Here is a 55,000-nt window from a genome sequence, read left to right on the forward strand (position 1 = left end):
GGTACTCTGTTCTATTTAAATGCTAAATATCCAAATCAATCGGTGATTTGAGCGGCATTGGTTCTCATGGAAAAATAAGGAAATAAAATAGGTAGATAAACAGATACATGAATAGAAAAATAAAGGAATACATGATAAGATAAAAGAATAAGTAAATACATGGATGAATAGATAAATGAATAGGTAAATGAATAAATAACAACATAAGTAGTCTAACGAATGAGTAATTGGACAAATAGATATGAATATAAGAATCTCACTATATGTGATTTGATTTTCTTTAGTTTTCGTTGCCCTTCAGCCGTCTGGTCTTCTCACCGACAATTATAATTGTTTTGTTTTGAACGTTCGAGTTGAGCATGACTTTGGTTTTACTCTTATTCATCTTCAAACCAACTTTGAGACTTTCCTTGTTCAGGTCACTCAGCATATATTGCATGGCTTCCGTTATTTTTTAAATAAGATTTATGTAATTCGTAAAATTAAGTTGATTGAGGTACCCACCATTAATCTTCAGACCTTTCCCTTCACAACTCAAATTTCTGAAATTTTCATCCAGGTAAGTTGTAAATAGCTTGGTTGAAATTGTTTCGCTCTGCCGTACTCCTTTTTCGATTTTTATCTTCTCTGTATCTTTATTTAGTCGAATAATAGCAGTGCCTTTCGTGTAAAAGTTCTGTAGAATCCTTATAATGGATACATTTTCACCCTGTTTACTTCATAATGTTGAGTAGTGCCTTTGTTCTACCGAGTCAAAGGCCCTCTCGTAATCTGCGAAAGCTAAACAAAGAGGTTTAATGTATTCTGTTGTTTGCTCAATTAGTTGATTCATCGTCTGCAAATGGTCTAAAGTCATGTATCCGCTTCTAAAGCCTACCTGTTCTCTTGGTCAATTTCCATCTAAAACATTATTTAATCTATTTCTAAACATTTAAAAAATGTACACTTACATCTGATAGATAGTTAATAACAATAATTCTGTGAGATTTGATAATTACAAATCACAAGTGATGGAAGTTCGTAATTTGGTTAGATTTAATAATCATGAAATAAAAGTTCAAACAACTTGAAAAAAAAAATATTCGTATCACTTCGATAAACCGTGCATATTTTATGTTTGGTCACTATAGTCCTTGCGCTCCAAGGAGTCCGTTCAGGGTGGGAAAGAAGCGGGAATTCCTCCGAATGCGACGTTGCCAATTTGACAACCAATGATCGGATCTTTCATCAACCCTATCTCCCAACTCACTTTCCACCCCTGTTCTCCTCCTCACCTCCTCATTTCTCACTCTATCTAGCCTAGTAACCCCTCTCATACTTCTCAGACACCTCATCTCAAACACATTCAAACTCCTTCTCTCTTCCTCTCTTATGTTCCATGTTTCTGCCCCATACAGTGTTGTTGGCACAATCACTCCTTCATACAGTCTCCTCTTAGCATCCATTCCCAAATGTCTATTCCTCATTACACTCTTTAATCCACCAAGGCATTTACTCGCTTCTCTTAATCTACATTCTACCTCCACCTTCACTCCACCTTTTCCTGCCACATTTGCACCCAAGTATCTAAAACTATCCACTTCCTCCAGTCGCTCTCCCTTGATGCTCACTTCCAGTCTACTGCCACTTTCACCCCTTGTACATCTCATCACCTTACTTTTACCCACATTTATCTTTAGCTTTCTTCTATCACATACTCTCCCAAACTCTGTCACCAGCTTCCTAGCACCTAATCAGTATGATCGAGCTGCTTACGCTGATTTCAGATTTCATTCACAATTAGAGCCATTCCAGCATAAAAAAATCACCTGCAGAACTCACCATACATAAAACCTTACCACGCAGGATTAAGACACCGTGGCGAGGTACAGAGGCTGCGCGTCCCACAGGAGTCCTCGGTGGACAACCATCTCAGCTGCGTCAATATATAATCAATGGACGGAATAACTTCAAACATTCAAACATTTATTCAAATATAACAACAATAACAAAATGAAATTAACCAATAAATGAAAGAGCGAGGGCACCTGAAATTTATCCAATTTTATTTGAAAGTGAATGAGTTTGTTTACCCCGTTCCTTTCGGAGCTACATGTCTGCAAATATGTATTGTACACTTTAGCGTCTGCAGAATATTTATTGTCATCATCATACAATAGTTTTACTTCTGCTCCAACAGAGCCTCGCTTTCCAGTAAAACAAATAAACAGTTACACAAGTAATAAATAAATAAATAAATAGATAAGCAAATAAATAAATAAGTGAATAAATAAATGAATAAATAAATAAATGAACAGATAAATAGAAAAGTAATTAGGTAGGTGTAGGTACGCAGATGGAATAGATATCGAAATAAGTAAGAATATTCACTGTTGTCATTTACTACGACAGTTTTATTTCTGCCCAAACACAGCCTCGCATTCCATGTTTTTTATTTGTGATTTCAGTAACAACAAATAAACAGCTAAACACATAAGTAATAGTAGTTAATCATAAGTAAGTATTTAGGTAAGTATATAGATGGAATAGATACCAAAATAGGTTACAATATCTATTGATATCACCTTTCGTCCTACGAAAGAGAGAGAGAGAGAGAGAGAGAATCGAGTAATAAATACAAATAAAAATATCTAATCCTATAGCCAATAGAGAAATGGTCACACGATTAATTCGACTCTAGTGGCGTCTTTTACATATTTCATTCTGTCTAAGTCTATACGATTTGGTTCACCTGAAGGGGCTAAGTGACTCGGAAAAAGGGGGGGGGGAGGAAGGGAGGAGCCCAGTCGACTGAGACGCCATTTCATCCCTTCTAGCTGACGTCATGAGATTTGATCCAACTGGGAGAGGACACCCGGAAGAAAACAAAACAAACAAGAAATCAGTCGATCGAAACCTAACTTAGTCGCGGGAGCCAGAACCTTCGGAGTCGCGCGGCGAGACCGGAGACTACCACGCCCGAGAGGTGCACTGGGGAGCGTTTCTTTTCGTGACTTTCGTGACGACTACGTCCAGTGCAGTCCCTCCGTGCTCCGAAGGTACGCGACCCTTTCCTCCCTTCGTCCCCTAAATCCCGCATTGATCGCCCTCCGTGAACCCTGCTCCCTCGGCAGCTCTTCCCCCAGCTCCTCCTCGTTTTGATCCTGGTCCGTCTCCTGCTGTTCCTTATTCTGATCCTGCTCCTACTCCTCCTCCTGATCCTGCTATTTTCCCTCTTGACTGTTCTCAGACTCCTCAACCTGCTATTCATCCTCCTCGTCTTTCTGCTGCGTCTACTTCTACTCCTCCTCCTCTTCCTTCTTCAGCTCCCAGTCCTCCTCCTGCTGGCCCCGATCCTGCTGCTCTTCCTCTTACTGCTCCTGCTGTTGCTCCTCCATCTACTCCTCCTCCTTTTCCTTCTCTTCCTCCTCCTCCTCCTCCTCCTCCTACTCCTCCCTCAGGGTCGATGCCCTTGGCGACAGCCATGCGAACTGATCATTCCCGAGGTCTCATAATGGAAGGCCTCACAGGTAAGAAAAGTGATAACACCTTAAGCACCTTCTTTCAAATGGCCTTGAAAACACATACGCGCGCGCGCACGCACACACACACACACACACACACACACACACACAAATACATACACACACACACACACACACACACACACACACACACACACACACACACACACACACACACACACACACACACACACACACACATTCAAATTCAGCCGTAGCGTCCAAGCCTCGAACTTGGGCCCCAGCGAGGTATACCCGTCTTTTACCACTGTGTCTGCAAAGGTTCTAAAAAGATCAGAACTTTGTACAAATTGTATGCAAGGAAGCGAAGCTGACCGCCAACAATGACCCGAGCCTCACAATTTCGCCCAATCCCCGGCCCCGTCATCCGACATCGTAACATTAAACGAACCTTTTATTCGCCTCGCTGTTGTAATTATTATGGAATAAATCAATAGTAACAATGATATCACTGTCACTAGTGATTTATTACACACACACACATATACATGTATATATATGTTGAGACATTGTGACAGATTAAGGAAGGTGGAAGAAGACACGGGTCCAGTTCTGAGTTTATTCCTGACAGGTTTCGCTTTCAGCTTCTTCAGCTTCTGAAGAAGCTCGAAGCGAAACCGGTCAGGATTAAGTTCGGAACTAGACCGATGTCTTTTTTCCCAACTTCCTCATATATATGTATGTGTATATAAATATATATATATATATATATATGTATATATATATATATATATATATGTATATATATATATTGTCAGTGTATTTGGGCAGGAGTTTTTCTCTAATGCATGTTTCATTAAAAGTGATGGCTAGTTGTGCATTAATAATTTTCTTGAAGGTATTTTCCATATACCTTATTATGGATTTGTGTTCCTTAGGAAGGAAATTTATGACTTGGCTGTATGTAGTCATATTAGCTAGATCGCGATTTCGGGTTCAAGACCCTTCTTCAGTAGCTATAGGGATAAGAATTAATCCAAAGATTCTAGTAAAGATCTAAGTTTTATACTAGAGTTCCAATACAGAAAACCCACGAACAAAGATGACTTCATACACTACTTATCCCATCACAGCACACGCACAAAAACAGGTATGGTAATAGGTTTCTATCTGAGAGCATTGAGGATATGCAACAAAGAATATGTAGAAGAGGAGATGTCCTACATATTTAATGTCTTCCGCAAGCTTATGTACCCAGCAGGACTACTATCCAAATTGAGAAGGAAAGCGGAAGAAATTTACGCAAGACCGAAAAGTGACAAAGCTTCAATAAAATACCTAGTAGTACCTTTCGCAAAGGAAGCAAAAGCCATAACCAATACGTTATCTAAAGCCGGCATCCAAATAGCGTCTAAATCCGGGCGCAAAATAAAAGACGTCCTAAGTAACAAACAAGAACAACACACCAACGAAAATAGCATAGTATACGGAATACCATGTAGTGGATGTCATGCAACATATTACGGTGAGACGTCACGGGGGTTGACAAAAAGACTAAGAGAACACAAGAACGACCTACGACATCACAGGACTTCAAATTCACTGGTAGTACATGTGGACACACACGGACATTTACCAGAATGGGAAGAAGCACGCCCTATCTGCACCGGACTTCAAAGGAGAATGAGAAAGCTGGTCGAGTCCGCGTGCATAACACTGGGAAAGGTCAGCAACCACAGAGAAGGGTTCGTTAACTTGTCATTTGCAGCCGCCAGATTGGTTGTGGAGGAGGGAGTATCGGGCCAATCGGCATGCGACTTGCTGAAACGTCCAGCCGGATGAGCCATAAAGAGAGTATATATGATGTACACACACGCTGTCTGTCACTCTGAAGAAGACTTGTAGTCGAAACGTCAGTAATACAGTGTTCTCGCTCTAACCCGTATTTCTCTACCACCTTTTCACTCATCTGTCCAACCTTCACAACATATATATATATATATATATATATATATATATATATATATATATATATATATATATATATATACAGTATATTCGACTCTAGACCATTTGCAGGCGACGAACCAACTAATCGAGAAAACGACAAAATACAATATACTCCTCTGTTTAGCTTTTGTAGATTACGAGAAGGCCTTTGATTCGGTAAAACAAATAGCAATACTAAACTCGCTACGCAAGCAGGGTACAAGCGAACAGATCGTAAGGGTTTTAGAAAAGATTTATGAGAAAGGTACCGCTATAATTCTACTACAGACAAATGTAGAAAATATCAAGATCAAGAAAGGAGTATGGCAAGGCGATACCATTTCATCCAAATTATTTACAGCTCGTTTGGAAGAGATTTTCAGAAGGTTAAGTTCGAAAGAGAAAGGTGTGAAGATTAATGACGAATATTTTAACCAACTAAAGTTTTGCGGATGATATTATTCTTATTTCAGAAAGAGCAGAAGACTTGCAAGGTATGCTGAGTGATCTGAACAAGGAAAGTCTCAAAGTAGGTTTAAAACGAATAAGAGTAATACCAAAGTAATGTTCAATACGAAAGGTCAAAGTAAAAAGATTATAATCGATGGTGAGAGTCTTCAAGAAGTTGAAGAGTATAATTGTTTAGGCCAGATGGTGAAAATAACCAAAAAAACATGATAATAAGATAAAAAGACGTATTGCAATTGATTGGAAAGTGTTTGGTAAGCACAATAGGCTCTCTACCTTTATCTTTGAAATGTAAATTTTACAATCAATGCATTCTGCCAGCAATAATTTACGGGTGTCAGACTTGGAAACTGATGAAGGCGATAGAAATAAAGCTAAGGACTGCACAGGGGAGAATGGAGAGATTAATGATGGGAATAACGCTGAGAGACCGAAAGAGAGCAAGTTGGGTGAGAGAGCAGACTAGAGTGAAAGATACTGTGGAGGCGGTTAAAGAGAGGAAGTGGAAATGGGCAGGTAAGTTGTGCGAACGAATGGAGCAAGTGTGTTACTGAGTGGAAGCCGCGAGATAGGAAGCGTGGAAGACGGAGACCAGACAGAATGTGAAGAGACAAGATTGAAAAGTTTACAGGAGTGACGTGGCAGAGCTTGGCGGGATCATGTGAATCATAAAATGCTATGAAGGAGGCCTTTGTTCAGCAGTGGACTAAGGATGGCTGATTTGATTGATTTATATATATATATATATATATATATATATATATATATATATATATACCTATATATATATATGTATGTGAGTAGTTGTTAATATCGTTGACAATATTGTTAAATGTTTTTAGGTAAATTATTTTTTATTATTATCTAGGTTCGGTGTACTTTAGTCAGTCATCGTCATGTTCTGATGCATCAAACAGAACTAAGATAATACCCGTAGAATTCCATCTCTCTCTCTCTCTCTCTCTCTCTCTCTCTCTCTCTCTCTCTCTCTCTCTCTCTCTCTCTCTCTCTCTCTCTCTCTCACTCTCTCACTTTCTCTCTCTCTCTTATCTTCGATCATCGTTATACTTAACCGCGTTGTCGCCACACTTAACCTCATTGTCATCCTAATTAAACCCGTCGCCAGCGAAGGTGGGTTAACGGGGCAGAAAGGGGTTTAAGAGAAATTCTGTCTCCCGCAAGACGATTTTATTCACTATTAAAAGGCTACGATAAAAAAGATGAAAGTTTCTATTAACCTTGAGAACCCCACTGAGAATGAAACTCAGACTTAACTCAGTCAAGAACAATTGCAACATTTGCAAAATTTGCATTATCACGGGCCGCGCCCAACACAACGCGGGGCTGTGGAGCGTTCGGTTTCGATCCCTGCCCGTGGGCAAAAAGCGCGCTCCCCTTCCCCCGAGGTCCGCCATTTGCTTTCATTTTTAGTCCTAAAAGGGGCGGGAGTTACTGTGGTGATTGTCGGGATTGTAATAAAAGTAATAATGTTCGATAGCTGCTCAGAGGGTTGCAACTTCAAAGAGAAGAGTTCATACACATCTGAATAGACACCTATGTACGGTCACGAACTAAACTTTTTACCCACACAGATTTTTTCGTGGTATGTGTGTGTTTGTGTGTGTGTGTGTGTGTGTGTGTGTGTGTGTGTGTGTGTGTGTGTGTGTGTGTGTGTGTGTGTGTGTGTGTGTGTGTGTGTGTGTGTGTCAACGATATTAACAACTACTCACACGCTGCCAGAAATACGATGTCACTCAAATGCATATCAGCGCCTCGTGGTGTGAGTTCGATTCTGTAGCACAAATGAACAAATTAATAAAAAGAAATTACATAAATTCATAGACAAACAAATGAATAAAAAATGAATTAACGAACAGATGTCTAAGACGAACTCCCCAAACAATAATGACTACTTTTGTGGAAACAAATAAAAAAACAAGTAGATAAAATCGTAGACAATCAAGTAAACAAACAAACATATTAACGAACAAATGCGTAAAAGAAATGAGCGATTGAAAAAAATAACATCAAATAAATATAAAACAGAAAACATAAAGTACAAAATATAAAACATAAAATACAAAATGTAGAATATAAAATATAAGACATAATCTATAAAACATAAAATATAAATATAAAATATAAAACATAAAATGCAAAATATAGAATATGAAATATAAGATATGATCTATAAAACATGAAATATAAAACATAAAATATAGAATATAAAACATAAAACATAAAATATAAAACATAAAATACAAAATAATCTAAATATAAGAATAAATAAATCTATATTCATTTATGCAAACAAGATCCCCTTTTTCGTCGAATGCTTTGTTCCCAGGGTGACCAGAATACTAAGCGTGAACATGCTAGTCAGCAGCTGAAATTATGCTAGATTTGCACAAATTATGCTAAATCTTTTGTTCTTCCTCATGCATTCACCTTCTGTTATTTATTCTTTTATTGATATAGCAGAAATTTACGCTAAATATGCTGAATCTAGCATAATTATTCTAAAGCTAGCCACCCTGCTTGTACCTTTCTGGCTCCAGCTCCACATTAAATTTCGTTCGTGCATCGAATTCCACATTTTCGCGGAGACCAATATCTTGATTATTCATTGTTGCTTTCGATAACTTAATCTCTGGCTGGAGGAAGAGGACACAGAAGACACAGTTAAGGACACTTGTGCAGTAGGACACATTTTCTGGGTATGATGGCTCTCCGGGCACAGAGTAGGGGAAACAGTGACGAGATCAATTGCAACTAAGCGTCTCATCATAAAAACATGAGAATGAAGACTGCAAGAGGCCATACGGCCTACACTAGGGAGTACCATGTCCATTAGCACCATATTTTGTATTCTATTTCATCTCCGACTTTCACCTTCACTGTAATAAACACGATTTAAAAAATATTATTTTTTATATTTACGATGTTTCTAGATATAATAAAATTAATCTTAATTAAGTTTTATGTGTGCTCTGGTGGCGTCACCTAGAGCGTGCTGGTCTCGCAATCGCACAGTTGTGGGTTCGAATCCCGCAATACTCTCCAATACCCAACAGTGACTGTTGCTTCTTCACTTTGTTCTTTAATTCTTTCTTGCTCTCTTTCATCTCTCTCTCTCTCTCTCTCTCTCTCTCTCTGTCCCATTCACTATCAAAGAGAGATTTTTCTTCCCCTCCATCGTTGGAGGAAATATCAGACTTTCTCTGGGGAAGACAGAATTTTCTGTTCCATCACCCCCATAGTTTGAACTCTTGGCTTTCCTTCTTTTATATTCTATTTTGTTCTATTCTATTTCTTGTGTGTAATGTTCCATTTCTACATCTGAAGTTTCTTACATCAAGGTTGCCCGTTGTGATGCAGTGTACTGTATACTAGTTTCCTTGCATAAATTTACAATTTGTTTTTCAATCACAATTGTGATGGGATGAATATAAATGGTAATGGAAATAAAAAGAGAAATAGAAACAGAGAAAGAAATAGAAGTACAGGCTACATTTACATATACGTAAACATATCCTTGAGCAGATGCATGATATATGTATATGTATATGTATGTATATATATATGTGTATATATATATATATATATATTATATACAGTATATATATATATATATATATATATATATACACCTAGCCTCACTCAAATCATCACACTTCACCAGAGCACTGTCTATGATTACCGAAAAACTGCCATAAGTACACACGCACACACACACATTCACGCACACACACACACACACACACACACACACACACACACACACACACACACACACACACACACACACACACACACACACACACACACACACACACACATATATATATATATATATATATATATATATATATATATATATATATGAAAAAGGTGGAAAAAGAGAGTCACGGGTCTCGTTCCGAGTTTATTCCTGACCGGTTTCGCTTGTAGCTTCTTCAGAGGAAGCTACAAGCGAAATCGGTCAGGAATAAACTCGGAACGAGACCCGTGACTCTCTTTTTCCACCTTTTTCAACTTGTCACAATGTCTCAACATATATATATATATATGTATATATATACATACATATATATATATATATATATATATATATATATATACACACACACATATATGCTTCTTGCACCAACGATACATCTCCTTTGCTCTTCCTCACTGTACTTACACTGACACCGGATGCGCATTTATTTTCATAGACGCCTGAGCAGAACCAATCCATTACCATATTCAATCTGAGTCCCTGAATCAGCGTTATCTGGATCCTGCATCTCGCGTTTCCCCGGCGAGGGAAAATTACAACGCCCAGCTCTCGAAAGCCTATTTCCCCCCGCCCGGGTCCTCGGAGCCTCGGGATGTGCGCATGCGCGCGACTCGTGTACGTGTTTGTGCCTTCTTTTGCCCTGTGCGTGTGCACACTTACTCGTGTGTACATTATTGTGATATTATGTTTTGTGTGTGTGTGTGTGTGTGTGTGTGTGTGTGTGTGTGTGTGTGTGTGTGTGTGTGTGTGTGTGTGTGTGTGTGTGTGTGTGTGTGTGTGTGTGTGTGTGTGTGCCCAATGCATATGTGCATCTATTTTGTGTGTACACAACTGTAATACTGCGTGTGTACGTGTGTGTACATGGTCATTTGGTCTGTGTGTATGTAAATGGGATATGAGGGACCGCACGTTTCTGTAAGCTTGGATCCTGTGCGTGTGTTGAATTACTTTGTTGTATGTTGTAGTACAAAGGGAGAAAAGATGATATAGAAAAGTTTGCAGGAGTGACGTGGCAGATGTTGGAGCAGTCGTATGAGTCATGGAATGTTACGGGAGAGGCCTTTGTTCAGCAGTGGACTCTGAATGGGTGATTGATTGGTGGTATATATGTAATGTATGTCTATGCGCTGTGAATGTGTATATGTATGTGTACAGTACATGTATTCATTTGTGTGAATGTGGGGAAGTATTTATGTCATGTATGTGAATATCCTATCCGAGAGTTGACACCTTGACGTGGTGGATAGGCTTGAGAATCTTAATGTTTGCAAAAGCTATGTCGATAGAGAGGAAATATCTGCAGGATCACCCATATCGAACATTTTTTTTTTTTTAAGAAAGATCAGACAAAGAGCAGCTCAAACACACAGTCCTAGGACCCACTGCTAACTGGCATGTCCCTGATGGCGAGCAGGGAAATTCCTCATACATATATGGGATACCGTCATAATGACGACATGGACCATTGGGCACCGTATAATATAGGGATTCACCGAATATAATGAATAAGGTGACACCAGAGAAATATCTCACCAGAAACTGGGTGGCAGGAAGGTGAGATTACTGCCAGAACCTCTTGATAGCAGACATGAATAGAACAACCAAAACAAAATCGGGCGTTCCTGTTGGATCATCGTCTCCTAAAGGTCCAACCGCATTGCCTCGTGTGCATATGGGCAATGTGCCACCGAATGTGAGTAAGCACTGTCCAAGCAGATCCAAGTCTTGACATTAACCAATATGAAGAAAATGAAGATCTATACCTACAACGCAAGAACTCTCTCAGAAGATCACAGGCTGGAGAGTTTAATGGAAGAACTAGACAACATCAAGTGGGACATCGTAGAACTGAGCGAAGTCCGAAGAACGGAAGAAAAGCTGAAACAATTACAAGATGGTCAACATCTGTTCTACTATAGAGGTAAGGACAAAGAAAGATCTAGTGGAGTGGGATTCTTGATAAACCGAGAAGTTGCTGGTAACGTAGTTAAGTTCAGTAGTTTATCAGACAGGGTAGCTTGGATTGTGATTAGGCTGTGTAAAAGGTACACTCTAAAAATAGTTCAGGTTAATACACCAACTTCACAGAGTTCGGACGATGAAATTGAGTCTCTCTATGATGATTTAAATCGGGTAATGCATGAAGAAAAAAGTAAGTACACGTTGGTAACAAGCGACTTTAATGCTAAAGTGGGGAAGAAGATGAGAGACGAGTCGTGCATTGGGGAGTTTAGAATAGGTGAAAGAAATGACTGAGACTAGATGTTAGTAAATTTTGCAGAGAACTACAACATAAGGATAATGAACACTTTCTTTCAAAAGCGTGTAGGTTGTAAATGGACGTGGAGAAGTCCAAATGGGACAACAAAGAACAAAGTAGACTTCATATTAGGAGACGAGAGCAAGAGCGTTAGTAATGTTACGGTCATAAATAAAGTCAACATGGTAGTGACAATAGAATGGAAGGTTGCACAGCTAAATTCAATTTGAGAGCCGAGAGAAATAATCTAGTTTTAAAACAGAAAATCAGCCTTGCAAAGGTTAAGGATGATAATAAGAAATTTCAATTAGAAACTAGAAATAGATTCGAAGCTCTAAGAACTAACGAGTACACCGTCGGAGATATGAATTTGAATCTAGTGAATATCATTAGGGAATCGACAGAGAAAGTAGGAAGTACAAAATGTATTAGAGAAAAAAAAATACTCCAAAACTACAAATGACCTAATTAAAATAAGAAGGATCATGCAGATTAAAAGCAGGAGAAACGAAATAGAAAGAGTAGAACTAAACAAGCTTATCAACAAAAGGCAGAGATCAGAGAAAAGGAAGAGAAACATGGTTGAAATAGAGGAAACTAATCGGAAAGATAAAAGTATTAAAGGGACTGAGCGCAGACATGCTTTAGGAAGACAGCATATGATATGTTTGAAAGATAGGAATGGAGAAATCATTAAATGTAGAGACAGAATGGTAAAAAGAGTACAATAATTGTACCAAGAGTACTCGTCGAAGGCCGTAGTTGAGTGAATAAATTCATCTATAGATGTTAGTAGTGTACCAGAGATTACAAACGAAGAAGTTGAATATGCTCTAAAGATATGAAACGAGGAAAAGCACTTGGGTAAGATAGTATATCGATAGATCTGTTGAAAGACGCAGGGAAAGAAGTTCATATTAGGTTGGTTCAGTTGGACACCCAGTGCTCACGTCAAGAAAGTGTTCCTGAATCGTGGTGCAATGCTATAGTGATTTTGCTTCATAAAAAAGACCAGAGGGACCTTAGTAACCATCGACCGATTAGCTTGCTATGAAATGTATATAAAGCTTTCTCTAAGATTCTTACAATTAGACTAAGTCAAATTTTAGATGAAAACCAACCGAGAGAACAGGCAGGCTTTAGAAGCGGATATTCGACTCTAGACCATCTGCAGGCGATGAACAAACTAATCGAGAAAACGACAGAATACAATATACATCTCTGTTAAGATTTTGTAGGTTACGAATAAATGAACACAAAAATTATATAAAAGCCTATATATTATCTAACTCCATAGTGATACATGTGGACAAACATGACCACATTCCAGACTGCAGCATAGTCATACTCAACAAAGGATCCACAAAAAGAATAAGAAAAACAATTGAGACAGACTGCATTAACACTAATGACAACCTTAATTATAGAAAAGGTTTTGTAAAATTAGCAAAAGCCACAAGTGCATGAACATTAAAAGAAAACAAACAAAAATATCCAGGGTCAGGTAACAAGATCTCCCAGTCGTCCCATGAGGTGACCAGACTATGCATATAATAAAGCCCCTCTTGTACTTGAGTTAGCTTCGTGATCAAGACCCTGCGGGTCGAAACATAAAAGCATAAAAATTCTCCCATGTAATCCTCGTCTACTTCCTCCACCTTCAGTATCATTTGTCATTATTTAATTTATTCAATATATATATATACATATATATATATATATATATATATATATATATATTTATATATACATATATACATACATATATATATATAATGCAAAGTAGACCACTTGGAAAAAGAAACTAACGAAGCAGAGCGCTTTCATATATTACAAACTTTTTCCACTGAAGATGTAATATACGAAAGCGCTCTGCTTCGTTAGTTTCTTTTTCCAAGTGGTCTACTTTGCATAAGTGAACACACGTACCCGTGTTCTTATTAGCATATATATATATATATATATATATATATATCTACTATAATAAAGTAGTAGCCTCTGTCTGTCTGCCTGTTTGTTTATTTGTTTGTACACGAACTCCTAGGGTTTTGAAGATAGACCCCCATAACCATATATTTTTTATACCCTGTCACTCCAGGTACTTGGATAACTATATTTAATTTCTAAAAAATAATATTTTGGTTAGGGTTAAGGATTAAAGTTAGGTGGTTTATGGTGAGGGAACACGCCATTACTGTAGTCTCCCCTTAAGTCGCGTATTATTTTTGTGACATAAGAATTAATATGATTAAACAAACCATTGTATGTCTTCATAAGTATCATTCATATTTGTGAAATTAATGTTGCCACAAACCATGATAGCTTCTGTAAGAAAAAAAGCATGTAAATGAAAAATTATTGGTTATTTTCATTTAATTTTACTGCGGGCGGAAATTGATTGTTCACAAACTACTAGTTTTTTGCAAATAAACCACTATAATCATATATATTCTGAAGATAAATAAACGAGATACATTTCTTCATCTTTAGGTGTAGACATTTATTGTCGATACACACACACACACGCACGCAAAAGAATGTGTACATGATATTTGTGTTTGTGTATGCATGTATTTTCAAACTAGGGTTTCCCAACCTTCGGGTAGGGGGGCGCACACCTGGGAGGGGGAGTGTTTAAAGCTATATTTCATTTAAAAATATTTTGGTTAGGGTTAAGGGTTAAAGTTAGGTGTGGTATGGTTAGGGATTATTCACGAACTCGCAGCAACGCGCGGGTAATTTGGCTAGTATATATACATACATACATACATATATACATATATATATATATGTATATATATATATATATATATATATATATATATATATATATTATATATATATATATATATATATTTGCGTGTGTGTTATTACTTACGCAGATGCATATTATAAGATTAGATTTATGATTTCCTATATCCTTTGTTGTTCAAACTCAAACCTTTTTCACTTTGTTGTGAATTCTCTACATGCCGGAAGTAAAATTCGAAATTCACGACATAGCATATTTGGATTGGGTGTGTCTGTCTTTGATCGACTGTGGACGTGTATCCTGGCACTTTATGTGCCTTTGCTACTGTATGATACTTCGTGTGTTCATTAGTGTATGTGTATGTGCGTGTGTGTGTACAAGTTTGTTACTGTATATTTGAACTTTCATGTACTTGTATGTTTAGCTAATTATACTTAATTGTAATAGACATTTAAAGGAACTGTACTCGTAGGATCCCGTCTCTTTCTCCATCATACCTCGTTTTGAATTCATTTATGGTTTTATTTTGGGTTATATCAGTATCTATGCTATTCCAGTTGATACACATATAGCCTACTTTGTATGTATATGATTCACCATTGTCTTGGACCACGTGTTAGATTCATGATTGACAGCTATCAACTTCCCGGATGAGAGCTCTGAGCTCATATATAACACGATTTATGGGTAATGCTGTGACCTCACACTCACACACACACACACACACACACACACACACACACACACACACACACACACACACACACACACACACACACACACACACACACACACACACACACACACACACACACACACACACACACACACACACATACACAAACACACACATGCACACGCTAACTCCTTGCCCACCGGAACTAAGGTGCCGACTTCCAGTACTGCGGTGGGTTTCAGCCCTGGGCGGAAATTCGAACCCAAGACTACTGAGTTAGCAGTCAAGCGCAGTGCCACTATCAGCAAGTGTAAGTGTGTATGTGTATCTACCTAATCTATGTATAATGTACAGGAAAGGAACTATATTCGCGGGATGCCTATCTGCGGCCGAAGCCGTCAGTTTTTCCCTATGATGCGCTTTGGGAATGGTTGGGGCAAGTAATATACAGTCACTACTGGGAATCGGAGAGAAATGTGGGATTCGAACCCACAACAATATCGCACCGATAGTAGTAGAGACTGAAGGGGAATGTAGACTGGAAAGAAGATAAAAGTACAAAAGCTCTCAGCATTTTTTTTTAAACTAAGAGATTGGGAACAAAATTGTTACAAATTTATATATGTCTATGCATTCGAGTGTATCTCTATGTCTTTCCTCTCCTTTTGTTACTAATACCATGTGTGCAAGTATAATTATTAAAATGCAGGATCGTGTCTGTCCTGAAAAAAACAAACAAACAGGAAGGTGTTCGATGCATCGTACCTATTTATCGGTGAGCAAGAGTGTCTGTTTCTGTGCGTCATTGATAAAGAAAACACTGAAACAATTGGTAAATAAACAAACAAATGAATAATTACACCCGGAGAGAAATCCCTGATAGATCGAGAAAAATACAGATACATATATATATATATATATATATATATATATATATATATATATATATATATATATATATATATATATATACATATATACATGAAAAAATAAATATTTTCATTATATACACGAAAGCATAACTTGTGCATTTGTACAAACATCATCTGACAATTGATGAATAAGCAAATCAATAATTACACGTAGATAAATCAATAATAGATTGAGAAGCATACAGATATGTAAAAATAAGATAAAACCAAGAGGACTTTTATTATGTAAGCTGTGGTATAGTGGTATATAGTGTAGGACTAATACGTCTAGGGGTCGGGCACGCGCCACTCACCCTTGGGTAGGTGTGGTATAGTGTAGGACTAATATAAACAAAAACATAACATGTGGAATTGTGCTTTTATATGAAGGAGGCACCTACGCAAGGCAGAGCACATCCATGTACACACACACACACACAAACACAACACACACACATGTACCTCTACAGCCTAAAGCAGAACGTTCTGCAGCCATGAAGGCCTGTTCAGCTGCTCATATGACCGTCAATCTCAAACAGAAGCATTCGACATCCTCTGACCGACCGACTCTTTGTTCGCAGTTGATTTCTGTAAACATGCAGAGCCGTATTCAAATATTCGTGCACGCTTATGTTTTGCTGTCGATTCAGTCACGATTCCGTCACGGCGTGATGCGTTCGTTTCTGCCCGGCTCATATCAAACACACACACACACACACACACACACACACACACACACACACACACACACACACACACACACACACCAAAATATCTTTTTTCCATATAAGGGAGGTGGTCAGTCAAAACATACATCCACCCTTCACCCGTCCCACACCCAACACCCTTTTCCCTTCTATAAGTTCCTCGTGGATGAAGGGCCATCGCTGCCCTCACTCCTGCCCACTGCCTGGGTTGGAAGTAATGCAGCAAGACAACGTACCTTCACATACATACACATTCACACTCAAACTCATATGAAATTCAAGTACAACAATTTTCCCTTAAAACTTGACCATGTGCAACTATGAAAAAAAAAACGCACACACACGCACACGAAACCCGACGAGTGCATTACAATTAAGTGAATGCACGTGTGCCGTCAGGGACCTCAGTTCGATCCCCGACGGTAACAGCAACTTGCTTTGACGTCTAAATACACTGTGTAAAGCTGATAGCTCCTTTCGCAGCTAAGTGTCTCTTGGTGTATTTCCTCACTATGCGTGTGTGTCTAGGTGAGCTGAGCATACGTAGGGTAAAGGTGGGTTTTAGTGTTTTAGTCAAGTGCCTTAGGATGTAAGCTTCTCCTTTTTTATATACATAACTACATTACAAACCCGCATTACACACACACACACACACACACACACACACACACACACACACACACACACACACACACACACACACACACACACACACACACACACACACACACACACACACACACTACACTCCATCACTGCAGTCCCACGAAGAGTCGGCCTAACCGGCGACTGCTCTGCACTGAACCCCACGGAACCCACGCTCGGATCAGATGGGGTGGCGTGCCCTGAATTCTCCTGATTTTATTCTCTTTACCGACTTATTCTCTGTGTGCAGGAAATTAAATTATTGGTTGAAGCAGTAGAGAAATTAGTTTGAGACGATCAGGGCAGGAGTCAGGGATGGTATGAACTTCCCATCTGGTACCAGCGCCTGATGTAGGGAGTGGGAGTCCTTGGCCCGCGCTAAGGGAATTACTTAGAGGCGTCGTGCCTTTGGGTCATAAGTCCCAGATCATCCTCTTATTTGATCGGTTTTATCTGACTAATTTCCATGTAGTAAAAAAAATATCAGTAGACCCAGTTGTGAAATTAATGCGATACAAGCAAGTCTGGATTTCCCTTGTGTGTGTGTGTGTGTGTATATATATATATATATATATATATATATATATATATATATATATATATATATATATATATATATGTGTGTGTGTGTGTGTGTGTGTGTGTGTGTGTGTGTGTGTGTGTGTGTGTGTGTGTATGTATGTATATACACAATCTTTATAGACTACTCTCTAACGTAACTGAATGTTAGGAGCCGGAATCTATTTTACAAAATTCAGTGTTTTCAAATTCCTCAAATTACCATCACGCACAAGTGGCAGAGTTATGATTTTTGTATAATTTAATGTATTCGCTTTGCTTTCGACAGGTATATTGACATGTAATTCTAAAATACTCGCATTTCTATAATTTTTTATACGTAGTAAATAGCTTTACATGGGGTCACTCAAAATGTTTATATTATTTCAATGTAAGGGATCAAAGATATACACACAAGGTTGCATCTAGTATTTATAACACAAAGCATAGGATCATTTTCCCATGTTGTACTATACTCACCACGAACCTCGTTTCGGAGTCCTGCAATCCTCATCTCCTTCCCAAGGGACCAAGGTCTCTTGGCGAGACCACGGGAACTGGACACATGGAAGAGAGAGACAGACTTTTGCCTCCCCACTTCCACCTCCACAGGACGTGCTTGCACCTGGGTGTTAACAAGAACGAGTCAGTGACTGCAACCAGTGTATTCAGTCACTATCAAAAAATACATTCAGTCACTATCAAACTTGATGGTGTGGCAGGGAAAGGTGATTTATGAAACCCCCTAATACGCTGGTAGCGTGATCGGAAGTGTGCTGGTGTCACATCCGCTTAATTGTGGGTTCGAATCCCGCACCTCTCTCCGATAACTATCATTGAATGTTAGTGACCTGCATAGTCCAAGCGCACAGGAGCAAAAGTGACGGCTTCGGCCGAAAATAGGCGCTTCCTAGCGTCTGCATTTCACCTTGTCCCAATCCACACGGGTGGCGTTATGGGCTCACTACAGTTTAACGGCAGTCTATGACTCAGCAGCCCTCCTTAGGATCCACCCTGCTCCACACAGGAAGATAGGAATAGTACATCAAACATGGTCCTCTCCTTACCCAAATTAGCTAGGGAGCCACTACCAGTCAGGTCACCCAAAATGTGTTATATACAAAACAACTATTATGAGGTACCAACAGCCCTCCAAAAATCCCTGTTGCATCCTATCCTATCCCCTTCACATTTTCCTGGGAACGGCGTGAACCCGCCATACCTGCCAGTTCGTGAACAATCTACGATAGGAATACTGAAACAACTACCAACTCTCTTCACAGAGGGAAACAGCCGTCGTCGTCGATGTTATCAAGAAGCACAAAAACCTCAATCAACGACTGCAACCCCTGACCCAACAAAGATATATTTGTTCCTGAACCTATCAAACTCTACCATGCAACATACTCGTCCTATACTGACTCTGATTTAGACTATCCTAGATTCTTGGCACTGAAATGCATTAACAATGAGTGAACAGCAACAACAATAATGGTGATTATAATAATGTTATAAAAGGGCCCAAGGAGAAACTCACGATAGAAATAGAATAAAGAATTCAAAATGACAAAGCCAAGGCTCTTACAACCCTGGAAGAGTTCCCAATCCAGACAAAGCTACATGCAACATTGAACACCTGTATGAGAGTAGTTCACATTCAACCACTGCGACATCACTTTGAATCAATCAACCCCTTCCCCCTGGTCATGTTGCAAAAGACCTGTGGCCTTCAGGAAACTGACAACAGTCTCTGGGCAGAACCATAAGTCACTTAGGGAAGAGACATTTTGTTGTTCTCAGGGGATTGTTAGTGTGGGGCATTGTAGTATGAGGTGTTCTGTGTCTTCTCTGTGGTGGTTGGATCTGTTTTTTTTTTGTGAATATGTGGCCAGGCCTATTCTGTTTTGGTTTGGTCTTGATGCCAAATTGTGTCCTGAACACAAGCATGCTAGTGTGGTTTTGGTCAGGAGTCCAAAGGTTTTTGAAGTGGGGTTTAGGTCTGGGTTGTTATTGTTGGAGTAGGGTTTAGCAATCTTTCTTGAAGGGCTTGTTTAGTAATCTGAGTTTTTCTGTGTGTGTGGTTATTATGTATGTCAACACAATATGTGATGAAAAGAACAGCAAGATAACAAAAGGTAACGAAAGTGTGGTGGGTTTGCAAAGTTGTAAGCTGTGCAGAGATCATTCTATATACCAAGGGGTTTTTCCTCCTTATCAGGGAGGTAGGTAAGTCAAAAGGCATGCACCCACTCCCACCCAACACCTGCATGCAGAAATGTCCCACATTAATAGTCTATCTCTATACCAAGGGCTTTCCCCCCCTTATAATATAGGGAAGGTAGCCAAGTCAAAGGCACACACTTTGCTACCTTCCAACTACATTAATAATGATATTCAATTAATCCCAATATCTAACTTAAATAAGCATAGGTTTTCTAGCATACAATGAAAAGAAGATCTTCCTATCCCAACAGCATTGCTGGGCAGTCAATGATCTTACCACTCAGAAGATGTCTATGTACATTGCTCAACCCTCCACACATGGTTCCCCAGGCTTGTAGGCAGCCAAATGTGAAAACTGTGGCCAAGATCACCATGCATCGCCTTCAGGCTGTTTAGTATACCAATTCATAAAGAAATTCTGTCTCAAGGACACTTCGCATTGGACTGATTCTCATAAACTGTTATGAGTTCGTTTGTGTAGAAACAACTCGTTATAATCTTTTGTTTTTCATATATGGTAAACAGACAACCAGCAACTGCTCCCCTCCCCAATACCATTTCCAGTCAGTGACACAGAAAGTCCCACACTGATAAAATACAGATAACAGCCCAAGGTTTCTTCCCAGAGATCTCTGGGAGGGCTCGATACTGTTACTTACTGGAACTTGAGGAAATTATCAATTAATATCCACATTGTCACGTATCCCGATGTCACGTGGTTTTCTTGTCACGTATCCCGATGTCACGTGGTTTTCTTCTTGTAGTGATGGTCAATCGTCCGCCAGCACTCAGTACCCCCCTCCCCCTCTTTCCGGCCACCTGTCAGCTGTGTAGTTTGACACACAGGGTCAGGGGCGTTCTTTTGTGTAGGACTTGCTCTCAGGTCAAGTAGCTGTGGCCGTTAGTCATTATTGCCAAGTTGTATTATCTTGTATTTTATTGTGGTATATTTTAACTTTGTCTGTTTACCTTTTAAGATTTTATAACGTAACCATATTTCTTGCAACTGGTCCTTTTTGAATCTCAGATACTATTTGTCAAGACGTACGCTGCGGCGTACGGATGTATTTGAAATTCTATTTAAATGACGTTCGTATGGCAACAGTTATCAATTGTCGGCCGGACATGTGTGCTTCGCGCAATGTCAAGTTGCCACCTTTGTAGTTTTTCTTTCTTGTAACCCTTTCTACTTTCTTTGTGATTAGTATTAAGGTTTTATCTTTGTTACGTGCATTTCTTGTGTGTGTAATATTAAGTTTTGCAACTAGGTTAGGCTTGTTAGCTACCAGTTGAAGTAGGATAGGAAAACACTTCTTATTGACCTTTCGGCCTCTGGCTCCAGTGACTATCAGGTCAATTGGCGAGCCTATATAGAGAGGGTCAACCCGTTTCTCGAGATCATGGTATCTCCAATTTATTACACCAGTTTCACATCTTAACTGACTACACTTAACATCAAGAAGGGTGCATTCGCCGGGATGTGCATACGTATATCACATGCGTATGCACATCTTGTGAATGTATGAGTGTGTGTGGTTGGGCCCACACACACTCATAAGTCAAATCACACTCCGAAATTTAACAGAACAGAACCGTTTCTCGAGGCTTTTTTTCACCTTCTTTCAATGAAGAGGAAGCTGCCGCTTTCCGTAAGTTTAAGGTAAACCCCTTTGTTTTAAGTGTTGCTCTGGTTAACCTTTTTGTTGTACTACAGTGCTACGCGTGGTGACTAGACGTTTTATCAAGATCTAAGGAATAACAGGTCTAGCAATTAGTTATATTCTGACAAATATTATATAAAATATTATAGTTCCTGTCTATATATATGAATATATTATATATATATATACCATATATAAAATATTATAGTTCCTGTCTTCCTTGGCGTTTCAGTTTTCTTCAGTGTTTCACAAAGAGAAAATTGACCTTGCGTTTTATCTTAACCTATATTTGTTAAAAATTTAATAAAGTATATAAACGTTTCATTTTAATTTTTCTGTCACCATACTACACCGGACCTGGCAAAAATCCTATCTGTTGTTAGTAGTACGTCTGTTACGACCTTGGCCGTAGATATTGCATCTCTTTTTAATACGCCAAGGTCATATTATTGACAACATCCACTCCTTAGTTCACCAACATGTGACCAAATATTAATTTCCTCCAGGTTTTCACCCTTCACTTACATTCAACCAATTGCCATCACCATCTCTACTTTTGCCTACATATACTCTCAAATTTTTTTACTTCTCAAGCACCTATTTAAACTTGGTCACAAACCGTTTCAATCTCTCAGAATCAGCTACTAGCCTTGTCATCTCAAAAAAAGTTAACTTATGTCTCTACACACCAACCCATCAATGCCAAACCTCCACTTATCACTCATCCATTGTGACACAAGGAGTATGGTAAGGGGCGGGGGTGACCACTCATTCACCATGTGCTATAAGGGGTGGGGAAAATGAAGGGGTTTTTGGGTGGGTGTGAGACAGGTATACAGAGATTTATGCATTGACTGCCACTCAAAAGGAGGAAGAGGCCTTTTGGTACATGTACTGTGCTTACATATGTACTGCCACATGCATATAAACCTTGAGCAACCATGGTGAGATCACACAACCCTGATGCAGCCCACCATTCTCCCTTCATGACCCTCACACATGCCCTACTCCATAATGCCTATCTATTGACCCTACCATACACCTTCTCCAAGTCCACAATTTTTTTAAAAGTATTTCTTACTGGTCTTACCAAATACACTTCCAAGTACATACATATACCAGTTTTTTTTTTCCCTTACAAGGGAGGTAACCAAAAAACAAAGGCATAAAATCCACTCCCACCCATTCCATCCCCACATACTCCACTTCCCTCCCTCTTATCTTGGCTCCTCTTTGGATGTTGGGTCATCCCTGCATCTCACACACTGCCGTGTCAGAAGCAGTGTTGCAAGACACAGCACATCCATAGCAAGGCTACTTCATTAAATAAGTGACCCCTCCCCCTCTGTCCCCTCATGCATAAAGAGAAGACAGAGAGAAATCACTTTGGGCTGCATCAAATTATTTTTTCAAACATACTTCCCCACTCCACCTCATGCATCACAGCATCATCTATATACAACCATTCTTCGTTCATCCCTATCTTGTCTTCTCCCATCCTTCCTCAACAGACATTTCTCTCTTTCCCAATGCCCCCTTTACCCCATCCATCCATCTCATCCTTGGTCGTCCCCTTATGTTCACTCCTACCTCTGCCTTCCACACCTCTTTTACTAATCTTTCTTCACTCATTCTTTCCATGTATCCAAACCATCCCAATATTCTTTCATCAACTCTATCTCCCAACTCCCTTTCCACCCCTGATCTACAAAAATATAATGCACATCTCATATCCATGGCAAAATTAACAAGTCAATGTTCATAGGATCTTCCACCAACATTATAAACAATTCCATTAAACAATGTAAATCAGTGTTTTGTTTATTAATTCTAATGTACAATCACAGAACAAATAGTTGGCATGAACACAATAACTCAAGTATGCAAATATTGCACACATCAAAAGGTACTTAAAGTAATGGATTAAGAAAAACTATGTAATAGACACATTAGTCTTTTGCATGAACAGAGGCTTCAAATTTGTCAGAAATTTAATATGAAAGCAAAGCAGCAAGAATAAAATTAGAGTAAGTACACTAAGGGTAATTTAGTATACATAATTATGAATATAAAAATAGGTAATTAAGATACGTTTCATGCTGTGCTTCCTGACATACATCTAATGCTGTGCTATGCTGCCCTGCAGTCCTCCCTGACAGCAACACAAAATTTCCTTACCGAGTGACATTTGGACAAAACCACTTTCCTAGAGCCTGTGGGTCTCCTGTAAGGAAGAATTGAAGGCAATGGATTGACTGATTGATCAATTTAACCTCTTCCATATGATGACGTCTATGTAGGCATCAAGTGACGCGAGTGGGTATACAATGATGCTGGCATCGGCTTCCTGATTATATTTATTTTGTAGCTGTAGCCAAGTGATCCCCAAATTTTGTGAACTGTTTGATCACTTTTTCTGTGTTTATTATTACTCAGAGTGAAAGAGGGCAAGTAATACAGCAGTGATTTATATTACATAATGACAGTAGTGAGATGCGCATGAGAATTTGACTTGTACTAAAGAGGTTAAGAAACAACATTTATGTGAAATGATATACAAGCCTTATAATAAAAATACTGTAGTGCTTCAAATATTTGACATTAAGTAGAAAATATTGAAGTACATGATCACTAAATAAAAAAGGTACATGCATACATATACATGTATGTTTTATATACGGGCCTTGATTCCTCTTTAAAACATGGGTGGCCGAGTCAAAACACGCTTTTGCCTCAACTATCTCTAAGAGAAAAATATAAATACGTCTCCTTGCTCCTCCCCATTTAACCAACTTTTATGACACACAAGGGAACATGGCAGTGGCATTCTTGTCCTTTCATAAAGGGTGTACTAAGGTTAATAAATTGTACTGTTGGTTAATTCTTTTTGCGTGCTATAGAACTTCATTACTTTTACATAATCTGGAACCAATGATGAGTATCTGCAAATGGTGGTCCTACAGGATGAATGTCAGAGAAAATAATTTCTTGCTGTCAGTCTTCAAAACCCATGAACATCCTCATCTTCAACCGGTGCTGATGTTTGGTCTCTCTTGACTCAGTACAAGTCCAGGATCTCTTTATCCAGATACATACATACATCTACCAAAGGCTTCTTCCCCTTTACACGGGGGGTAGCCAAAAAGAAAAAGGCATAGAAATCACTCCCACCCATTTCATTTCCCATATATTCAACTCCCCTCCACCAGATAAACTGTATTTACTCAACCTTTTCACATAGACATTGACAACCAGTGAGGGGAGGTGCCAAGGCTTGCACCCACCATTCACAAATCCCACACCCATTTGTTTTCTCTTTCATCTTAGCTCCTCATAGATGAAGGGCCAGCCTTATCCCCTATCCACTTCCTGGGTCAGAAGTAATACAGCGAGACCAAGTACATCCAAAACAGGGTTTACCCTTACTATTCTATTACATGATCTCCCTCATCATCCACTCATGAAAATACAGATCAGGCATGAAGAGGTTGTGTTAATTTATCATCCATACATACATATACCAAAGGCTTTTTCCCCATTACACGGGGGGGTAGCCAAAAAGAAAAAGGCATAGAAACCACTCCCACCCATTCCATTTCCTATATATTCCACTCCCCTCTCTCCCTCCTATCTTGGCACCTCCTTGATGACAGGTCATCCCTGCATCCTGTCCACTGCTCTGAGTCAGAGGCAGTGTCGCAAGACACAGCACATCCACAGCAAGGCCGCTTCATAAATTTGGTGACCCCCCTCTCTGTCCCCTCATGCAGAAAAAGAGAGGACGGGGAGAAATCCCTTCGGACTGTGTCAAATTTTCTCATTTATTTACAATTTATCATCCACTTGCCCTAATTTCCTGCCCTCTACCTTCCCTGTTCAACAGACACTCCTCTTTAATCCATGGCCAGTCTTTCTAAACTCATTCTTTCCATATGCCCAAACCATCCAGTTTTTCACTGATCAACCCTCTCTACCAGCTTCCTTCCCACCCCAACTTATCAACACCCTCATCTCCATCTGGTCCAACCCACTCCTGGCCCAAGGTCACTATCAATTTCAACTCTATTTCTCCACCTTTTCACAAAAATATGAACTTTACTAAAGAAAGCATTCTTTTTTCTACGCCCGGGTGGTTAAATGTCCCCCTCTCTCTGTATGAACTCTTACATCACAGGGGGATTACTGTACTATACACTAGACATAGAAACAGACCCAAATGAATACAACAGATACAGGTTAATGTTTCTTCCCAGAGGTCTATGGGAAGGACTGAAGGTCATTACGTGCTACTGTGTGGTTGCTGATTTCTATCTATATACCAAGGGCTTTTCCACCTTACAAGGTAAGTAGCCAAGTCAAAAGGCAAGCACCCACTCCAACCCATTTCAATCCCATCCATTCCACTACCATCCACCATCTTTTCTTCCCTCTCATCTTACTTCCTCATAGATGACAAGTCATCCTTGTATTCTTCCCAAAGCATGTTGGAAGTAAGCTTTAAAGGAGAAAGGCTGGAGGAAGAGGATAGCTTTAGGTAGGTAGGGTCGCAAAAGGGAGGAGTGGAGGTGTCACATGGGGGCAGACCTAGGATTTAAAAGAGAAAGAGAGAGAGAGAGATGTGTTTGAGATGAAATGTCTGAGAAGTATGGTAGGAGTTACAAGGTTGGATATAGTGAGAAATGAGGTGAGGAGGAAAACTGGGACAGAAAAGGAGGTGGCAGGTAGGACTGATGAAATAGGATTGGGATGCTTTGGACACGGAAAGAATGAGAGAAGATTGATTAATAAAAGTGGTGTGGAAGGCAGAGGTAGGAGTGAACATAAGGGGACGACCAAGGATGAGATGGATGGATGGGGTGAATGGGGCAATGAGCAAGAAGGGAATGTCTGTTGAGCAAGGAAGGTAGAAGGCAGGGGAGTGGAAAATGGCTGTGTATAGATGATACTGTGATGCAAGGGAGGGGGGACAGGGAGTGGTTATGCATGAATATTTTGATGCAACCTAAGGATTTTTTTTTTTTTTTTTTTTTGACAATTTTTACCTATCTATATACCCAGGGCTTCTTCCCCCTTATAAGGGGGGTAGCCGAGTCAAAGCATGCACCCACTTCCACTCTCATTCATCACCCGTTACTCTCTTATCTTAGCTGGGCATGGACGAATGGTCATCCTTGTCTCCTGCTCACTGCCTGGGCCACAAGCAATGCAGCTGATATCTGGTCACTGATAACTGGGGCAACAATTATCATTATTTCTCAATTACTGATTCCTTCCCAATCCCCATCCCTAATGTAAACAACCTACTCGTGGAACCCTCTCATTAGGTATGTGGACTTTCCCTATATCATGAAAACATTTCAGGGACTCAAGGGACACCATCGTCAGCTGGAGTTAAGCAGCATTCTTTGTGACTGGAGACAAGCTCCACTCAAAGAAGTATGCTTAGGAATAAGTTTCTGCCATCCCTCTTTACTGAACGAGGAACTTAGTATTGAAAGGTAAAGGGAGCATGGTAGCCATGCAGACTACGGTACCAGTGTCTGGAGATAATAATCTGCATGGGTAACAGTTCCAGTACCAATCCAGCCAACATATGACTGCAGTCGGGGCATAGAGTCTTAAATCCTTGAGCTCCAGCAAAGGCATCAATGCCTTGTCACTTAGCAGATAAAGGCCAAATATTTGTGTTTGTGTGTGTATGGTAGCAGTGATGTGTGTGTATGCATGTGTGTTTGAGTGTGTGATTCACCATGGTCTTGGATCATGTGTTGGACTCGTGTTTGACAGCTATTTCCCTCCCAGAAGAGTTCATCTATGACCGATCTATAGGTAATGCTGTGACCTTACATGCACACACACCCCCAACTCCCAGCCCACGAGAGTTGGAGTAACGACTCGCAGCGCAGTGATACTGAAATTATTTCAGCTCTGGGCGGGATTTGAACCTGGACAGCCAGAGTGGCAGCCGGGAACTTTACCACCATGCCGTTGAGTGTGTGATAACAGTAGTGTGAGTGTTTGTATTAGCAGTGGTGTATTAGGTATAGGAGGGAGATAAAAAAAAAAAAAAAGTATATTCATATCACAACTGCAACTTAAATGCTGAGAGTATAATCCAAACAACATAAAAACAAGCACATGAATTCTTTAAAAATTACACTGCTTACCCACACACTGCTCACATTCATAAAAAATCTATGTAAATCTGTACATTTCCTGTGATCACAGAAATATACAACTGGAAGAAAAACACTTGTTTTCACATTCATGCTGATTATGATACTTGAAAGACACTTGTACTTTACTGATGATATAACTTTTATCCAAAATGAGCCCAAGGGAATAATTTGCCAATATAAAATTTCCCTTTTATATCTAAGTCACAACAGATCTTTAATAGCACATCCTCAATTGTATATGTAATCTATGCACAATTCATCCTTTATGACAACATTCTTATGCATATTCACATATTTACAGGCAATGACACTACCAAGAGACAGTCTATAACATCACCAATAAGCTACTACCTAGTCACCACCCAAGACAAATTGATTCCTGACATGTCCATGTTGATATTGTTGATCCGTGAATGCCGTTCATAGACAATGTCATGGATGAGCAGAAGCAAAGTATGGAGGAGGTTGTTGCGGCCACCTCCTACATCACACTCCTCTTCAGGAGGAAGAATCAGTTTGACATGTGGTGGATTCATCTGAAACATTTAAAATATTGAATTTATTGCAGGTTCATGTTCAGCTAGACTAACTTATATACAATGATAAGGTTACTCTCTTCCTGACAGATGGTTTGGCAAATTTGAACAGTGTGGTTTTATGTATGTACCAATGGCCTTCCTCCACTTATATGGGAGGTAGTGAAGCATGACTTGACTCCTTGAAGGAGAAAAGAATAGGAAAGGGGATCCCTGATGCCCTCACCTTGTCAGCTGGTGACATGGACACAGGCCCACACTCACACAACACAGAAAACAGTTCAAATTTTCTTCCCAGAGAGATTTGTGGGAGGACCTGAGAACTGTTGCCAGTTCCTGTAGCTTCACTAAATAGTGACCTTCTCCCTTCTGTGTCTTTCCAATCATCATCATCTATATACCAAGGGTCTTTTTCCCCATTAAAAAAGAAGAAGCCAGCCAATGCATATACTTACTCCCATCCACCACCCATTTGTTTTCCCTCTCATCTTAGCTCCTTTTGGATGAAGGGTCACTGCTGTCTCCCAACCAGGTTAGAAGCAATGCAGTAAGACAACACATCCATAGCAGGGCCTTGTAGAACAAAATATAATAAATATGCAACAATAATGTGGTTAAAGGAAACTTACTTGAGTGAGGTAGATGACGGGCTGAGATGCAGGTTTAGGTGGTTTCTCAGGGGTCTTGACCACGAAAGTATTAGAAAAAAGCCGACCTTCAGGCTGACCAGGGTCAGGAGGGAGGTGCGAGTCCATGTACATAGCAAACATATGCAGCAGGATCTGAAAGTAATTATGCTTCAGTACTTGGCTCATAAAATCTAATTTTAAGATGTACATACCAATGTGGGACCAAGGATAGGTACCTGTTTATGGTGGTCTTACAAAATGCACAGCACAAAGAATAATTTCCCTGCTACAGTAAGTCCTCGTTATACAGTACATATGCGTTCCTGAAAACCTTACCGCAAATTTAAATTACTGTATACTGAACCCATTATAACATGTAATAATAGGATATGGCAGACGTACCTTCTCCCTGCTCTTTCCTCTTCAAAACACGAGTGGATACAGTATCTGTGAATTTTTCTTACCGTAAATAGAATCGAGGGTAGTTATTACCAAATACCGTAGCTGTGAATTTACTGGATAAAGAATTACCATATAAGGAGGACTCACTGTACCCATTTTCATGTCGTCAATCCCCCCCCCCCCCAAAAAAAAAAAAAAAAAAAAAAAAAAAAAAAAAAAAAAAAAAAAAAAAAAAAAAAAAAACCACCCTGATGCTAATGGGAATACGGGGCAGGGGTTGATTTGGTAGTTTGACAAAAAGTCTGTGGGTTAGGTTTCATCAGCTCTGCCCTGGAAGCTACACAACAAAAAACTATGCTCTTACTGCTGTGTCTGTAGGATAGTCCTCTTTCCATGGTTTCCCCCCAAATGATCCACCTCCATTCCACTGGAAGCAAGACATAGCACCCCCTGAGCTTAATTCCTTCAGCCTTTGCACAAGGTAGTCTTGGTGAAGAGTCATATCCAAGAAAGGAATTAGCTGTACAAAAGAAATGAAAAAAATTAATAAATTTGCTATCATAATGAAATCAAGAGAAATGAGATGAATGAATAGGGTGAATTCTGGATGCATGTCTATTGAATGGGGAATAGTCAATGCAAAAGTGAATTGAGGAGGACTGACTGGATGTGGCCCAAAGGGATATCCTTCTTTACTGATTCATAAGTGGATGTGGGGCGGGGTTGTCATAATATAAAGTACATACATACATTTACCAAAGGCTTTTTCCCCTTTACAAAGGAGGTAGCCAAAAAAACAAAGGTCATCCCTGCATCTCACCCACTGCCCTGGGTCAGAAGAAGTGTCCCAAGACACAGCACATCCACAGCGAGGCTGCTTCATTTAATCAGTGACACCCTCTCTATGTCCCCTCATTCCGGAAAAAAGAAGATGGTAAGAAATCCCTTTGGGCTCTGTCAAATTATTTTTCAAACATACCCTCTCCCCCCATCCCCCAACCACTCCCTTTCATGCATCACAGTATCATCCATACACAACCATTCTCCATTCACCCCTATCTTTTGTCTTCTTCTGTTCTCCTCCTCACCTCCTCGTTTCTCACTCTATCCAGCCTAGTAACCCCTATCATACTTCTCAGGCACCTCATCTAAAATTCATTCAAACTCCCCCTCTCTTATGTTCCATGTTTCTGTCCCATAAAGTGTTGTTGGCACAATCACTCCTTCATACCTCTTAGCATCCATTCCCAAATGTCTATTTCTCTTTACACTTTTTAATTCCCCAAGGCATTTACTTGCTTCTCTCAATAGACATTCTACCTCTATATTCTATATAAAGTGGTGAAGGCAAACTAGCTCTGACTGCAGGGTCCTACTGTATGAGAGCTGTGCCAAGCTGCATCACCTTTGACACAAATAATGCGATAGAGAACAAGGATGACTCTTTATACCATAGTTGCTGGGATGGAAAGAATGGTTAAATGGGTTTCCCTGGGTACATCAAAGATGTGTGCTTTGATTAAACCACCCTACTTGTAAAGGCAGTGCCTGAGTCAAAGACCATGACATCATAGACACATAAACCTATTCAAGCACCTATCTCATCTAGACAGATGAAAGGTCAACTTGTCTTCTGTCACAGTGCTCGAGTTGAAAGCAATGCATGACATAACTCTTCCACAACAAGGCCTGGCAGCCAGAACTCATTTACCCCATCACTTTCCTAAATGGTAATTCCCCTCCTCATCAACTTGAAATAAGTTCTCAACTATGACAAAAACAGAAATAGAAAAAAAGCTGCTGTCTTCATGGAAAAGAGCATGAAGACTTGTACCAGCTACAGAAAATGGAGGATGAAAGAAAAAGAAGAAGAGAAGGAAGAAGAATATACATTTCTCCATCCCCTCATTTCTGCACGAGGGGACAGAGAGGGGGTCACCAATTTAATGAAATGGCCTTGCTGTGAATGTGCTGTGTCTTGTGACACTGCTTCTGACACAGGGTAGTGAGCAAAATGCAGAGATGACCCATCATCCAGGAGGAACCAAGATAAGAGGGAGGAAGCGAGGGACCGGGGAGGATGGGAGTGAAGTATATGGGGATGGAATGGGTGGGAGTGAATTTTATGACATTGTTTTTTGGCTACCTCCCTTGTAAGGGGGAAAAAGCCTTTGGTATATGTGGATGAAGGGTAATCCCTATCTCCTACCAACTGTAGACATATATTAAAAGGCATCTTCCCCCCCTTATAAGAGAGATGGCCAGCCAAGGCAATGCAGCAAAATACAGCAGATCCCAACAGCTGAACCTGCCCTATTCATACTGTTTCATTATATGACAACTCCCTTCAAGCTGCATCTTTTCCTAATTCCTTTAAATCCATTCTCCTTTCACTCCTATATTTTGCACTCTCTTGCATCCAGTGCCCCTCTCCATCCATCTCATTCAAAGTCTTCCCCTCAAGTTCACTCCATCCAATTCTTCTTTCCACACTTTCTGCTAGCCAATCCTCATTCATTCTTTCCATATGGCCAAATCCTCTCAGTACTCCTTGACCAACCCTATCTACCAGCTCTCCAGTCCCATTCTCTACCTAACTTCCACATTTCTCATTCAATCTATCTTTGTAGCACCCACTATACTCCTTTAACATTAATCTCGAAACATATCTACCCAGAAGAAATGACAGAAGAAAAATAACAAGGCAAAGTGCTATAAAGAACTTCCCCTGACTTACATCAGCCAACTGCTTCACTCCTAAAATGTTTTGGGCAGTCTTCCTCAGTTTGTCAACACCAACACCTCCTATCTGCACTTCAGGAGCAGAAAGGGTCAAGTCCTGGTTGGTCTGCTCTATGGCTTTCACTATGGGACACAGGACGTTAGAGGAGAACCACATACGCAGATTCTCGACATACTGGAAAAGTTGTTCTTGTGTAACGTTTCTCTTCCTCCAGATTTTACTAACACTGCTACTCGAAAGATTTGACGTCTTGGAGTCATCATTCTTATTATCTGAAGAATTTGTCAGCTGATCTGGAAAATACAGAGTCGTCAGTATATCATCATACATACATATACCAAGGCTTTTTTCCCCCTTACCAGGGGGGTAGCCAAAAAGGACAAGGCACAAAAACATTCCCACCCATTTCATCCCCGAAAACACTCCACACCCCTCCACCCTCCCTCCCATCTTAGCACCTCCTAGATGACGGGTCATCCCTGCACCCTGTCCACTGCCCTGGGTCAGAAGCAGTGTCGCAGGACACAGCACATCCACAGTAAGGCCGCTTCATTAAATCGGCGACCCCCCATATAAAGGAGAGGACGGGGAGAAATCCCTTTGGGCTGCGGCAAAAATTTTTGCTCACACACACTACCTCACCCCCATTCCCCCGTCCAATCCACCTCATGCATCACAACATTTTCCATATACAACCATTCTCCATTCACCCCTGTCTTCTGTCCTCTCCCGTCCTTCCTCAACTGACATTCCCCTCTTCCCCAAAGCCCCCTTCACCCCATCCATCCATCTCATCCTAGGACATCCCCTCATGTTCACTCCCTCCACATCTGCCAGTATATGGTGTAGCATATTTCCTCATCTCATCAAATCAATCTTATTACTGCCCCAATTCTTTCTTGTCAAAGACTTGTGATCCCAGGAAACCAACAATGGCCAGTGTCTTAGCCCACAAGTCATTTACTGAAGAAATAAGTTGTGTTCCAGAGTAGGTGTATAATACTATAGTATAAGATGATCTGTGTTTACTGTGGGGCAGTTCCACACAAGACAATTACAGCAGAACTTCAGTTACGGAACTTAATCTGTTCCGTGACTCCATTCTTCTGAAACGTTCACTAACAGAAATAATTGAGGAAAACATGCCACAGCACTACTGAACCAGCGGGATTGTGTGTACAAGCAAATGCATATGTTCGTACCCTGAAATATCTTTCATTAACAGCGCCAAAAATTTTTCACAAAATTTGTTCATTAACTGATCTGATCAATGGAGTGTTCATTATCCAAGGTTCCACTGTAGTTTCTGTTGCCAATTCGATTCTATGTTGGTACCAGTTCAACATGGGGTGATAATCTGGACAAAGCTGTGCCAATGCACTTCTGGTATGTCTTGAAAATTATTTCTCTATGGGGTTGAATTCTAGGAGCTTGATGAAATACAGCCCTTGTCAGTATGTTGTGGAGTTCTTGTTTTGTGATCCAAGCATGTATATCTTTATGAACATACTGCAACTATTTGCAATAGATTATAGAAAATATTTTGGCAGAATACTGCTGGAGTTGCTTTTATGTTGCATTTAGTGGACTGTGATTAGGTATTGTAACAGATGTATGGGTTTGAGGGCTCTTACATAGAAATGTATACCTATTATGTATTGTGAAGGCTACCCCCTGTGTAAGGGGGAAAAAACCTTTGGTATATGTATGTATTGTGAAACAATGAGTGAACACTGAGCCTGTTTCAGAAACCAGGTACTAATCCCTTGGAACCTGGACCTTGTATATGTCCAGTTCCCTATTACAACATTAGTGAAAACAAAAGATCTTCATTACATGCACTAATCATAACTTACTCATGCACTAATCATAACTCATTCATGCACGGAGATTTTCTGCTGCTGAATATATTTTATGTGCAACACAGGAACAAATGGATTAAGTGCAATAGTCTTAATCCATTGTGTCTCATTCCACCCTGGGTAAACAAAATTTGATGGGATCAACTATATCTTCAGAGCAATGCTTGCACAAAAAACTTATTCAAAATGACGTTAATGTATTTTGAAACAATTTAATTTAGTAAAACACTACATTGTTCATGTGAAATACAAAATGTTAAGAGACTGGATAAGTATCATCGAACTGCCCTTTCTGTAACACCTATCCAACATACAATTATCATTACCTGCACACTGAGGTGGCTAGGTGTGGGAGAGGAACATCCTCACCCTCTTATTCCCATCACACTTATCCCTTTCATTCCCTCCCACTTAACCCATTAAACTCCGATGACAAGATGTCTTGTCATCGGAGTTTAATGGGTTAAAACCAAGCACCCCATTCCATTACACCAAATCTTACTTCACCTGTAGTTTTAGTTGCAACGTGGTACAGATTTTTCCGTAGCACATGTCCATAGTCTGAGAGCTGATTGTGAGGCGATGCACCATATGCCCACAGTGACACGCCCATTGAAGCTCCACTGTCCGACTGGGATACTGTAACAATAAATTTTTATCATTTTATAGTTTATCATATAAATGTATTTAGCAACCTCACTACAATGACATTTTTTACCAATTTTATTTTGACTATCGCTTAGCAGATGTGGAGGGAGTGAACATGAGGGGGCGTCCTAGGATGAGATGGATGGATGGGGTGAAGGGGGCTTTGGGGAAGAGGGGAATGTCTGTTGAGGAAGGACGGGAGAGGACAGAAGACAGGGGTGAATGGAGAATGGTTGTATATGGATGATGTTGTGATGCATGTGGTGGAATGGGTGGGGGGATGGGGGATGAGGTAGTATGTGTGAGCAAAATTTGAAGCAGCCCGAAGGGATTTCTCTCCGACTTCTCCTTTTATGCATGGGGGGGACGGAGAGGGGGGGGTCACCGATTTAATGAAGCGGCCTTGTTGTGGATGTGTTGTGACTTGCGAGGACCCAGGGCAGTGGACAAGGTGCAGAGATGACCCGTCATCCAGGAGGTGCTAAGATGGGAGGGAGGGTGGAGGGGAGTGGAGTGTATTTAGGGATGGAATGGGTGGGAATGTTTTTATGCCTTTTTCTTTTTGGCTACCTCCCTTGTATGGGGGAAAAAGCCTTGGTATATGTATGTATGCATGCTTAGCAATCAACTTCAGCAGAGGGGGTAGATTTGGGACAGAAGAGAATTCTTAAGAATTGATAAATAATTACCCCTGCCCCTAATTACACTGCTCAATCAATCAATCCTTGCCTTGTGTTTTATTAAGTGGAAATCCCCACAGTGGCTGGTAATGGTCCTCGGAACCTCCCATAGATCTCTATGGTAAGAAACTTTAAGTCTGTAGTGTATTATTGTATAAGTGTTTCCATGTTACCAACTCAAAGCTGTAGGGAGAAGAGAGCAGCCGCCAGTTGCCAGCTCTTGATGTTCAAAGTATCAGAAATACAACTCAAGTTGATACAGAGATCTTGGGCCTAGCCCTGAGACTATGTGCCAGCCCCTCAGGGTTGCACCTCCTGATGAAGGTGAGGGGATTGACGGGCTTTGAAAATGGCCAGCTTCGCTGTCCATCCTATGGGACCACATCATGCAGGTACCTGTCACTAGCCCCTTATCCTTTATACTGCTCAGGTCAAAGGCATTGCAATGAGACAACACTTTCTTAGTGGAGCCTGACACCTGGAGTTGGCTTACCCATAACAACCACTTCTTTAATTAGACTACCCTCCTTCACCTTACAAAAAACAAAACAAAATAAAATAAATAAATACAAGAATAATAATAAGAATATATACATATATAAATACATACATACATATAACAAGGCTTTTTCCCCCTTACAAGGGAGGTAGCCAAAAAGGAAAAGGCATAAAATCATTCCCAACCTCCCTCTCATCTTAGCACCTCCTGGATGATGGGTCATCCCTGCACCTTGTCCACTGCCCTGGGTCAGAAGCAGTGTCGCAAGACACAGCACATCCATAGCAAGGCTTCTTCATTAAATCGGCGACCCCCCCTCTCCGTCCCCCCATGCAGAAAAGGAGAAGATGGGGAGAAATCCCTTTGGGCTGCGTCAAATTTTGCTCACACATACTACCTCACCCCCCATCCCCCCGCCCATTCCACCTCATGCATCACAACATCATCCATATACAACCATTCTCCATTCACCCCTATCTTCTGTCCTTCATGTTCACTCCCTCCACATCTGCCTTCCATACCTCTTTTACTAGTCTTTCTTCACTCATTCTTTCCATGTGTCCAAACCATCCTAATACTCTTTCATCAACCCTATCTCCCAACTCCCTTTCCACCCTTGTTCTCCTCCTCACCTCCTCATTTCTCACTCTATAAAAATAAATAAATAAAATAATAATAACATATTTTCTTACATATACCAAGGACTTTTTCTCCCTTACAAGGGAGGTAGCTAAAGTCAAAAGCATAAATCCCCTCCCATCCATGTCATCCCCATATACTCCACTCCCAATCCCTCCCTCACTCTTTTCTTGGCTCCTCCTGGATGACAGGTCATCCCTGCATATCACCCAAAAAATAAACAGACATGCCATGTCATTTTTTCATCCATTAACAACCACTTTCTATTCATTCCATCTTTTGCACTCTCTCTTTCAAGCTCAACAGACATTCCTCTTTCATCCAATGCCCCTTTACTTTGTCTATTTACATTATTCTGGGTCTTCCTCTCCATTCCATCCATTTCTCCTCTCAACATTCATTTTCAGATTCCTTTTTTCACTGCTCATTTTTCCATATGCCCAAAACATCCCAGCACTCCTTAACATATCCTATCCAAGAATTCCCTTTCCATTTCCACTTTGTGCTGTCTTGCGACACTGCTTCTGACCCAGGGCAGTGAACAGGATGTAGGGATAACCCGTCATCCAGGAGGTGCCAAGATGTGAGGGAGGGAAGAGGGTGGAGGGTAGTGGAGAATGTAGGGGATGGAATGGGTGGGAGTGGTTTCTATGCCTTTTTCTATTTGGCTACCTCCTGTGTACGGGGAAAAAAAGCCTTTGGTATATGTATGTAAAAAGAAAAAGAAAAAACTTACACATATGTCTTCGTTTTTCCTTGTCCTCATAGTCTTTAAGATATTCTGTAAGCTGAGTCTCAGTTTTGATAGGAGAACCAAAGTCTAAAGGAGGAGGAGGGGTCTTGCCCACTTGCAGCAAGGACTCAGACATCTGGGATGGAGAGAAGCTATGGTGCTGCGGACTCTGAGGAAGGGGACAGCAAGTTAGATTTATTTTTTCAGTCATTATGTGTTCTGTGACATTGCTTGGAATAAAGTGCCTCAGCTAGATCTTTGGGATTTAAAATCAAATGACTTTACTGGTGTCATCTGACACGAACCATCCCTAGACAACAATGCAATATGTCATCCCTGAGTAACCTATGGGCCTGTCTAGTAGCCAATGCCAGGTGATAATATCTGGAGAGAGAGAGAGAGAGAGAGAGAGAGAGAGAGAGAGAGAGAGAGAGAGAGAGAGTGAGAGAGAGTGAGAGAGAGAGAAAGAGAGAGAAAGAAGAGAGAGAGGAGAGAGACAGAGAGAACAGAGAGAAGAGTGCATGTGTGTAAAGCAAGTTTATTGCCATTATCTACATATAAACATATAGACATAATAATAACACAGACCATGGCATGATCTGTTGAGTCGTAACTCCTAAAACACAGATTTAAATATCTAAGTAGCAAATTGTAGCAAGTTGAACGTGCAAATGAAAACATAAGATTCTCAGTCAAGGCATATGGGTAAACTTAATAAAACACAAAATGTTAGAATACAACAGGTGCACTACTATCACAACAGTTATAATAAAGACAATATCCTATTAAATTCCTGACGTAATCACAGTGCATCTCTTCTTGGCTCCTCCTGGATGATGAGTCAGCCCTCCATCTCACCCACTGCAGCAAGACACAGCACATCCACAGCAAGGATGATTCATTTAATTGCTGACCCACCCTCGTCTCCAACCCCTCAAGCAGAAAAAGGGAAGATGGGGAGAAATCCCTTCGGACTGTATCAAAATATCATTCATTCATACTCCCCCACCCCATCCCCTTCCATGCATCACAGAATCATTCATACACAACCATTCACCACTCACCCCTATCTTTTGTCTTCTCCCTTCCTTCTTCAACAGAGATCCCCCTCTTTCCCAATGCCCCTTTCACCCCATCAATCTATCTCATCCTTGGTTGTCACCTCATGTTCACTCCTTCCACCTCTGCCTTCTACACTTCTTTTACTAATCTTTGTTCACTCATTCTTTCCATGTGTCCAAACCATCCCAATATTCTTTCGTCAACCCTATCTCTCAACTCCTTCTCCAGTACCACTTTCTTCCTCACCACCTCGTTTCTCACTCTATACAGCCTAGTTACCCCTACCATAGTTCTCAGACATTTCATCTCAAACACATTTAACCTCTCTCTTTCCATGTTTCTGCCTCATACAGTGCTGTTGGCACAATTACTCCTTCATACAATCTCCTCTTGGCATCCATTCCCAAATGTCTCTTTCTCATTATACTTTTTAATCCCCCCTCAATCAACATTCTACCTCCACTCTTCCCTTTCCCGCCACATTTGCACCCAAGTATCTAAAACTCCACTTCCTCAACTACTCCCCCTTAATACTCACTTCCAATTTGCTGCCATCCTCTCCCCTTGTACAACTTATCACCTTACTTTTACCCACAGTTTTCTTCAACTTCCTTCTTTCACACATCTTCCCAAACTGTCACTAATTTCCTTAAGTGCAGCGACGTCAGCATACAACAACTTCATATCTCTCATTTTCTCCATTTTCTTTAACCATCTCCATTCCTGGCCCATTAACCTTGCATGTATCTCTTACAGCACCCCATCCATGTGTGCAATTAACAGCCATGGCAACATGACACATCCTTGATGTCCCACCTTTACCTCAAACCACTAGCTCTCTCCATTTCTAATTCTAACACAGGTCCTACTACTTTTGTAAAAACTCTTGACTGCTCTTAAACTCTTCAATATGAGTTCAAATACTTGCATGCATATCAGGTTGCCTGATGAATGATGATGCATAACAACATGCGCATTACAAAATATAAAGTTACTGTTGCTATACTTATTCTCTTTCACTCTTAATAGATATATCATCACAGAAAATGTGATCAAGCCTGCTCACAGAATACAGGGGTCACTCAGCTACAACAAAATAAATATAATCAGGAAGCTGATGATGGCATTCTTGTATGCCCCAATTGCGGCTCATGATGCATACATAGGCATTATTGTATTCAAGAGGTTAACAGTTTTCCTCCTATCTCATATATCTGCAATACCTCCCAGTGCCTTCCTGTCTACCCTGCCATAAGCTTTTACCAAATCTGAGGGTCCAAAAACATCTTTACCTTTTCCTACAGCTTTCTCACACATCTGCCTTATCACAAAAATCTGATCCATGCAACCACACCCTTCCTCACGAATTACTCCCTCTGTTCCTCTCCTAATCCTCTCAATCAAAACCCTCCCATAAACCTTCCCAACTACATTCAACAAACTGATCCCTCTGAAACTACTACACTCATACTTATCCCTTTTCCCTTGTAAAGTGGAACTATACAGGCACTCCTCCAGTCTTCCAGCAGTCTATCCTCTTTTGGACAAATGTTAAACAACCTCACCAGCCAGGCCATCACATTGCCCGAGTTAACTGCAATGCAATAAGGCACAGCTTTTTCATATCAGGGCCTGAAAGTTGGAGCTGGTTTACCCCCACAGCTTCTTGTGTGACAATACCCATTCTCATCCACTCAGTAAATCATGAAGATGAGAACATCCCTCTAGGCTGTGCAATCTTTTCATCCATTCACAATCTCCCTCATTTCATTCCAAATGCTTCAAAAAACCCATTCATTCCATTCATCCATCTCTTACTTGGGCTTCTTTCCAAGCTCAAACCACCCACTTTTCTATCCATATACCACGTGCTTTCCCCTCTTTATAAATGAGGTATCCAAGTCAAAAGGCAGGTACCCACTCCCACCCACCACCCTTTCCTCCCTCTCATCTTAGCTCCTCATGGATGATGGGTCATCCCTGTATCCCACCCACTGCCCTGGGTCAGAAGCAATGCAACAAGACACAGTACATCCACAGCAAGGCTGCTTCACTAATTGGTGACACCCTCATGCAGAAAATGAGATGAGGAGAAATCCCTTTGGGCTGCATCAAAATATCATTCATACACAACCACTCCCTAACCCCCATCTCCTCCCTTTCTTGCATCACAGTATCATCTATACACAGCCATTCTCCACTCCATCTTTTGCCCTCTACAATATATCTGCAAGTCAATCCTCATTCATTTATTATGCCCAAACCACCCCAAAACACACTACTCTACCATATCCTACAGCTCCTTTCCCATCCCAGTTCTATCTAACCTCTGAAGACTGAGAGACCTGTAAAAAATAAGATAAATTAATCTACTAAAGAAATTAACCCTATCATAAGTTAAAATATATACCTACATTAATAATATTATAAGAAGTGTTGGGCAGTGAAGTATTGTGATGGAAGCTCCAAGAATTAGCAGTTACTGATCCTCCTGCACTTGAAGCCGACATATTCAAACTTGACACTGAAAAATATAAAATCATAAATACATATGCACCAAAAAGCCTTTTCCTCTTAATAAAGGGATGTCCCAAAACATTATTAGATAAAAAAAATTAAATGGCAACAACTGGTGACTCCAATTTCTTGGACTGGAAACCCAGATTCATAGGCCAGCAACAATACTAAAAACCTATTATGGATTTCTCTATGATAAAACTGGATTGTTGTCTGTACTTTATTTGTGTGGATCTGTTCCAATATTATTGGCTACCAGGAGGGGGAAGGTGTTCTTTTCTCTAATGTGAAAAAGTTGGAGAAAAGCAGTCAGAGTTGACAGAGATCTTAGGCCCAATCCAGAGACTGTCAACCCCTTGGGGCTGTACTTCTATATGGAAGTGAAGGTGTTTGTGAGACATGAAGACAAGTGGCAAAAAGACAAACATCTCTCACACAACAACCATAAATAAACACACTCCACCACCCTGCTTTGCACAAGGGCAAGTTACATAAAAATGTCTTAACTAATGAAGACACTGCCAATAATTCAGAATATAAAAAACCTCAACATACTAATTAAGTTGTAGAATTATTTATTTTAACTTCAGGCACCCTAAACCGCAGATAATGGAATGAAAGGCCATGAATTTCTTCATTAATTAGAGATTACATTATCACAGGTAGAATGCTGAGACTAATGTGCAGTCTTGTAAAATTATATACATACATACATACATATACCAAAGGCTTTTTCCCCCTTACAAGGGAGGTATAAAAAAAAAAAAAAAAAAATCATTCCCACCCATTCCATCTCCAATACACTCCACCCTCTCTCTTATCTTGGCACCTCCTGGATGATGGGTCATCCCTGCATCTTGTCCACTGCCCTGGGTCAGAAGCAGTGTCACAAGACACAGCACATCCACAACAAGGCCGCTTCATTATATTGGCAACCTCCGCACCTCATGCATCACAACATCATCCATATACAACCATTTTCCATTCACCCCTGTCCACTGCCCTGGGTCAGAAGCAGTGTCACAAGACACAGCACATCCACAACAAGGCCGCTTCATTATATTGGCAACCTCCGCACCTCATGCATCACAACATCATCCATATACAACCATTTTCCATTCACCCCTGTCATCGGTCCTCTCCCGTTCTTCCTCAACAGACATTCCCCTCTTCCCCAAAGCCCCTTTTACCCTATCCATCCACCTCATCCTAGGTCACCCCCTCACATTCACTCCCTCCAAATCTGCTTTTCATACCTCTTTTACTAGTCTTTCTTCACTCATTTTTCCATTATCCAAACCATCTTAATACTCTTTCATCAACCCTATCTCCCGACTCCCTTACCACCCCTGTTCTCCTCACCTCATTTCTCACTCTATCCAGCCTAGTAACCCCTATCATACTTCTCAGACACCTCATCTCAAACACATTCAAACTCCTTCTCTCTTCCTCTCTTATGCTCCTTGTTTCTGCCCCATACAGTGCTGTTGGCACAATCACTCCTTCGTACAATCTCCTATTAGCATTTATTCCCAAATGTCTATTTCTCATAACACTTTTTAATCCACCAAGGCACTTACTTGCTTCTCTCAATCTACATTCTACTTCCACCCCCAATCCTCCCTTTCCTACCACATTCGCACCCAAGTATCTAAAACTATCCACTTCCTCCAGTTGCTCTTCCTTAATGCTACTTCCAGTCTGCTACCACTTTCACTCCTTGTGCATCTCATTATCTTACTTTTACCCACATTTATCTCCAACTTTCTTCTTTCACACACTCTCCCAAACTCTGTCACCAACTTCCTTAATTCCTCCTCCGATCCTGCTACAAGTGCAGTGTCGTCCGCAAACAACAGCTGGCTCACCTCCAACTTTTCTCTATTTTCTTTAACCATCTCCAATCCCTGACCCACCACCCTTGCATTTACCTCATGCACCACCCCATCCATGTATAAGTTGAACAGCCAGGGTGACATAACACATCCCTGACAAAGTCCCACCTTTACCTCGAACCACTCACTCTCTCCATTTCTAATCCTGAAACACGCTCTACTACTCTCGTAAATACTCTTGACAGCTCCTAAAAGCTTTCCTCCTATCCCGTATATCTACAAAACCTCCCAAGTTCCTTCCTGTCTACCCTGTCATAAGTCTTTTCCAGATCCATAAAAGCCCAAAAAACATCCTTTCCTTTTCCTGTATCTTTTTTACATATCTGTCTTACCACAAAAACCTCATCTACACAACCTCTAACTGTCCTAAATCCACACTGTTCCTCACCAATTACTTCCTCTGTTCCTCTCCTAATCCTCTCAATCAATATCCTCCTATAAGCCTTCCAAATTACACTTAACAAGCTAATCCCTCTGAAACTACTACACTCAGACTTGTCCCCTTTTCCCTTGTAGGGTGGGACTATACAGGCACTCCTCCAGTCCTCTGGCACTCTACCCTCTCTCCAACAAACATTAAATAGCCTCACCAGCCAGTCCACCATTACTGTAAATCCTTTTTTTAGACATTCTGCATGGTATCCATCCAGACCAGGTGCCTTACCTGCTCTCATCATCTTAACAACTGCCTTCACTTCATCCTTCCTTATTTCTCCTCCATTTTCCTCACTCATCACTCTTATTTTCTTAGCACATCTCACTGTAACTATCTTTCCCTCCCTATCCTCCTTCACATATAGCAACTCCCTAAAATACTTTGCCCATTTTCCTCTTACTACCTTCTCTTCCATTATCATCTCACCATCAGCACCTTTTACCTTTTCTTCTCTACTTGATTTGCCTCCTCTTCCTCTCTTAATTTCTTTCTAAAACATCTTTTGTTACTCTCAAAATTTTCTGTCATACTCTTACCCCATTTCACATCTGCTCTCCTCTTTGCCTCCTTTATCTTGTGCTTTACTTCTCTTCTCTTTGTACCTATCATATGACTCCCTCATCCTATTTTGTAACCAATCTGTGAAAGCTCGGTTCTTGTTCCACACACCATCTTTGCACACTTTGTGACTCCCTCCTTGAACCATCCTCATTCCTCCTCTACTCCTAGTTCTACTCTAACCTTCACTCCTTCCCACTCCTCTCTCAGCTTCTTCTTGTACTCCTCCTTTTCCTTCTCATTTAAAGAGTTCACTCTAAGCACCTCCCTACCTTTTGTCCTTTTCCTCTTTCTCCATCTAGCTTGCTGGCTGAGCGGGTTAGGGCGTCGTTACTTGCGGCGAAGGTCGAGGTGAGGGCGGTTTGAATCCTGCCACCAGCAAAGTTGAACCAAGGGCATGGTTCATTAAATTCCACGCTACAAAGCCCTCTGTGAGGGGCACCGTCCTAGCCTCACGATAAGGGAGGAGTGTGTGACGTTAAACCATATCAATCAATCAATCAATCCATCTATCCTCCACTCTCAACTTACCTTCCACCAAAAAATGGTCTGATATTCCCCCACTCTCTCCCCTTAGAACATGTACATCCTTAACTCTTCCTATTATACTCCTATCTACCACTACATAGTCCATTAACGCTTTATCTACCACCTTTCCATCCACCATCCTCTCCCATGTGTACTTATGTTTGACTCGTCCGAAACACTGTATTTACTATCATCAACTCTTTCTAGACACATCTCCACCATCAACTCTCCACTACGATTCTTTCTTGGAACTCCACATTTCACAACCACTCCATCAATTGGTTAATTTCCTACCCTAGCATTAAGGTCTCCCAATACAACTACATTGATGTTCCTCCCTAATCCCTCTATGCACTCATTTAAATCTATTAAAAAAGTCTCCCTTTACTCTACTCTTCTCACTACCAGGCCCATACGCACTTACAAAAACCCACATCTCCTTTCCCAGTTTCACTTTCATCCACATTAACCTTGAAGAAACCTTCCACTCTACTACATGTTTACCTATCTCTTCACTTACTAGTATAGCCACCCCTTCTCTCCCTTGCCCTCTCTTTACTCCTGAGAACCTCCCAAACTCACACTCGCCCTTTCCTACAAAGGATTACAAAGGCGGAGCATGCCGACAGGAGACCTTTTGATCCATATCTAGGTCGGATGCGAAAAAAAAAAATCATAATAATAAAATAATAAATAAAAACTATGATAATGTAAATAACAAATAAAATACATAAATAAATGCATAGGTATAGTTAAATAATAAACAAACAGGTAAATAGTAAATAATAATAAATTGACATATAACTAATAATAAATAAAAATCAGACAGACAAATGATAACAAAACAAAAACAAATAATATAAGATAAATTATAATCATTACAGCATCTTACTTAGGTATTTATCTAAATGATTCTTAAAGCTTTGAACTGAACTACATTGCACTACCTGTGCAGGAAGTTTATTCCTCTCAACTTAGTTTTACTCAAAGCCAACACATCCATCTTCTCACAAATATACTACCCATCTCTTCCCTTTTACTCTCATCTGTACCACATCCACACACATTAAAAGACCCAAACCTTAGGGTGTTAGTTGGAAAACTCCTAGACCCTCTTATGCCTTTACTTTTTTTAGTAATGTCCCCTGTGGGGCTATGGGGAGAAGGATGCCTGGTCCCAATCCCCATCCAGTTTTTCTCGCTTCTTATGATCCAAGTGGGAACACTTGGTGGCAGCATTCTTTTCCCCCACTACAGGGTAGGCAAAACAAGGAAATGAAATTCTGAGAAATGGTACAGGGCAGCAACAAGGGGTTGGGGGACAGCAAAACAGGGGGACAGTTGCAGTATAATAAAAGTGTCATCATTTCTCTGTGAGCAGAGTCCTCCTCTATCAGACAAAATAATGTGTGGCTCTGGTCTGTAGGGGCACCCCATACAGACCCTAAAGTATCAACTGCATGGTACTTTGCCATAACAACATGCAGCCAATACTCCAGATGGGCTATAAATAAAAGTGGTTCAAGTGCAATATCAAGACAAGGAAGTTTTATATCAAACAGATTAGAGATCACGATGAACAACGCTGGTTAGAATGTAAAGCAATTCATTATCCACCCAACTACAATATGCACATAACAGAATTTTAATCTGGTTGATGCATGATTTTATCTTGGGGTAATGAGAGAGGTTTTATATTTATGAACTGCACATCTCCATCACATTTCACTTCTCACCTCCACTCTGCATGGAACTTGGTGAATAAGGACCAACAGGAGACGCAGTTGGAGAACTCCAAGCACTTGAAGACATACTGCTGAGTGGTGACACAGCAGCTCCTGGAGATCGAATAGGATTGCGACTGGTTGCAGCAAACAGGGAGGATAAAGAAATATTCTTATCTGGTTGAGGAGTTGAACAAGCTTTCTTGGGTGTTGCACTCTTGAACCCAAGGTCTGAAAGGTAACAAAATGTGCAAGGAATTAAGAAAATGCTAATAACAAACTCTTCAGATAATACCCAAAACATAAAATAAATTGTGCATAAAATCATATTTATACATACTATAACATGCTGATATTGGATCCAAGGCATTTCCAAGTACCATAGTTAGAACTGGGAAATAATATATCTTATTCTGGTCAACATACATATACCAAGGGCTTTTTCCCCTCACAAGGGAGGCAACCAATCTCAAAAGGCATAATTCCACTCCCAACCATTTCATCCCCACCCACTCCACTCCCCCTACATCTTTTCTTGGCTCCTACTGGATGACGTGTCCTTCCTGCATTCTGATCAAGACCAGATAATTCTATTTGACAAAGTCTTGTCAATGCAAAGATGTTAATAAAGCATGCCATTCATTTAATAACCTCAACTACCTTACACTGAAAATGAATGACAAAGAGGGCACTTGAAAAATAAATGACAGAAATATTAAGTGATCTTTTTCCTCTTACCTGTTTCTTTAACATCCAGCAATTGCCTTTGTTTGTCTGTGACCTCAATGGGAGGTAGCACAATTGAAGGTTTAAGGTACTGTTTAACATACACAAGTACGTTAAAACTACACATCAATGCAAGTCCAAGCTCGAAGTACCACGAGAAGGTGCTTGAGCTGCTGAGTCCTCCAAGATGCCTGCAAAACATGGGATGGTTCAAAGAAATATATCATGTGAAACTTTCTCTTCCAACTATAATTCCTAGGAGCAGGGATGATCCATTCCAGTAGGTGCTGAGATGGGAGGGGATGTTCAATGGATTTTAATTATTCATGATGTAAACGTGTGTTCAGCCTTTGTTACTACCAGTTATAAGGGGGATAGCCAAGTCAAATCACACACTGTTGTTATAAACAAAATCCTTTCAACCAGTCCTTCCATTACATCACCTTGAGGATAGAGGGTCACCCTGTCCACCACACTATTTGGGTCAAAAACACTTCAATACAGCACAGTTCCTCTATAGTTAATCCTACTAAGTTTGTCCATGACAGCATGTCTTGAACTTAAATGAATCTTTACAGCCTGAATTTTTGTAAAGAAAAAAGAGAGAGAAAAAGAGAGAAATATTATATATATATATATATATATATATATATATATACATACATACACACACACACTGGATACCTGGAATAATTTAGATAAAGAAACAGCATGTGCAAACACTATTTAATATTTTAAGAAAAAATCTTGATGCTGAAAGATACAAAAATGGGTTACCATGAGCATAGTTCCCTTCCCGTATAATACAACTAGGTAAACACACACACATGCGCGCGTGCGCACACACACACACACATATATAAACAACCACAATGCACTTTAATTCTAAGCCGGCATGCAGGCATTGAAATGTGGTACTGCCAAGGACTCGAACCCGGCTAGCGCATGACAAGTGCTGTAGCGGCTTACTGATTACACTATCAAGAGTGTAAAAGGTAAGTCACTACAGCACTTGTCATGCACTAGCTGGGTTCAAGTCCTTGGCAGTACCACATTTCAATTTCTGCATGTCGGCCTCCATCGGGTCTCCCTATGTTGATGGCTTAGAATTAAAGTGCATTGTGGTTGTTAAAATATATCTCTAATTACTGGGACCCATTCAGTGTTGTATATATATATATATATATAAATATATTAACAATTAAATAAATACATAAAAATAAATCAAATAAATAATGATATGAAGCAAAATGACTTTACCCTAAAAATAATAACAATGGCCAAAATATAACATATTACCCTTTGAAAAAGTCTTAAAATAAACTACGAGATATAGGTTGTGTGTATTTATGTCAAAATCAAGGAAAGGATTCACAGAACAATGTAATTTCATTAATATGATCAATAATGTTTCTCCCAGTTGAATGGTGATATAATTATAATTACTCACATATCTGCTGCTATGATGGCCAACAGAAGTATATTGAACGAGCCCCAACATATTGCCAGGTATGCATCATTGTTAGCAGATTTTCGCTCCAGAGCATCTCTTAAGAATGAAGAAGAATGCTGTTGCATCTCCCTGTCTGTAAGCAGAAAAAATAACGGTTTTACATTTCACTACTTCTATTTGATCAAGGATTAACTTCACATCAATTCAACCTCTTGCGTACAAAGTGGTACTCATACGTTCATTATGGATGCTGTCTATTCTATATGTTCAATTCACACCTTTTATGCTAGTCATTTTTCTAAGTCATTTTTTTTCTAGTCAGTACAGTCATATTTTTCATGTTAGTCAATTTTGACGTCTTTTTTTCTAGTCAACCTAGCTTGTATTATGACAATCTTTTCCTAGTTATGCCATTTTTTTGTGAGGACCATAGTGGAAACGAGTCTTGACTTTCTGTGCCATCCTCGGATATACAATTGTATTTACTATGTATAATATGAGTCGTACATGTATTGTATTCTATTGTATATATGATTGAATCCGAATAAAATCAAATCAAATCACACCCCTTTGTAAAGGAAACTCAAACCATTTCAAATAACTCCTTCTGTACATGTGTGGTTGTGGCTAAGTTCAATTCATTCCTGTGGCACCTCTTCCATAAGGAAGGTGTTGAGATGGAATGGACCTGAAAAATCTCATCACCATCTAATTGCTTACTCACAATCACCTCACACTAAACTAGCATTTCTCAACCAGGGTTAGGTTAGGTACATACATATACCAAGGCTTTTTCCCCCTTACAAGGGAGGAAGATTAGGATAGGTATAGCCAAATAATGACTTGGATTATTTTTAATTTTTAATTGACAGCAACACTGATCTAACAATGACATCAAACTATGGCATTACTGGAAGAAAGTCATTTGTTTCTTGTATATTTTCTTCAGAAACCTCATCAGCAGCGGTAATATTGTTCTACTTTTTTCCTAGTACACGTAAATGGATTTTTTCCCCCTTTTTTTGCTTTTGAGATATGTTACTTTCTATGGTATTTATTTTTAACACCAAATAACTCCAAACAGATAATAATAGCCTCAGTAGCAAAGTCCAAAGCATTTGATACAACGATGAAAATGGTGTGTGTTAAAAGGTGGAGGCATTCAGAGACCTAACAGAGGCACTTCCACTGTAGTAAGTGGTTATGTTGTATGCCTTTAAATGTTTTGTGGTCTTCTACCAATAATTATGAATCACCTAGATTATCATGTCCTAATTTGTTTAAATTTGGGACAGAGGTTTTCACCAACAGCAGCTAGCATGGCTAGGGTGCTGCCATTACATAGTTGTTGCATGAATTTTTTTTTTCTATTAATTTCTGTAGATTAGAATATTTGACTGGTATGGTGTACCCACCAATGAAAGTAGAGGCAACTAAAGGATGCTAGATATAGTAGGCGAGTAGATCATGCTTAAAAGAACCAGAATCAGCTTCTCAAGAATAAAGTAGTGTTAGGAATTCATAGTAATATTATACACAGTTTCATTAATTTGTGGTTTCGAAACAGTCTAGAGTAGTTGCCTGCAAGGATGTAAATGCTGGCTTGGCAAATATTTAGGATAACATGGATTACTATTTCATATATCTTATGTGTTTTTTGAAACTTGTTTGCATGAAATATATATATATATATATATATATATATATATATATATATATATATATATATATATATATATAATATATATATATAAGGGTTTTTCTATAACATTTTCAGTCTCAAAAGAAATTGCTTTGCTGTGCTTAGTATCAGAGGGGTTGCAGAGGAAATTGTGTTAGGGGTTGGTATCTCCTGGATTCCTCTACCCAGCATGTGACAGTAGAGGACATCATAAAGGCGATAAAGGAGCTAAAGATAAACTCGGCCGCTGGACCAGACGGCATTCCAGCAATCCTACTCCTAAAATGTAGCGAGGTCTTAGCAGTCCCAATCCACATGTGTGGCTATCTCCCCTGGATAGAGGTAAGATCCCAGTGTTACTGAAACAAGCCATAATAAGCCCAATATATAAAGGAGGAGACCGGACTTTGGCAAAGAATTATCGATCTGTTGCTCTCACGTCCCACATCATCAAAGTAATCGAGAAATGTGTAAGGGACAAACTGTTTACATACCTCAAAAAGAATAACCTCATAAAAGAAAACCAACATGGTTTTAGAAAAGGTCGGTCCTGCCTCTCAAACCTACTGACACACTACGACTGGGCTTCTAAGGAACCTGTCAGAGGGGAAGAATGTTGATGTAGTATTTCTAGACTTTGCAAAAGCCTTCGACAAGGTAGACCACAGAGTCCTACTCCACAAGGCAAGGGACCTTAGGAATCTCAGGGAAGCTAGGAATATGGCTTCACAACTTCCTGACAGACTGTACCCAAACAGTCGCAGTTGATGGCCTGAAGTCGTAAGTGGAGTACCACAAGGCTCTGTCCTCGGCCCCCTCCTATTCCTAATTCATATGAATGACATAAATAGGAGAGTGGACTCAACCCTCCTGTCTTTTGCTGATGATACCCACATCAGTCGTGCAGTGCTGGAAAGTGAAGACTTATACCATCTACAAGACGACCTCGATACGGTTTATGTTTGGGCTAACGAATGCAATGAATATGTAGTTCAATGAAGAGAAGTTTGAGGTCATGAGATATGGCACCAATCAATATATTAAAGACAACACCGAACTGCACACGGAAAGAAGAATGAAAATCACATACATAGACCATGTAAAAGGTCTGGGTATTTATCTAGGTGACGATGCCACTTTCCAACACCACATCATGCAGACCGTGAAAAGAGCACAGGAGATGGCCAGCTAGGTATTAAGGACTTTCTCCTCAAGAGAGGCAGAGGTAATGCTTACCCTTTGGAAGGTGCTAATTCAACTGATCCTGGACTACTGTAGCCAACTCTGGTCACCACATAAACAAGATGTCCAGAAGCTTGAGGTTGTCCAAAGAAATTACATCAGGCACATCAGAGGGATGAAGGATCTCAACTATTGGGATCACTTGGAAGCACTGGGACTCTACTCCCAACAAAGGAGGAGAGAAAAGTATACGGCCATCTGTACATGGAAAATCCTGGAGGCCTTGTTTCTGACCCCACACCCTCAACAATCAAGCCATATCACAGTGTAAGGCATGGATGCAATTGTGAGAGACAAACGCAACCATCAAGAGCCTCAGAGAGGGTTAAGACCTTACTGGCATCCAGCCTAGGTCACGAGGGTCAAAACAATTTTCAACGCTCTCCCAAAGGAAGTGAGAGAGAGAACCAAATGCTTGGTGGACAGCTTTACGCATGTACTGGACAGGTTTCTATGGAAGGTGCCAGACGAGCCCCCAGTGCAAGGCCACACCGCCATCAGTAGGTTGTCATCAAACACAATAACATACCAACTGGCCCTTGTGAGGAGGGATAGCAGGACTGGCAGCAGCGGTAGAGGATTGACCTCGGAACTTCTCCAAGTAAACCAAGTAAGTACCCTTGGGCTTGGCTGAAATTAACCATTTAAATCTACTCTCAATTTCATCTGAAGTACAACCATAATGACAAGTCACAAGTGGCCTGAATAACTGAAATGTAAAATAATATACTCTATTCTTAATATTTCCATTAAATATAGTATTACATATGTAAAATAAGTGGATAACAAAGTCCCTACCATGTCCTACCTAAATATAGATATATGTAAAATAAGTGGATAACAAAGTCCCTACCATGTCCTACCTAAATTATAATAAATACAGATTACAGGAGACAACTTAATTTGAATGTGGCAAATAACACCAAATAATGGCAAAATAAATACAAGAAGCACCTTCAAAAGACGTCATCTTCATTAAATAGGTGTCCTTTTGGCATGCTGCTAATAATAACTGGTTTTTACTATATAGCTTAGGCAACAATACATTAAAAAAATTCAATCAACCTTACTTAAAGTTAATCTAACTTTACTCCCACGCCTTGTAAACATGCCATTCTTATTCTATCAAAGTTGTTGAATATTCTCTATATTTCGAACTATGATTAATTAAAAAGCATTTTACTTGAACTCTGATACTATGAATGATTATACATATATGAGTACAAGAAAGTATTTTCTTTGATAATTTACCCTTACAGCGTCCAGCCTACGCAACGGCACACTTGTTTACTACTGTCAAGGAATCGAAGGATTAATTGTATATTTCTATGAAATGCACAGATTTTCAGCACGTATTATTATCAACTTAATACAACTAATAAAAATAGTCGAAAACAGGTATAAGTTAGTGCCACATCATACAAGAGAATCGAAAATACTAGTAACCTGAGTTTTGTTCTGCTGATGGAATATTCAAACTGTTCAGAGGGTTTCGAACAATTACTAAAGTTGACGATCGGCAACCGTAAGAAGAAAACAACCCCAGAAAATATTTTTTATGTTGCTATATCTAATTATTGTAAAAAGAATAAAGTATATATATAGTTTTTAAAAGAATTTATATAGAAATTGTATGATTAATTTGTATAGAATATACATACAGTGACCAATTTCTTCAAGCTGGGTAAAACAAAGAAAGACTAATTGCCCAAATCCATCAACTGAACTTTGTTACGACTATAGTTCTCTGTTGAGTGTCTTTTTTATTCGAAGTTACCCCTCACACACATTCTAGTTGAGTCACCTGATGCTCACTTTTTTATTTTTCGCTTAAGGGTGAATTTGCTAAGACATAAGCATCATATTCAGAGCATTCAAGTTATTCATACCTGCGACTTGGGTAGAACTAGTTCTTGGAACCTCATATACTTGTATATTTCATTTTATTTTTCATAGACAAATTAATTTCTTCGCATTTTACTCCTTACACTACAATAATTGTATAATGATGATAATAATAATGATAATAATAATAATAATAATAATAATAATAATAATAATAATAATAATAATAATAATAATAATAATAATAATAATGATAATAATAATAATAATAATAATAATAATAATAATAATAATGATAATGATAATAATAATGATAATAATAGCAATGATAATAGTAATAATAATAATAATAATAATAATAATAATAATAATAATAATAATAATAATAATAATAATAATAATAATAATAATGATAACAATGATGATAATTAATAGTGATAATTAATAATGATAATAGTGATAATGATGATTATAATAATAATAACAATAATAATAATAATAATAAAAATAATAATAATAATAATAATAATAATAATAATAATTATAATATTAATAATATTATTGATAATAATAATGATAATAATAATAATAATAATAATAATAATAATAATAGTAATAATGATAATAATAATAGTAATAATGATAATAATATTAATATAGTAATAATAATAATAATAATAATAATAATAATAATAATAATTATAATAAAAATAATACTAATAATAATAATAATACTACTAATATAATAACATTAATAATAACAATAACAATAGTAATAATAATAATGACAATAATAATAATAACAATAATAATGATAATAATAATAATAATAATAATAATAATAATAATAATAATAATAATAATAATAATAATAATAATAATAATAATAATAATAATAATAATAATAATAATAATAATAATAATAATAATAATAATAATAATAACAATAATGATAATAATAATAATAATAATAATAATAATAATAATAATAATAATAATAATAATAATAATAATAATAATAATAATAATAATAATAATAATAATAATAATAATAATAATAATAGTAGTAATAATAATAGTAATAATAATAATAATACATACATACATACATACATATACCAAAGTCTCTTCCCCCCCTACAAGGGAGGTTGCATAAAAAACACTCACTCCCACCCATTCCAGGAGAAGACGGGGAGGAATCCCTCTAGGTTGCGTCAAATTATTTTTCATACATACTCCCTCACCCCCATCCCCCACCCACTCCTTCTCATGCATCACAGCATCATCCATATACAACCATTCTCCATTCACTCCTGTCTTCTGTCCTCTCCCGTCCTTCCTCAACAGACATTCCCCTCTTTTCCAATGCACCATTTTACCCCATCCATGCATCTCATCCTTGGTCGCCCCCTCAAGTTCACTCCTTCTACCTCTGCCTTCCACACCTCTTTTACTAGTCTTTCTTCACTCATTCTTTCCATGTGTCCAAACCATCCCAATACTCTTTCATCAACCCTATCTCCCAACTCCCTTTTCACACCCACTCTCCTCCTCACCTCCTCGTTCCTCACTCAATCCAGCCTAGTAACCCCTAACACACTTCTAAGACATTTCATCTGAAACACATTCACACTCCTCCTCTCTTCCTCTCTTATGTTCCATGTCTCTGCCCCTACAGTGTTGTCGGC

The 55,000-nt window shown here is 39.4% G+C and overlaps 1 protein-coding gene across 3 annotated transcripts; it reads right to left on the reverse strand.

The window, feature by feature from the left end:
- Positions 1 to 23,903: 23,903 nt before the first annotated feature.
- LOC143020352 (transmembrane protein 209-like) lies at positions 23,904 to 52,870 on the reverse strand. Of its 3 annotated transcripts, none has more exons than XM_076176712.1 (11): positions 52,719 to 52,870; positions 48,542 to 48,677; positions 47,104 to 47,282; positions 46,378 to 46,596; positions 41,122 to 41,231; positions 37,649 to 37,814; positions 34,954 to 35,085; positions 32,579 to 32,877; positions 30,206 to 30,361; positions 29,440 to 29,592; positions 23,904 to 28,810 (listed from the first exon to the last, which is right to left on the reverse strand). In XM_076176712.1, exons 2-11 carry the CDS (start codon positions 48,667 to 48,669, stop codon positions 28,622 to 28,624), a joined length of 1,731 nt encoding a protein of 576 aa, XP_076032827.1. In that variant the 5' UTR covers positions 48,670 to 48,677; positions 52,719 to 52,870; the 3' UTR covers positions 23,904 to 28,621. The 3 variants fall into 3 exon arrangements, with proteins under 3 accessions (XP_076032827.1, XP_076032828.1, XP_076032826.1); XM_076176713.1 differs by having other exon boundaries at positions 52,725 to 52,761; XM_076176711.1 differs by lacking the exon at positions 52,719 to 52,870 and adding an exon at positions 52,422 to 52,452.
- Between the last annotated feature and the right edge of the window lie 2,130 nt (positions 52,871 to 55,000).

This window comes from Oratosquilla oratoria, chromosome 39, assembly GCF_046742065.1.
Source record: "Oratosquilla oratoria isolate Oo_2021 chromosome 39, ASM4674206v1, whole genome shotgun sequence".
Taxonomy (NCBI): domain Eukaryota; kingdom Metazoa; phylum Arthropoda; class Malacostraca; order Stomatopoda; family Squillidae; genus Oratosquilla; species Oratosquilla oratoria.

Coding starts and splice junctions, on each gene's coding strand:
- LOC143020352 (XM_076176711.1), bottom strand. CDS start 52,443: ATGAAGATGACGTCTTTTGAAG. Junction 41,232..46,377: donor AAGTTCCATGCAGAGTGGAG/GTGAGAAGTGAA, acceptor TATATTTTTCAG/TGTCAAGTTTGAATATGTCG. Junction 30,362..32,578: donor GAGTGAAGCAGTTGGCTGAT/GTAAGTCAGGGG, acceptor TCTTTTGTACAG/CTAATTCCTTTCTTGGATAT.